Consider the following 72,089-nt stretch of genomic DNA (forward strand, 5'->3'; position numbering starts at 1 on the left):
CATATTACTGTGGTCTTTTCTTTCTTTCTTTCCTTCATCCCTTCTGTCTTCCCTCTTTCCCTCCCTCATTCCCTCCCTCCTTTCCTTCCTTCCTAGCAGTCAGTTATGATTGAGAACATGCAATATTTCATGTTATTTGTCTGGCTTTACATAACATAAATTTCACTTAACATAATTTTCTCCCAACTCTTCTTGTTGCAAATGGCAGAATTTCATTCTTTTTTATGCCTGAGTAGTATTCCATTATGTATATATACCACATTTTCTTTATCCAGTCATCCATCGATAGACACTTAGGTTCGTTCTATATTTTGGCTATTGTAAATAGAGCTGCAATCAACACAAAAGTGCAGGTATCCCTTTGACATGTTGATTTCCATTCCTTTGGATATACCCAGCAGAGGGATTGCTGGATCACTGTCTCTTATTCTAATCCTCCCCTACACTTAGAACACTTTTGTGTGCTTGCCCGCTGTCAGCTTTCTGTAATACTCATATTTAATCAATTGAATTAGAATCTGAAGGCAGTTTATAAAAATGACAAGTTTGGTTTTAAACATATAGCCAGTGTCAAATGAGGTGATAATATTACCATGAAAAAAAATGCTGCTGCTGAGGTGTAATTTTCAATGTATTAGGGAGGTTTACAACATTGATATTTCCCCTATGATTTTTTTTAATCACTATTGTTTAATTATTCCCAGGTAAACATTTGCCTAGTCCATGCCCAAATGGTGACAAATTCCAGATTGGTTGGGGTCTAAATTAATGAATTCGCACTAAATTTAAGAGACTGGAGCAATGTGAAGTTAATTTTGGTTATCAATAAAAATATTTTAAAATTGCATAGACTTGTATAAAACTTTATTATTTGTTAAAGCTTTGGGAACAGCCAAATACTTCCCCGGTGGTTTACTTCTTCATATCTTATCTTATCTGAAAAAATATTTTGGCCCCACCAAGTTGTGCTACTCTCTAGTAAGAGCATAACTTAAGTTAGTGTGTATTCTATATTGCTCAATTTATATGTTATACTCATTTCTCTTATTTTCAGGTATTTTATCAGATTTAAGAAAATATAGCTAGGTCTGTTAAACCTGGTTAAAAGGTTGAATTTGAAATACAAAAAAAAAATCATCTAGAAAAAAAATCCTCAGATTTTATTACTATCCAGTTTTTCACTTTTTAAAATGTTTCAAGCATTTTTCAAATACATAGTCTTAGTAACCATTTATTTAGCCAATTAATGGAGTCCAGAGCAATGCATTTATTGTTCTCTCCACTTGGAAGGTAGGTAATTTTTGTGGACTTTTATTTCAAAGTTGAAGTTACCAAAGTTAAGAGGCGGATACATGACAATGATTGTACAAGTAGTATGACCTTTGGCAGGGTGCTCAAGCTTCTTGAGCCTGACATTTATCATCTAGGAAATGGTATAATAACACTTACTGTACAGGCCCATTTTGAATAACAAATATGAGAGGTTATTCCAGTCTCTGGCTCAAGTGTTTTTTTAAATTCTCCCTTGATGTTGAGCATACAAGTAGTAGAGAGTCCAACGCCACCTTCAAAAATATCTAACTTATCTCCCCCTCAGCATAATTTTAAAAATTATTGGCCCTTAGTTATTTTTAATAACGTTATAATAGTTCCTCCTTAATTTCTCTCATTGGGTACTTCTAAGGAAAGAGTGGGGAAGGGAGAGAGGAAGAATGTAGGGAGATAAATGAAGCAATTTCACAGGACTAGTCACTGAGGTGGAATTCTTCACCTAAATATGGCTTGTTCCAGTAGAAGGAGAAAGACATTCCTTTCCACAGGGATCATGAATCCTTAAAAACACAGAGATCTTTCACTGTATCAGTGCGGTGACTTAACTTCAGAAAATAATTTTGTTTCCCATAAGACTCATTAGGGAATATCATTATCATCATCATCATCATGACGATTATTATTGATCTTAGTAATAATAACTAACATTAATTGAACCCAAACCAAGAGAGTTCTTAAAATATTCCAGGTGCCAGGCTATCAGCAATTTACTGGAATTATCTCATTTAATCCTCTTAACTTACCCTATTTATTATTTATTCTGATTTTGCTGATGAAAACATTAGGAGAGTTAAGTAACCTGCCCAAGGCCTCATAGTAAGTGACAGACCTGAGATCAAAACCAAAAAAGTTCCTATGCTTATAACCTTTGCATTATAATAGCTCAGATGTAAATTTTCCCCTAACCCCATGGCATTTATAGAATGATCAGGAGTACTGGTTTGGTTAAGAGTTCAGATTTTTTTTTCCCTGATCCATCAAACACTTATTGAACATTGCAGCCCATGACAGGAACATAAGAAGAAGCAAGACACACTCCTATCCTCAAGACACCCCCAGTGCAAACTAGGTTGGATCTCTATGCTTGATTTCCCAAAATAAAAAGGTCAAATTTGGAAAATAGTAAAATGCCCAACTGTGATCTCTGCTAACTAATTATCTTCCCAAAGACCAATCTTAAACAAATGAGTTTTTGTTAATGTAGCTCTCTGGGAAACTCCTATTCATCCTTTGGAAATACGTAAAATACTTAGGATAGTGCCTGGCATCTTATTCAGTAAACCTTCTCTGACTTGCTCTGGAACTGCAGAATAACGAATAACCCCCTGGACAACCTCTGCACTTTATTGTTTACCTTTTTTTCTCCTCTTCCAGATAGTTACCTCCTTGAAAGGAGGAACTGAGTGTTAGCATTACTGTATCCCAGCACCTGGCATAGTGCCTGACACATAGTTCATGCCCAGTAAACATCTCCAAAATTGAATTGCACCAAAGGCTCAGTGGTTTGCTGTTGGCATAATGATCTATTTTCCGGTATTGCGCCCCCTCTCTTTTCAGAAGACATCTCTTCTAAAATATCTAGACATCATGGTTTTTAAACTTCCTGAGTTGCAATAGGAAACCTTTCTACTCTAAGGAATAGTTATTTTCATTCTCACAAGTCTCAGCATTGTTTCTGTTCTCATTTTAGGTTCCCAAATAGGAGCTCTTTTTTTGTGTGGGAACAGCTGACTGCAGCTTGGTCACTTCTGGTAATGTCTGTCCTTCATCCAGAGCACCACAGAATGGAATCTTTCTGTTTTGACACAGAGATTCTCTCCTCTGAATCTAATTTAATGTCCTGAGCTACAAAAAAGAGTCAGTGTGATTAAGTCTGTTATTCACTATAACTTATATTGATACTGACAAGATTTTATATACCAAAAATCAGAGCTCTTGTTCAGTTACATAAGAGAATTCTTACAAGGTGAGGCAGAACTATCACAAATAAGTGGGACATAGTGCCACTGGGTTTTGCTTTCTCCTCCCCGAATATAATTTTCCCGAATGTTAAGCATGTCCTCTGCTCCTAAAACACTGCACCACAGTTGTCAATAGATGCACAGTGCCCTATTATTCTTCCATTTAATTCCATGAGAAGATTGTGCAGTCTCAGAGGAAGAAAATGCACTTGGATCTGGGTTTAAGTTCCTTCCTGTGTTACTTACTAACTTGGGACCTTGGGAAAGTTAATTGACTTCTCTGAGCACCTTTTCTTACCCACAAAAGGGTCATTTGAGGAATAAATGTAATAAAGTGTGTAACATGTCTAGTAGACACCACAGACATGATACAATCTGGATCCTCTTCTGTCTCCCCCATCTCCTGTGAGCCACTGACACGATCACTTTATAAAACCAAACCAAACAAAAACAAAACTAAAAACAAACAAACAAAAACCAGTAGGTTTAAGAATCTGGCTTCCAAATTCCTAAATACTCCGGGAACTGTGGTCACATACAGAATAACCTGGATTGTCTGGAATGGGGTCCCAGTGTCCCACCTTGGGCTCCAGGATTGGTGCATCATGTGGTTCTTTGGGTTGACAGCAGCCAATTTCCCTAGAATCAAGTTCTCCCCTCATCTAACATTGCAATGTTGATTTAGCATCTGTCAAGTATATTAATGGATGCCATTCAGAACACAAGTCAAAGTCTTGTCAAAATCATGTTCTGCATTCCCTCAAACTCAAGTAGTGAAAGTTATGGATTATCATTTTTGGTAAAAATCCAAGTTTTCTATTTGTAGATCTGCTTATGCTGTATTTCTCAACAAGTTACATTGTGAAAGATCAGATTTGTCCAGTGAGGGTTCTTTGTTTCAAAATCAGCTTATTAGTTTGTTTCCTCAGAAATGTTTTTATTTTTGATGCTTCTTTTTCTAAATTTTTATAACCTATCAAAACAAGGACAACTGAGACTTCTCAACTGATTGTGGTAGGATCTGGTAAACATGCCAAGGGAAAGGGAGGCAGAGAGTCCTTGAAATGGTTTCAATTTCCAAACTTCTTCATGGTCTTTAGAAGCCATCCTTTTGGAGCTTGCTTATCATGCTAAGCATGCATGTCTGCCAGTTTATTATAAAGGGCATTGATGAACACCAGGCAAAGAGATGCACAGGGCAAGGTATGTGGGAAGGGGCAGGGAGCTTCCATGCCCTCTCCGGGCATGCCACCCTCCAGGAACCTCCATGAATTCAGCTATTTGGAAGCTCAGTTCAGATATTTTAAAGTCCATTTGGAGTTAGGAGGCAGAGGGGTAGTGGTATCATACCCAAGCCTAGATTATCTTTACTTTAGGAATAAAACAAATGAAAACAAAACAAATGAAAACCAACCAACCAACCAACCAAACACTGTATAAACAATCTTTTAGAGTTACTAGTTCTGGTTCATTAAGTAAACAAAATGTTCCTAGGCTGTTTTTTTTTAAATTGTGCTAGAAACAGGTTTAATTAGTTTAAACATTGCAGTACATTAAAAATGGTTTCAGAGAGCGAATTGGATCCAGGTTTTTATCCCACTTCTTACTAAAACCCAGAACACTGCAAATCACTATCTAGCTTGGATCACAGAGTTTCAAAATATTTTATTACTGTGCATACATCTTACAAGAATAATTTCACTTGCCACAGCAAGCAACATTAAGAAGTTCTCTGTTTGTAAAAAAATAAATTGCATTTGTTTGACTTCCTTTAAATAAACTGAAGGAAAAAAAGTAGAAAACTAGCCTCATGAAGTACCTCTTTTGCACATTTATTTATTTTTGTAATTTAAACTTAAGTGACAATAATAAAAAATGGAGGAAAAGTCCTTTAAAAAACATGTTTGGTTACCATTTCTTTCAGAAAACAAGTACTAACCATAATTGTTAATTAAACACACCTTGAAATTCACGTTTTGAAATTTCCAGAAACAATTCTAGTGATTTATCTCTTGAAAATAATTGCTGATATGATTTATTGGATTATATAGTTTATATAGTTTCCCAATATAGAATTTTAGACTACTTTAAACACCAATAGCTGACAGATCCTGGGGAAGAATGAGTAGCTTAAAGAAGCACCAAGTATATGTTACTCTAAGGCACACATTCCTAGCATCTAATAACAATAGCAAACAGACAAGAGTGGACTGTTTGCACATTATGTTCTGGCACTAATGCTCAGCAGTCAAAGATGATCACATGCAAACAGGTTCTTTTGCAGAAAAATGTTTTGAAGCATAGAAGATTCTTGGAAGAAGAGCAGATGTCCAAACGTAGCACCAGTATTCATCAAACATAGCAAAAAAATATAAACAAAGATTTTTATGCCAAATAAAAACATAGTTATGAATTTTTTGCTCTTGATAGTCATTATTAAAATATGTAAATTGTTCGAGGTCAAGGGAAGTCTGCTAAATCTACCGTATACTGTTCTTCTGAGTGTTCATCTTGAGTTTCATGCTCCAAGACAGTTGTTTAGGTTAAAAGTTTAATGACCATGTCCCTTGGGTGACATAATTTCTTGGATAAATCTTGTTTTATATTCCATGCTATTAAAGACTGTATCCACTAAAAAATAAGTTCCATGAGGTCAGAGGGTTTTTTAAACTGCTTTATGTAACTGATGTAGCCTCAGCACATAAGATCCTTGGCACTTAGTAGGTATTGCAAAAATATTCTTGAGTGAATAAGTGAATGAATGAATAAATGATAGCAATGCTCTAATATGTCTAGACTCTTTTTTAAAAGTATATGCAGAATACACTAAAATGAAGTCCTTATTAAGGCAATAGCTTTGTCTTAAAAACATGGACACTGAAATATCAGGGTACTTCAAAAAGCTCATGGAAAAACTTGTATTATCTTTTAATTCTATTTCTCCATGAACTTTTTGAAGTACTCTTGTATGTCCCTGACTTCCTTTAAAAATTTTTTCACAAACTGGGCCTTATCTAAACAACAGGTTATTTGACCCAGAATGTTTTACTTCACTGAGTATGTAACTCATCTACACCACAGACAATGAAATAGAGAGGAAAATGTGAATGGCCTAAATGATCCACTGCAGACAAGAAGTAAAGATCTCTCCCCCAACTCAGCCCATCACTTAATCATTTGACATCATTGAGACCAGGAGCATCTCCCGTCACAGCTCATGTCCCCACACTCTACCCTGTCATGCTCAGGGCAGTCCAGAATGAAGTATGATCCTCGATTCTTTCTCTTCACTTGTTCCCTTGTTGCAGCACTCGCTGGCCAGTCCACTGCCAGAGCTTTCAAAGGAATTCCGTGGAGTTTGACAAAGACACAAAAATATTGGAGCTTATTCAGGATTTGGGACAGAGACTTTGTTTGTCAGACCCAGTCATCAGTTTAGATGTGATTTCCTCCAGGAGTCTTCCCTGACACTTTCTAAACTGGGCTAAGTCATCCTCCCCTCTGTTACCATAGTACCTTGAGCCTATCTCAACACACCAACTTGGATTGAAATCATCAGTGAGTAGCTGTTTCTCCCACTAGACTCTCAGGGACCATGTCTTATTCCTCCTAAAATTGTCACAGTGGGTGGCATAGTACCTGGAAAACAGTGGTGCTCAATCAATGCTTGCTGAACTCCCTGCTCCCTCTCCATGTTCCCCTGTGGAGTTGTATGGTGAAAATGGAATGTTGTTGCTAGAAATATTCTTCTAATACAATAAAAGGCACTATTTGAAGACAATAATTTAATATATCATAATTTTAAAATGGGCAAAGGAGATGAATAGGCATTTCTCAAAGGAAGATATACAACGGGACAAGAGACACATGAAAAAATGCTCAGCATCACTAAGCATCACGGAAATGCAAAACCACACTGAGATATCATATCACCCCAGTTAGATTGGACATTATCAAAAAGACAGAGAAAAACAAATGCTGGCAAGGATGTAGAGAAAGGGGAACACTCCTACACTGTTGGTGGGACTGTAAATTCATGCAGCCATTATGGAAAACAGTATGGAGGTTCCTCAAACAACTCCAGATAGAACTGGCATATGATCCAGCAATCCCACTGCTGGGTATATACCCAAAAGAATGCAAATCATCATGTTGAAGGGACACCTGCACTCCCATGTTTATTGCAGTTCTATTCACAATAGCCCAGAGTTGGAACCAACCTAAATGTCCGTGGATGGACCACTGGATAAGGAAAATGTGGTATATATTCACAATGGAATACTACTTACTCTACCATAGAAAAGAATGAAATTCTGCCATTTGCAGCATCATGGATGAACTTAGAGAAAATTATGCTAAGCAAAACAAACCAGGCGCAGAAAGAGAAATACCGTATGTATTTCTCTTAAGAAATACCGCATGTAAATACTCATAAGTGGGAGACAGGAAAAAAAAAAAGAAAGAAAAAGAAAGAAAGAAAGATACAACAATCACAATAATTCCTTGAATTCCCAAAAGGAGAGAATGGAACTGAGGACACCAGAGGTGGAAAAAGGGGATGGGGAGATAAGGGAGAAATTAGTAAAGGGCCACAAAAAATAAGTTTACATTGTGTAATGATAAAGTTTTTAAAAATAAATTTAAAAAAACTTTTTACATTTTAAAGTAACACACTTTCAAAATTTATCTCTTAATATGTATTTCATTCTACATAGGAGTTAGAGAACTCCTAGCTCTACAGGAAGCCTCAACACACGTGAACTCAGCTACACATATTTGAGAGTAAGTTCGTAGTGGTTTGGAATTACTGGATATTACATCAGGCATAGTCAGTGTCTCCAAAACCTTGGTATACATATGCCTGCATTTAAAAAATATATAGATTTGAAATAGGCAGCCATAGCAAAATGATTGAAAGGTTAAGAAATGATTTATTTCAATCCCCTCATTCTATGAGACCCTTTGGAGCATTTACTTGCATTTAACATTTAAAACAATAAAATAGAATACGAACCATTTGATTTCAAAGAAGACATCATTCCCACATCAAGAAACCATTGCCCACAATGTCAGGATGCACCTGAATTGGTGAGGATCTTGGTTCCAGGTTACTGAAAACTAAACAGAGCTAGCTTAAGCCAAACGAGGAATTTATTATAAAGATACTAACATGTCTCGTGGAGCCCATAGATGGAATGAGGCTAAACTTTGAAAGCACAAGTAACCAGGACTCAGCTTCTGTCAGGAAACTGGTGTCTTTCATCTCTATTCTTTACTGGGTGTTTGCTGAAAACTTTTCTTTCTGTTGACCAGCTTCCTTTGTTTTTCTGGTCCACATGAGGCAAAACTTAACTGCCAATAGCTTCAAAATGCACAATTTTGTACACCAAGAACCCAAAGAAAACTGACTTCAGTTTAAAGTCCCAAGTCCCCTGGGAATGACTCCAATTGACCCAAACTCGTTAAGTGCCCAGGCTAGACCAAACAAATGCTGCTGAAGGTGGAATTAAAAAATACAACCAGGGTATTGAGCAGACAGTCCCATAGGTGTCCACCACCACACTTCCAAATTCTTTACTTTCTAAAAAAAACACATAGCCAGAATGGAAGATTTCAAATGCATTAATGGATAATTTTTATGAAGTAGAGTCAAGCATTGCTTAATGACGGGGATACATTCTGAGAAATGCATCGTTAGGAGATTTTGTCTAGGTGCGAACATCATAGAGTGTGTTTAACACAAACCCAGATGACATAGCTCACTACACACCTAGGCTATATGGTATAGCCTATTGCTCCTAAGCTACAAACTTGTGCAGCATGTTACTGTACTGACTACTGTAGGTAACTGTAACACAATGGTAAGCATTTGTGTATCTAAATATATTTATATATAGAAAATGGACAGTAAAAATAAGGTTTAAAGATTTTTTAAAATAATACACTTACCATGAATGGAGCTTGCAGACTGGAAATTGCTCTGTGTGAGTCAGTGAGTAAGTGGTGAGTGAATGTGAAGGTCTAGGACATGACTGTGCATTACCGTAGACTTTACAAACACTGTACACTTGGGCTACACTAAATTTATAAAAAAATATTTTTCTTTCTTCAATAATAAATTAACTTAGCTTACGGTAACGTTTTTACTTTATAAACTTTTTAACTTTTTTAACTTTTTGACTCTTTTGTAATAACACAGCTTAAAACACAAACACATGGCACAGGTATACAAAAATATTCTTTCATTATATCCTCATTCTACAAGCTTTTTTCTATCTTTAATTTTTTTTTTTTTTTTTTTTTTTTTTACTTTTTACACTTTTATGTCAAAATCTAAAAAACAAACACACACATTAGTCTAGGCCTGCACAAGGTCAGGATCATCCATACCACAGTCTTTCACCTCTACATCCTGTCCCATTGGAAGGTCTTCAGGGGCAATTACATGTAGAGAGCTGTCATCGCCTATGACAACAGTGTCTTCCTCTGCAATACTTCCTCAAGGGCCTGCCTGAAGCTCTTCTTGAGGAGGTGTCCCTCTTTTCAGAAATATGTTTGTGGTGGTTTGCTTGGTTTTTTTTTTTTTTTTCCTTTTCTTTCTTTCATTTTTCTTTTTTTATTACAACATAGTTGATTGTACATATCTGTGGAGTACAGAGTTGAATAACAACACCTGTGTGCAATGAGTGATGCTCAAATCAGGATAATTAGTAAATTCAACATTACACAATGTAATCATTTTTTGTGGCCCTTTACCAATATCTCGCTAACCCTCTCACCTTCCCCTTCTCCTTTCCCACCTCTGGTAACCTCAGTCCTGTTCTCTCCTTTTGAAAGTTCAGGTTTGTTTCTTTTTTTCATCATAGATTTGTTTGTAAGTAGATAATGCACCATGAACTTTTCTCTCTATTAATAAATCCCTTTTGGTGTGAGAGTCCATGTTTTCAGAGTTTTTAAGGACCTTGTCGAAGTCTGCAAAAGCTTTTGCCAAACCCTTCACTGTAAATTTTCTTTGAGATTCTTCCTCTTTTCTTCTGTTGTATACCTGGTCTGGCATTGACCAAAATGTAGTTATGTGGCACATGAATATAGAAGTATAAAGGCTCTAAAAAGAATAGTGTTCAAATATGTCTATTAATGCTTCTTATTACCAATAGAAAATACCCAAGTAAAAATGTTTGCTTTGTTTTAAAAATAAATTTATTACATGATAATATTAACAGTTTACATAGACAAAGTCACTTAGTATACGAAAAACAATTAAAAATACATTTTGAAAAGTTATGAAAATCCTTGAAATTCTTTATTCACATCAGACCTACCAAATTTCAAGAGACACCATTAACATTTTAGGATCAAAACAAAATTTCCAAGCCCGAATTGGCTTGATGGATTCCATTGGTCAGCCAACCTCAGTCCAGTAAAGAAACATTTACAGCATTGTTTTGTGTTCTTAAATGCTCCTATGGGTATTTGTTTCAAGCTCTTTTAGTATCAAAGAAGGCTGAAGGACAGAAAGGGCATTAATAAATCCAAAGAAGCAACATGAAGCAATTGGACATAATCCTGTTTCAAAGATGACCATTAAGTCAGGAGAAAAAATGGATCTTGAAAATTATTAGTTGTTTGACAGCTCTTAGTAGTAAGTGAGCTATTCTTATATTATATAGAAGCACAGTCCCAGCCTTACTCAAAACACTATGCATGCTAGAAGGAGATACACAATTTCAGCTTTTGTCTTTTTTCGCTTCCCTTTGGCTATGGAATCTACATTACAAAGTAAAATTTACAAAGATTCTGGAAAAGAAGCTGTTTGGCTGACAGGCACAAAGTGCAGCAATTTGGGGACACCTTCCATTGGTTTTTGTTAAGTCATCCACTTAATCAATGTAAAAAGTTCCATATTCTATGGAATATTGGCTAAACGTAGATTTCTCTTTTTAAGTTTAATGCAATATTTTATTAAATATACCATGAAGTCGAAGGAATATTTGGTAACATGGTCTGAAGTAATAGATGCTATGGTCATGACTTTACTGCACCAAAATTCATCTGAGAGTAACCACATACAAGCATGCTGGTGTCAAGAAGAATAAAAATGAAAATACTGTCACAACCAGTCTTTGCCTGTGCTCTCAGCAGTGCCGTCACCGACTACTGCCCTGACATAAACAGCCTCTTCCCGTGCTAATATTCATACTTTATTGAGCATAAACACTTACCTGGGGCTTAAAGAATGTCAGGCATTCACTTCCATCTCTATTCATTACCCTAATTATTGGGCAAATCTGTTTTCTTTAATAATGTAAGAATGTATTCATGTCACTTAGAATTTATAAAGGAACAAAGAAACATAATAAAAGTCAACTCTACATAAAGCATGATGGTAACAGCAACATAGGCCAGACTCTGCATTCTGTGATCCTGCAGGAAAATGGCCTTGGCATCCCAGAAACATAGCAAAACACAGCTCCATATGAAATCTTGTTATATTATTGAGTTAGGTTGCACCAACTCAGATGAACACAAACGACGGTTAACAGCACAGACTTTCAATTTGGGGAAATCTTGGTTAGAATTTCAGCTCCATCAGTTCCTTACTCTCTAAATCTGGATTAGATGATTTAGCTTCTTTGGGCCTGTTTCCATATCTGGGGAATAAGGAGCATAATCTGTATCTCACGGGATGCTGAAAGGATTAAAAGAAATAATACATTTCAAACTCTTAGTATATGTAAATGGTAGCTGTATTAATAATTTGATTCTTAAGATCCACACTCCTTCCTACTTTTCTTTTTTTTTTTTTTTTTTTGACTAGTAAATCTGGTGACAAAACTTAAGTGAAAGTTGATTGAAATTTCCCTTCTCAGGGCCGACCCCGTGGCACACTTGGGAGAGTGCAGCGCTGGGAGCGCAGGAGTGCTCCTGCGGGCGGGTTCGGATCCTATATAAGGATGGCCGGTGCGCTCACTGGCTGAGCGCGGTGTGGCCGGTCACAAAAAGACAAAAAAAAAAAAAAAGAAAGAAAGAAAGAAATTTCCCTTCTCATTGGTGCTACCTAACTGGGTACTTTTCCCCAATATTAGACAATAATAAAATTTAAAAATAACGAACAACATGAACTAAAGTTACAAATAAAAAGTAAATACATTATTTAAAATTCATTTCTACTAGCTGTTTTCCTGAGACACGTTCTGTCCATTTGCAAATGAGCAAGGCCTTTTGCAGCTTGCCACCAGCCTGGAGGTACCTTCATAGCCTGTGGGAATGAAGCAAATAAGAGCAGGCCATTTGAAAGAAATGTTCTATGCAATAATAACAATTTTTTAAAAATCCAGAGCCAGCACTTTTGTTTTCTATTCATGTGTGCTGTCCACATAACAAGTTAGGAGAACATTATAACTACATGACAAGCATTTACAATACCCCTTTTAGTTGCTGGGATTTTCTGGGAGAGGAAATTCTTCATACAGCTGAGAGAGCTATGGAAAGGCACTGCTCTCTCATGCAGGAAGTGAACAAGGGAACGTGTGGCCCCGACTGCTGCTGGCCTCTCCTATGACCTAAGAAGAACTGGTCAAGGACAAAGCAAACACTTTGAATGGTGAGCAGAAAAAGAGAAATAATCTGTGTCCTTAAGTGTGAGCCTCTGGTTCGACCAGGTGGGAAGCCCACTTTCCCTCTGGACTGCCATTTATGTGAGCCAATACGTTGCCTTAGTTTTAAGCCAGTTTGAGTTGGGTTTGATGTTATTACAACTAAAACCATCCTGCCCAATTGCTTTAGTCATGCTCTGTGTGTGCCCCCTTAAAGCCTTTCACTGTCCTGCTCTGTCTCCAGGGAGCTGGTCACTTCAGATTTCATCACGAGGGCATCATTGTCCTCTGCCTTCTGCTTGGATTTAGCTAGTAGGAGGCATCTGCTGAAGATCCGAAGGCAGGATGAGAGAAATTTTGAGGGGAGTTTACTGATTCCTCCCTCTATCCTTGTTTAGGTTCCCGCAGTGGCTATTCCCTATACAACTACAGCTCCTGCCTGAGGGCTCCCCTCCTTCCTCTGAGTGCTAAGGTGACAGGATCGGTAACAGCCCTGCCATTGCTGGACTCAGGGAGCCGGACGGTCCTTGTGGGTTCCCTTACTCCCACCCTCAGAGTCCCTTCATCAAAATCTCTTTATTGGATTATCTGAGAGGATTTGTGATTCCTGCCGGGATCCTAACTGATGTAACATTTGAAGAGCTGAAAACAGTGCTTGGCATGACGTAAATGATCAGTAAATGTATTTATTATTAAACTATTGCTATTGTTATTTCCTTTCAATGTGAGAAGTCTAAATTAAAATACCTCTTCCTTGTGCCCAAAAATGAGGAAGAAAAAAATATACTATAATCACCACAATCATGCAGAATTAGAATACCTATCTCAGTGGTAACATGCAGAAAGAAGACATGAGAAAGTCTTTTAGTTAGCTCCAGATTCTATGAAGAACCATCAATTTATTTTTAGATGTTTTTAAAAAGAATCAAATTACAATCAATTATTTATTGGATATGATTAAGTACCATCTCACCAGTTAAATGTCACCTGAATAGTTTTCCATCTACCAAGTCTATAACACTTACCATCAAGCAATATTAGTCTCTTGAATGTCTTCACTTAGAGGAGTTATATCTTTACCCAGAGTTTCCATTTCTTCTTCCTCCTTCTTTCTTTTACGACGTTTCCGAAGAGGACTTAGAAAAGAATGTATTATAAATTAGTATGGATATGTACTTAGTTCATGTATACACAAAATTATTCTTCCAGAGAGCCTATGATCTTATTTCTAGACTGTTAAAAATGCATAGGTTCCTTTATTTCCCCCCTTAAATATTTTGGGTTCTCCCTTAACCCATCTCTTTCTCTAGGCTAAAATGCTAGCTACCATAGGAATACAGCTAATAAATAGAAAGAATGTGGCATTTGATCATTGATGGAGCTTAGATAGCAAAATAAAATTTCTCAGGCCAAGTCATTTTACAAAATAGACTGAAGAGCATTATTTAGTGTGTAAACAAGAAATAGTACAAATTGGAAACAGGCATAAGGAAACCAAGAAAGTGACAGTAGCCTCTGGATGTACGTATTAATTAAGCTTCTAGATACACTAATTAAGAAATATGTTAGATATACTAGACTGCAGTCCAGTTTTCATAAAGTGCAGTTCAAAGTTAATGTAAACAAACTGGCTATTTTCCAGATGTGCCCAACTAATTCTCTTCCCCAAACCTGGTATTATAAATATTCCTTCCTACCATAAAGTAGGTAAAATAAAATATATATATATATATATATATATTTTTTTTTTTTTGTCTTTTTCGTGACCGGCACTCAGCCAGTGAGCGCACCGGCCATTCCTATATAGGATCCGAACCCGCGGCGGGAGCGTCGCTGCGCTCCCAGCGCCGCACTCTCCCGAGTGCGCCATGGGCTCGGCCCAAATAAAAAATATTTTTCAGTTTTATAGCTAAAAGGAATCCTACAGATTATCTGATTTAATTATCTCATTTTACAGAAAATAAAATTTAAAATGTTAAGTAATTTGTCCAAGGTCTCAAAGATATATGTTTGTAATAGCGGAGCTGGGACAAACATCAAAGACTTCCTCTCTGCTAGTGTTTTTCTCCCAAGAACATTGTGAGGAAAGGAATCACAAGACACCTTCTTTTGGTGCAGACCACAGCACAGAAATAGAATAGAGGCAACAGTTTAGGAAGTTGAGCTGACTTCTCAAGATAAGACAGCACTTTATAAATTGCCTTTTTAGCATATGAAGGGGTAGTCCTGCTCTTATGAAAAATGTGAAATGTTTCCAAAAGAAACTAGCTTAAGAATTGTACCAAGCCATTCTGCCTCAGAGAAATAGCAAGATGTTTCTTACTTCCCAAAGCTGTGGTAGATAATGCAAATTAAAAGGGAAAAGAGTGTAATCATCATTTGCACATAAAACTCATTATTTTAATGTCATCAAGCAAAAAAAAAAAGTTTGTTTCTATCTTTCAGGGTTGTTGTGTCATGTTTTAGAAAATAAAAGTCTTATTTAGCTTACTAATAAACAAAACATAACTGACTCTAGGAATAAATGACTGGCTTTTTTTTTAGAACATTTATACAAATGTTGTTTTAAACTACAAAATAATTGTGTTCAGTCAAATGATAAAAAAATATGTATTATGTGTTTTATTACAAACAAATACTTCAATATCAATGATAGCAAACTTCAAAAAGTAGATTTGTTTAAATCAAAGCAAAAGGGAAGGAAAAGATAGGGAGGAAGGGGGTGGGAAGGAAGAAAAGGAGGAAGGAAAGAAAACAATGAGCCAGATACAATTTATCAGATTTACTTAAAATTAAGCTTAAAAATACTTACTGACAGCATGTGCAGACACCGATGACCAGAATGATAAAAATTACCATAACTGCTATCAAACAAATCACCAAAATCTGTCCTCTATCTCCTCTTAGGTAAAACAAGTCAACTCTCTCACACCTCGCCCCAGTGTAGCCATCATCACAGCTATAAAAACAAAACAAGAAGAGGACAACAAGGTAAAAAATGCAAGACCTTTACAAATCTTTTTTTAATAAATTAACATTGTTTTCAAAAAAAAAAAAGCTGTGTTCCACTGTGCTCACAAGTCATTTCACGGTCTTTTTTGCTTTGCTGAAAACCTGTCATCGCTTGAACATTATTAGTAAACAAAGATGATTATAATTCTAAAATTTATTTTGAAACTTTAAACCCTGAGTTTGAAAGAGAGGGAAGGATAAAATTTCCTCCACAGCATTCCCAAGTGCTTAAAACCTCCACGACAAGAAATTTTAAATTTTCCAGGACTTTCCTTTCATCAGAGGGCAATACAAGCAGTTTTGGTGTGCCCAATCTCTCTCATAAATTAATTAAAAAATTACATTGTTTTATGTGATCAAACATGGTAATGTGTGTGAAAGTTCATAACCCAGTGTCCAACACATAGAAAATTTCATAAATGTTATTTCTACAGGATTTCTCTCTCTCTCTCTAAATTTCACCCTTTGGTTGTAGTTCTACTGTTTATGGTGGGGGGAGGGAATCACAGATTAGGTAATGCTTTCCTGTCACTATTCTATTCACCACCTTTCCAGCTACATCCCCCACAAAACAAAACAGGGCTTGTCCTATCCAGTTCCTTTATCTGATTCTCTGAGGCCACATCTTCAGATCTGTTCACCATTCCCTCCACTCTCCTATAAATGTCCTCCCTTTTTCCAAGGTCCTCTTAAAGTGGAGTGACCAGAAATCAACAAGCTCTCTAAGTGGAGCGACCAGTTCCTCATTCTTTCAGCTCTCTGTCAGTATAGTTTTAGGATATACCTCAACGCAGCAGGTGCCCCAAGTCTAAGGTTACAGCTATGGATCCAGTTGACCATGCTGGGACTTGAGCAACACTTGGTAAGCTAACAGCTCAGTGATTTAGGGACTATCCATAGAATTCTCTGAATTGTGTCAGAAACTTACAACGTATCTAAAAAGTTTGTCTGAAGATATTTCAATCAAAATTATCTGTTGTAACATCAGTACCTTTGTATTAGTAAATTTTTTTCCTTTACTCTCTTTGGACACATTCAAAACACAGAGAGATACTGGTCATATATATAATTATTTAAATGTCATAAAGATTAAATTCTGCTCCTTGGAAAGATTTCTGTCAACCCCATTTTTCTTTAAGAAAGGATTTATTGGCAAGCTGTTCCATAGCTTATGCTTGACAAGAGCCATGGCAGTCAATTCCCACAAAGCCTGTATTTCCCAATTAAGAAGATCGCTTAATGCCAATATTGTAGCTGATACAATGCTTCAAAAAACAAACAAAACAACAAGCTCAGTAACAGCCATCAGGTGAAAGGCGAGGCATAATGCAAGCCAAGGAGAAAAAACACCTAATGCCACCCAGTGCCAAAACCCAGTATCAATGAGAGAAAGTTGCTTCCTGCAAGACAGGTAGGTATCTTCATTCCAAGGTCAAAACAACAGGAAGAGAGCTTAGAAATATCTTGAAATATGAAAAATTTTGTTGCAAATAGGACATAGGGAGTAACTTTTAATTGCATGTCTGGGAGGGAGATTTTGTAAAGAGTTTTTATAAGGTTGTAATTAAATCTATAAATAGAGTCTCTTCCAATTAGCTTACATATTCCTCAACAGATTTACTAAATATGGCATTTTTAAACAAGAGCTTTGCCCATAAAATGCACAGCAATTATTTTCTGCTCTTTTAGCATGTTTTTCTAATTATAAGCTTTAGGTTCAGTGGCTTGACAATGATTTGATTGAATTTCTCCATAAGCAGTGCTTCTTGTAAATTGTAATCCAACAAAGCGGTGCTAGACGGTCAAACCTTAACATGGCTGGTTATACTGGCTCTCATGTTATTTCACTCTTCAGCAGACCAATAGCATATCAGCTGATGGTCATTCTCAGTGACTGTATCTCCTCTATGAAAGAGAAAGAAGCAAAGGGAGCAAGATTCTAATAACTGTATATTAAATAGCAAATAAATGAATAAATGGGTTTTTATATAAGAGCATCTTATAGAATAAAATTTTAATTAAAAATATTTTTTAAAGATGTCTATGATCCCTGAGAGCACTGCAAAATCAGGGCTTGGGAAAAAAAAAAAAATCAGGGTTTGGGACCATGGTCCTGAAATAATGACCAGATAATATTCTAAGGTTAACTATATAACCTTTGAAATAGATGCTATCATTAACTCCATTTCATAGATGAAGAAACTGAGGTTCACAGAAGTTAAGTGAATGGGTCTGGGATCCAAACACAGGCAGTCTAGCTTCCAAGTCCATACCGTATATAGGCATATAAATGAACTGTGCTGCATAAATAAATAAAAATTATGTCTCTGGGGAAAAAACGTATCCCTATTCCAAAAAAATACTGAGAAGACTAATTGGGGATTTAAATTATTTGAAACACACTGGTTTTTCGCGTAAAAACAGGTGTCCACACACTCCTATGATTCCAAGCAAATGGAGATATTTCTGGTTTCCCAAAATGGCGGCATTGTCACCAATGATAAGACAGTTTTGCCTGAACCCGTGTTACACCGAGCCCCTAAAAGGTGAGTACTGGTTGAATATCCATCACTCATCTCAATACTCTGTGCTGGGTGCCATGATAAATGTTTATGTATCTGGTATTTGGTTTAGTCTTCAATGATTAAGAAGAAAGTATTACTACCCCCTTTTGTAGATAATAAAAGTGAGGTCTTAGGAATGTAATTGACCCACAGTTAATACTGCTTGTAACTGAGAAACACAAAATCTTACCTTTGATCTATTTGACTCCAAAATCTGTGCCCTAATTCCTACGTTCCCCTGTCTCCCATTTATTCTGTATCATTCTACTACTAAGGTGTTCCTGGTTCAGATTAACGCCTTGGTTTTGAAATTTAGCATAGCATTAGATGGAGTATGATATAGGCACTAATTCATTCATCCATCAGTCATTTCTTGCATACCTATAAATTCTAGGCACTGTGCTTAGAACTGGAACACAAAAATAAATAAGCCACAAGCCCTGCCTTCTAGGAGCTCACAGTCACAGAAAACACATACAAAGAAACCAACGGTTATGCTGTTATAGAAGTGTGACTAGATCACAGAGGAAGGACATCTAATTCAGACCTAGGTGCATGCCTGAGAAGAAGGAATACTGAGGCGAGTTGATGTATGATTTGCATCTCAAACCGTCAGTAAGTATAAGCTTTCCAGACTATGAGAAGAGCTTGTATAATAAACCATGAGAAGGAATGTAAGATTTTAGAGGCGCATTGGGGAATATGGTGAGAGATGCATCTAGAAAGGTAAGCCAGGATCAGAAGAGCTATGGAGGCCAAGGAAATGAGTTTTCACTTCAAATAAAGTCGACAAGCTATTTACTGATCTTAGGCAGGTAGATTATACACTGTGATGTTCATTTTAGAAGGCAGTAGTATCGCAGAAAAGTAAATATGCAGATACAGGGACCAGTTAGAAAAATGTACTAGATTAAAGGACATTAGTGCTTTTAAGACTCAATATATGCTCCCAAGCCAGTGAGCAACTAAACAATTTTTTTAATCAGTTCTATTTTTCCCAACACACACACATACATATTTTCCTTATTTTCTTATATTAGCAATTTTTATACTCCTCTAAGTATTATCCATGCATATTTCTTTTTAAAATTAAACTTGATTATAATTAAATTTTGAAGAAGTCCATGACCCTGAAAGATTCCACAAAATTAGAGTTTGGAATCACTGTTCTGAGATACTTATGAAAAAATAAGTATACTGGGAAACTATGCTGAAGAGCATAAACACTGTGAAATTTAGGTCAAAGTTGTACTTAAAAAATCAACTTGCTCCTTGCTCCTCTGTGAGGAAAGTTCCCAGCACTTTAGAGTGATATCTCTTTAGAAGAAAACAAATATTTAAAAGGTGGAAAAAAAAAAGTTGTATGTGCCTGAGTAAAATCAAACTTGAACTACTCATCTCCGAAGAGCTGAAAAGAACTTTTTTCCCCAATTTCCTACTGTACTAAACAGGCTTTGCTAATCTCTGTTTAAAAATAGGACTGACTTCCTTGCACTTAACTGACACCTGCAAACGTAGCTTTTAATTTGGCAGGAATTCCTTCATATTTACATTAACTACGAGCCACCTAACACATGCCAGAAGAATTTGTTTCCATTGGAACCACCCAAGAGATTATTTGAGCTGAAAAGCATCCCTGACACTGGACAGATTCAGTTTTGCTTGCGTAAGGAAGCAGAGGACACTGCCCAGCCTGGAGGTGGAGCTGGACTCTCACACGCTCATATTTCAGGAGGAAAGTGTGCGTCAGCTTCTCCATAAGTAGCTGCTGAACAGGCCCCTAAACAAGTGGCTGGGGTTAGGACCAGGCGGGCACTGTGTCCGGACAGATGGCATAGTTAGCTCAGACTTTCCAGTCCTGTCAAGCCCCAGGCAGGCACCATTCTGCACCCCTTTGCTGGCTGGCTCAGGGTTCCACTTACACGCAGGAGGGCGTCTGCTCAGCCACCACGAAGCGGCATCTCCCTTTGATGCAGTAATGCTTGTACTGCTTGGGGCACCGAGAGAAGTGGCCTTTCCGCTTTGATTGTGTGGTGGTAGCTGGAAAATGAGAGAGTTCAATAAATCAGCTCACTTTAATTACTCATTTGTAAGTAGAATCATATTCCTATCGTGCCAACCGTTTTTCTATAGAATATACTCCAATCTCTCATTCTTCCTTCTCTCCACACTGGGATAAAAATCAGAGTTTTGTGGCCCCAAAATAGCTCTAGAGATTGAGTTAGGAGGATTGTTGTGGGAATGTTTGTTTGTTTGTGACTTTTTTGAGATTAAAATTTGTTGTTTATTTTTTTACTGTGAAAAATTTAATACATATGCAATAAATCTGGCTATAGCAATCAACAACTCATAGCCAATTTTATCTTTTTTATACCCCCCCCATCCCTTCTTCCTTTCCCCTGGATTATTTTGAGTAAATCCCAGTATCATAGCATTCATCTGCATATATTTCAGTATGTGTCTCTAAAAGATAAGAACTCTTTTACAAAAGACATAACTGCAGTACTTAACCACATTTTAATAATCAATAATAATTGCTGAATATAACCAAACATTAAACATGTTTAAATTTCTCCAATTCTCTCCTTCTCCGTCTTTCTTACAATTGATTTGTTTCCATCAAGATTCAAACAAGTTCTGCTCGTTGCATTGATTGCTATGTCAGAATGTTTGGTATTTTAATTAAGATTAATGTTCAACCAACAGTTCAGAAAATTTGATGTCACTTAAAAGGACAAATATAGGCATGATAAGAGAGAAGGCTTCCTTTCCATGAAGGTATCAGAGCCATGGCACAGAAGGGAGGGCTTTTTTGTCCATTTTTTGGTTATTGGTTTTTGATGTTGTTGTTGTTGTTTAATTTAAACACATAGCACTTATTGAGTGCCAGATGCTGGTCTATTTACTTTTCACTTAATTATTACCTCATTTAACGCTCATATGAGCCTTGTGAGGTAAGCACCTTTCTAATCTCGGGTTTATGGATGAGCAAAGCACAGCTCATAGAGGGTAAGTCGCCTTCCAAGATCACACAGCTAGGAAGTGGCAAATGGGGACTTGAACCTAGGCAGTCTTGCTCCAGAGTCTATGTTTTTGACTGCTCTACTCTGACGCTCTGTGGAGCCAGCTGTTCAGCAGGTGTCTGTTACCTGCTCTCAGCCTGTTGCATCCAGAAGTCGTGCTTGCCTCATTGGGAGATCGTGCCTCTCATTTGGCTCATGGATGCCTTCTCCTGCCCTAAAGGAGGAGGGAAATACTGCAGGCTTCACGTCCTGGATTTCAATCTGAACTGACTTCCTTGTCTTACCCTTTTAGAGCCTTGATGCTTAATTTTTCAACAAGGGATAGTAACAAATAACAATTATCCCATCACTCACATGTAAAAAGTTTCAACAAATAACAATTGTCAAGAGAAACAGTACAAAAATACTAACTAGCTATTTCATCTGTTGATTCACAACAGAATATGCTCACATCCAGAGAAGACAACTAACTAGTCAGCTCCAGCCCAAAGTTAAATTTTTCATGTTCATGGTATAACCAGCAGCTTGCAGGATTTAGACACCTGTGGAGCCAGAAAGACTGCTTCAGAAGGGCATTTCACAGTAGGTTTGGTGTGGCACCTGGCATCCCAATGACATTAAATAATCCTTTTATTAATAGCAATGACTACTAAACTTCTTAATTAATATTATGACATGGGTACATGTAATTGCCCAGGGCCACCAGAGAGAGGAATCCCAAAGGACTTTGGATGATCTATATACTGCAAATTCTTGTGATGCCAGGTCAGAGCACAGAGTTTCAGGGGATGACAGGACATTACTGAGGGACTGGCTGACCTGGTTTTGGTTGGTGACTTGATTACCACCCATGCTGACTGCTTTTGCCTGCCAGACGTTTGCTCCCATGCATGGCAATCAATGAGACTCTTGTCAGAAGGACTGCAATTTCTCCAGAAATGACAGCAAAGTGTGTCAAAGGCAAAGACCTGTGTATTTTCACAAATAGATTCATGTCAACTTCCATTTGTTGAGTGTTTTCTATTTCCAGAGCCCTGTAATAAGCACTGGGAAACACCAAAGAAATAAAGGATACCCTATCTAACACCCTATCTAACTGTCTAAATTGATGCAATAAAACAAACTAAAAACAATAATAAGCAATCAACCAGTAAAAACAACCATAGCAACCATATAAACAGTTGTAGTACACTGGGAATGGTAGAAAGAACATTGGATTAGGAGGAAGGAAATTAATGATTAATTTTTAGCCCTGCCTTTCATAAGCTGTATGAGTTTGGGCAAACTAATTAAGCTGTCTGAGCCTCAATTTACTCATCTGTAAACTGAAGATGATAACATCTACCTTGAAGGGCTGTTGAGAGGTGCAAATAAAAAACATATGCGGGAGCTCCTAGCAGAGTTCTTGGGACAGTAAAATCCCCAGTAAATAGAATCTTTAAAATCTTGGCAAATCTAAGAGAAATCTTGTATAAGTATGAAGAGTGCTTACCAAATCAAATATGAATTTCTGGAAAATGTAGATTTTAGGATGAGGTAAGCGAGCAATCGCGTTACAAAGACTGTCAAGAGCAAAGGTACAGAGTCACGAATACTCAGTCGACTGCAGGGGTGGGAGGAAGATTTAACTGAAATGGAAGGGTCATGAAGGAAGCAGCCATGGATGTCTGTGAATGGAAGCAAGAAATCGCAAAGTCTGTAGGCCAAAGCGTTTACATGTGAAATACAAGAGACAGCTGAAGATGGTTCTTACAGATGAAACTAAATGGTACATATTAAAAACAAACTGTGAAGTATTCTATTAATGTATTAGATAAAAGAGTGAAGACTAGATTAGAGCAGGAAGATCCCAGGGGCAAGGTGAACAACACCAGGGCATACCTGAGCCATGTAGACATGTGAGATGCGGGTCTGGGCTGGGGGATTGAACTTGAGGGCAGCAAGACTTAGTGACAGATCTGGCATGACCCAGAAAGGCCTGTCCTGTTTTGCAAAGCATACCTGCCTTTAAACATAAGCCATTTGGCTATGTGTCCTAAACTTTTCTAATTCCTCTAGTTGTTGTGCCCCTTTAAATGTGCCCAGACTTTTAATAAACACTGTACAAAGTATGATACCAAAAAGCAAATTAGCCAGCAGCTGCCAGATGCAGTGATTTGATGAGCCTCAGTTCATCCAAGCAGCACAAATCCATGCCAGGGAAATAGCTGCCAGGTCCTGTCTTGATTGCTCACAGAACTCCCTCCTTCCTTTGCCAAATAAGCATGCTCTTAAGTATTCCCAGCATTATTTGGATTTAAAAACCTTTCCATGCCACCAGGCAGAAAATGTCCAGTGGTGTCTCTACGGATCTTTAAAATCTGAAAGAAGAGTAAATCACACATACTTCCACAAAAGAAAGAAAGAAAAAGAATCTGGTGTTGAAGTGTGAGCCTATTTGCTTGAGTTTAAAATTATTCATGGCTGGGGGCAAACAAAGATCAGTGGACAGAAAGAAACTGGTATTTCCTTTTGTTTTTCAAGAATGCATGCCATAGAATTCTCACGGAGTATGACTCCTCCTGCCCTCATTCTCCTTTGCTGGTTCTTCCTCATCTGCCTGAACCTCTACAGTTTTGCAATGCTTTCTCATCTCTTCCCTCTCTGGGTAATCTCATCAAGTCCCCTGTCTTTAAACACATCTTTATGGTAATAATTCCCAAACTTAGTTTCCATCCCAGATATCTTCCCTCAATGCCAACTGTTCAACCAACATCTCCACTTGGATGTCTAATCGGCATTTCAACTTAACACTCTCAAAATGGAATCCTTGATTTTTCCTCTTAGACCTGGTCTTTCTTTATGTCAATATCCATTCTTTCCATTATTTAGGCCAAAAATCTTGGAGTCATCTTGACTTCTTTTTCTCTTACTCTGCATCCAATTCATCAGCAAATCCTATTGGCTGTATTAAAAATATATGCAGAACCATCCCACCATCACCACTGCCCTGGCCTGAGCCTGACATTATCTCTAGGCTGGAAGTACTCTCCGTGGCAAGACCTCTGACTAGTCTCCCTGCTTCTGCCTGTGCCCTCTTAACTATCTAGTCCACACACAGAAACCAAGGTGATGTCATTAAAACTCACTCAGCATAAAAGTTGAAGTCTTTATAACACTTGGCAAGGCTCTACATGACATAACCCATTACTTCTCTTTCTCCATTACCTTTTTAATCTCATCTTTGACCATTTCACTCATTGTTGCATTCTTGGCACCTGGAACAGGGTCTGATGCATAGTAGGTTCTCATAAGTATTAGTGGAATGAATGAATACCTCACTCAATTTAAAATATGACAAACAAAAATTAAAATGCTTAGAGACTGAAATTATTTAAATGAAATTAAAAAATCATTGAGAAACAAGAAGCACCCCTAAAGATCACCTGATTCATTTCTTCATTTTATAGATTTCAAACTTAGTCTTTGAAAGCTTAAGTGACTTGCTAAAGGTCACACAGTTGGTGAAAAGAGATCTGCTCCTGCTCCATATTAATTTTTTGTTCAAGAACGTATTGTCCTCACCTCAGCTTTACTTTCAAGCAATTCTTGTTTTAGGATTTCTCTCACATGTTTCTCATTTTGATCTTCCCACAGGATTCAAAGCAATTTAACATAGTGATTAACAATATACATTTTAGAGATGTTCTCTTTGAATTCATGTCAGGCTACTCTACTTACTGTGTGACCTAAAACAAATTATTTAACCTCTCTATGTCTCAATCTCTTTTTCTGAAAGAATAGGATACCAAAGGCACTGCATGGGATTATATGAATTAATACAAGCATATGTAAAACACTTAGAACGGTACTTGGCAAGTAGCAGGAATTTGACAGATGGTGGATGTCATTATTTTTACTAAAAGTGTAGTTGTTGTTGTTATTGATGGTGCTATGACCTAAATGCATAAAAATGTAATAAAATAAAACAGCAAAGAAAGGAAGGAAAGAGGACCTCAACACTCTCCTTTCCCTCATGAGCACACTGAGTCAACAACAAAATACAGAAAAATTCCCTTTGTGAGAAATCCAGAAACTAGTTGAGAAGCTCCTACACTCTGGGCAAGTGCAAAATCAGCCACATTGGAGCCTGTAAGAAAGTTTTAGGTAGCCTCTCCTATTATCTCTATCCCCAATGCAGCATCATATGATCAGGAAGAAACTCCCTAGATCCCAACTTGTCCCTGGGAAGGAAAAGAGTCAGACTGCATGTATAGCACCCCAACTTTTCCAGGGGCTGCTCAGAAGACAGGCTTCTGTCTCGACAGTATCAGAGTGCTGACAAGACCCAGCATACTCTGGCCACCCTGGGACCAGTGAGATTAGAGACAGCAGTTAAGGGTGGCAGTCTCTGTAGTCCAAACCCCTGGCTCAGCACAGACTGAGTGGAAGAAGAATACCAGCTCCCAGCTTCTCCCTGGGGATGGAAAGAGTTAGCATGTCCAACGACCCAAATTTTACAGTCTGTGCAAGAGACTGGCTTCAGTCTCGCTTGTCTCAGAGCACTAATGGGAGCTGACATATTCTTGAGGCCTGGGACCACTAAGATTAAAGAAAGCAGGTTAGACTAGCATAAAGGTTTGAAAAGCCCTAAAATCTCCTACCAGACTGATTGGTGAAGGTCTCCTCCCATACAAGTCCAGTTGATGAAGACTGAGAGAGGAAGCTGTTTTCTCTAATGTGCAGACACCAACACAAAGTGTCAAGGAAAATGAAGAAAGAGGGACAAATGTCTTAAAGAAAGAAACAAAATAAACCAATACTAATGAGAGAGAGATATGTAATTTACCTGACAGAGAACTCAAAATAACCATCATAAAGTTGCTCAGTGAGGTCAGGAGAACAATGCATAAACAAAATAAAAATTTCAACAAAAAGATAGAAAATATAAAAAAAATCTTAGAGCTGAATAATACAATAACTGAACTGAAAAATTCACTAGATAGGATCAACAGAAGACTATGTCAAGTAGAAGAAAGAATCAGTGAAATTGAAAACAGATCACTGGAAATTATATATTCAAAGCAGCAAAAAGAAAACAGAATGAAAAAAAGTGAGGAAGCTTAAAGGACTTATGGGACACCATCAAGCAGACCAATATATAACTTATAGAAGTCCCAGAGGGAAAAGAGACAGAGAAAGGAGCAGAAAGTTTATTTAAAAATTAATAGTCAAAAACTTCACAAATCTAGGGAAAGAAATGGGCTTCCAGATCCAGGAGGCCCAATGTACCCCAAATAAGATGAACCCAAAGAGATCCACCCTGATACACATTATAATCAAATTTTCAAAAGTACAAAACAAAGAGAGAATTTTGAGAGATGCAAAAGAAAAACAACTTTCTATGTGCAAAGTAAATTCCATTAGAATATCAGTGTATTTCTCAGCAGAAACCTTGCAGGCCAGAAGGTGGTGGGATGATATATTCAAAGTGCTGAAATAAAAAATTTCTCCCAACCAAGTATACAATACTCAGCAAAACTGTCCTTCAAAAGTGAAGGAATGGGGGGTTGGCTGGTTAGCTCAGTTGGTTAGAGTGCAGTGTTATAACACCAAGGTCAAGGGTGCAGATCCCCATACCAGGCAGCCACCAAAATAAATAAGAAAATAAATAAATATGCAAACAAAATAAAATTTTAAAAAAAGAAAGATAAAGGCTTTCCCAGACAAACAAAAACAGAGATTTCATCAGTACCAAACCTGCATTATAGGAAATGTTAAGGGAGTTTTTCAAGTTAAAATGAAAGAATGCTAAACAGTAATACAAAAGCCTAAGAAAGTGAATAACTCATTGGTAGAGGTAAATATATAGACAAATACAGAATGCTCTTGTACTAAGTTGGTGGGTATATCACTTTTAATTCTAGTATAAAAGTTAAAAGACAAAAGTATTAAAAATGATTATAAATATAAACATATGTTAATGCATACACAATACAAAAAAGATGTAAACTGTGACCTCACCAAGTGTGAAATGGGGAGAAGTAAAAGTGTTGAGATTTTCTATGAGACTGAAGTTAAGTTGTTATCAGCTTAAAACAAGCTATTTTAATTATTGTTTATGTAAGCCACATGGTAACCACAAATAAAATACCTATAGGAGACAAATAAAAGAAAAAGAAAAGAACCAAAGCATATCAATACAAAAATCAATGAAACACAAAGAGAAAACAAGAGGAAAAGAGGAACAAAAGAACCACAAGACAGGAAACAATTCACAAAACAGCAAGAGTAAGTCCTTTCCTATCAATAATTACTTTAAATGTTAGTGTGTTAAACTCCCCAATCCAAAGACATAGAGTGGCTGAATAGGTAATAAAACAAAAACAAAACAAAACAAAATCCAACTATATGTCCCATTTGTCTACAAGGGACTCACTTTAGATTTAAGGGACATATATAGGCTAAAACTGAAAGGATGGAAAAGAATATTCAATGCAAATGGTAAACAAAAGAAATCAGGTATGGCTATACTTATATTAGACAAAATAGGCTTTAATTCAAAAATCTGTCACCAGAGGTCAAGGGACAAAGATGAACATTATACAGTGATAAAAGGATCAATTCACCAGAATGCTATAACAATTATAAATATATATGCACCTAACATCAGAACACTTAAAATATAAAAAGCAAACATTGACAGAATTGAAGGGAGAAATAGATAGGGTTTAGAGGATTCACCATGCACTGGTCATCAATTCACTTACAAAAGTCCAGTGAGACAGAACACTCATATAAGTTAAGTGAAGCAACTTTATTATTCACAGATAGGTGACATGAGACAGTGGGGGCCTAGGACTCATAGTAAGCTGATTCTCCAAGACTCAGGAAAGCTGCAGAGAGAGGACAGAATCTCATCTGTGTGTGTGGCACTGCAGTTGAGGGACCCTGAAAAGCAGCCCGCTCTCGGTTTTATATTCTGGGGACATGCAACTCACTAGGCTAAAGCATTGCAGTACATCCTATTCTAGTAGAGAAAGGAACAAAGCCAGGCTGTTCCGTCTGGTTCCTCCTTATCTCAGGATAGTGCATTCTCAGCATATTCTACAGTTATTCTTGAGAACTGTAAGCAAGAAAGGGGAGAGATCTGGGTTGGTCCAAGGCCATCCAGAGTACTGTCCTATGGATAGCAATACTATAATATTAGAAGACTTCAATATCCCACTTTCAATAACGGATAGAACATCCAGACAGAAAATCAATAAGATAACAGTGGATTTCAACAAAATTATAGACCAAATGGACCTAACAGACATAACAGAACATTCTACCCAACAGCAGTAGAATACAAATTCTTCTCAAGTGCACACAGAGCATTTCCAGGATAGAGTTTACGTTATGACACAAAAATTCTTAACTCACTTCAGAAGACTGAAATCATAACAAGTACCTTTTCAGACCACAATGGATTGAAACTAGTAATCAATAATAGCAGAAGAAAAACTGGAAAGTTCACAAGTACGTGGAAACAACACAAACAACACATTTCTAAACAACCAATGGATCAAAGATGAAATCAAAAGAGAAATTAGAAAATATCTTGAGGCAAACAAAAACCCAACATACCAAAACTTATAGGATGCAACAAAAGCAGTATTGAGTCAAGTTTATAGTGATAAATGCCTACATTAAAAAAAGAAGAAAAGTATCAAATAAACAACTAACTTTAAATCTTAAGGAACTAGAATAAGAACAAACTAAGCCTAAAATTAGTAGAAGGAAGAAAATAATAAAGATTAGAATAAATATAAATAAAATAGAGAATAGAAAATCAATAGAAAAAAATCAACAAAACTAAGAGTTGTTTTTGAAAAGATAAACAAAATTGACAAACCTTTAGCTAGACTTACTAAGAAGACATAAAATCAAATAAATAAAACTAAAAACAAAAGAGGGGACATTACAACTGATGCCACAGAAACAAAAAGGATTATACAAGACTACCATGAATAATTATACACCAACAAATTGAACAACCTAGAAGAAATGGATAAATTCCTAGAAACATATGACCTACCATGACTGAAACATAAAGAAATAGAAAATCTTACCAGACCTATAACTTATAAGGAGATTGAATCAGTAATCAAAAACCTCCCAACAAAGAAAGCACCAGGACCAGATAGCTTCACTGGTGAGTTCTATCAAACATTTAAATGATTAATGCCAATTCTTTCAGTCTTCCAAAAAATTGAAGAGGAGCGAACACTTCCAAGCTCATTTTATGAGGCCAGCATTACTCTTATACCAAAGGCACTACAAGAAAAGAAAACTACAGGTCAATATCCCCAACGAACATCGATACAAAAAATCCTCAATAAAATACTAGCAAATTGAATCCAGTGGCAAAATAAAAGGATCATACAACATCGCCAAGTAGGATTTATCCCAGGGATGCAAGGAGAGTTCAACATACAAAAATCAGTCAATGTGATAACACCAAATTAACAGAATAAAGGATAAAAATCACATGATCTTCTCAATAGATGCAAAAAAAAGTTTTTGACAAAATTCAACACACTTTCATGATAAAAACTAGGAATAGAAGAAAAACTACTTCAACATAATAAAGGCCATATACGAAAAGCCCACAGCTAACATCATACTGAATGGTGAAAAACTGAAAGCTTTTCCTCTAAGGTCAGAAACAGGGCAAGGACACCCACTCTCATCACTTCTATCTAACACAGTACTGGAATTCCTAATCAGAGCAATTAGAAAAGAAAAATAAATAAAAGGCATCCAAATTGGAAAGGAGGAAGTAAAACCACCTCTGTTTACAGATGACATGATCTTATATATAGAAAATCCCAAAGACTCCACAAAAGCAAAAACAAAAAACTACTAGAACTCATATATGAATTCAGCAAAATTGTAGAATACAAAATCAGCACACAAAACCAGTTGCATTTCTATATGATAACTACAAATTATCAAAAAAGAAATTAAGAAAATAAACCCATTTACTACAATAGCATCAGAAAGAATAAAATACTTAGGAATAAATTTAACTAAGGAAGAAAAAGGCTTGTATATTGAAAACTATGAAATGTTGATGAAATAAATTAAAGAAGATACAAATAAATGGAGACACATCTCTTGTTAATAGGTTGGAAATTTTAATATTGTTAAAATGTCCATACTACTCAAAGTGATCTACAGATTCAATGTAATTCCTATCAAAATTCCAATGACTTTTTTTTACAGAAATGGAAAAACAGTTCTACAATTTGTAGGGAACCACAAAGGACCCTCAACAGTGAAAGTAGTATTGAAAAAGAACAAAGCTGGAGGCATCACAATTCCTGATTTCAAAATGCATTAAAGCTACAGTAATTAAAACACTATGGTACTGGCATAAAGACAGAGACCATTGATCAGAATAGAGAGCCCAGAAATAAACATATGTACATATGGTCAAGTGATCTTCAGTAAGAATACACAGTAGGGAAAGGATAGTCTCTCCAAATGATGTTTGAAAACTGGATTTCCACATGCAAATAAATGAAACAGGACCCTTTTCTTATACCATACACAAAAGTTAACACAAAATGGACTAAAAATTTAAATGTAAGACCTGAAACTGTAAAATTCCTACAAGAAAACATCAGGGAAAACTGCTTGACATTGGTCTTGGCAATGATTTCTTGAATGTGACGGCAACGGCACAGGCAACAAAAGCAGAAATAAACAAGTCAGACTATGCCAAACTAAAAACCTTCCACACAGTGAAGGAAACAATTAATAGAGTGAAAAGGTAGCCTATGGAACAAAAGAAAACGTTTTTAAACTATACATTCAATAAGAGGTTAATATCCAAAATATGCAAGAAAACAACCCAATTTAAAAATGGGCTAAGACTTGAATAGACATCTTTCCAAAGAAGACTTTCAAATGGCCAACAGGTATATGAAAAGATGCTCAAAATTATGAATCATCAGGAAAATGCAAATCAAAACCAAAATAAGATATAACTTCACACCTGCTAAGATTGCCATTATCCAAAAAACAAAAGATAGCAAGTGCTAGGGAGAATGTGGAGAAACTGGAACCCTTGTCCACTGTTGGTGGGAATCTAAAATGGTGCAGCTGCTATGGAAAACAGTATGCAAGTATCTCAAAAAATTAAAAATAGAGCTACCACATGATCCAGAAATCCCACTTCTGGGTATTTATCCAAAAGAATTGAAATCAGATGACATCAGGAATTTTCAGGGTGGTATGGTCGTTGACCAAAAGAATTGAAATCAGAATCTCAAAGAGATATTTGTACTCCCATGTTTATTGCCGCATTATTCACAATAGCCAAAAGTGAAAGCAATCCAAGTATCTATTGACAGATGAATAGACAAAGAAAATGTGGGAAGTACACACCATAAAATATTATTCAGCCTTATAAAAGAAGAAAACCCTGCAATATATGACAACATAGATGAACCTGGAGGACATTATGCTAAGTGAAATGAGCCAGTCACAGAAGGACAAATGTATGATTCAACCTATACTCATATGAGGTATCTAAAATAGGCAAATTCACAAAGCAGAAAGTAGAATGGTGGTTTCTAGGGGCCTGGGGAAGGGGGAACTGGGAGTTGCTATTCAGAAGGTATAAAGTTTCAGTTATGTAAGATGAAGAAATTCGAGAGATCTGCTTTACAACATTGTGCCTATAATTAACAATACTGCATTGTCCACCTTAAAATTTATTAAAAGTGTAGATTTTACATTGAATGTTCTTACTACAATAAAAATAAAACTAGAAAACACATTTAGGATGTTGATGAGGGAGATTTTTGAATGTTGTCAATCATCAGATTATGGAATAATTTTCCAAAGGAAATGTGAAAAATACCATCATTTAAGACCTTTGAAACCAGACTAAAGAAAAACACACAGACACATAAAGTTGGCCTTGTTCTTCTCCCTGTATGGGTGACAGGCCCACACAAGTATGACCTAAGACACCACTGGATTCCACAGCCTATGCGTACCCTCCCAACCACCCACCACTGCGAGGGATGAAGGAAGATTGGGCTGGAGCTGATGACTCACATCAGGAAGCCTTGCTCAGCATGTTCCTGGCTCAGTGACAACCTCCCCAGGGTGCAAGGAAAGGGGCACTTCACACCAAGTCACCATGCTCCCAGCTCAGAGAAGTTTCCAGGGAATACAGGAGGCTCTTCTCCATGCCACCCTACTTTTTAAATTGGGCTGTCCTTCGTTTGTTTTGTTTTTTGTTTGGGGGGGGGGGGTTTGTTTGTTTTTAAATCAGAAACAAAACTCTGTAGAAGATCAAACTATACCATCTACACCAAACGAATAGAAACTTAGGCCTGGGGTCAGCAAACTATGGTCCAAGGGCCTAATGGGGCCCACAGCCTGTTCCTCTAAATAACATTTTGTTGGAACACAGTCAAACCTATTTATTTGCATAACGTCTAGGGCTGCTTTCACAAAACAATGGCAGAGTTGAGTACTTGCAGCAAAGAAAGCTTGGCCCACAAAGCCTAAAATACTTATTATCTGATGTTTTACTAAGGCCTTAGGCTAATGGCTTTGAGAACACTAATTCAAGCATCTGCAAGGTAAAATATAAGAAATCCTTGCCTTCTTCCCTTGTTTTAGGTATGGAATAGAAAAGAAAAAAATTAAATTTGAACAAAATATGCTTTCCATGAAACTTTCCGTGAATCTGGTCCCAGATATCACATGCTAGCATCTGGAGCACACATATGACACTCAGAATAGGATAATGGTTAATAGTGGAGGCATGTGCCCAGAAAACTACCTAGTATTATGATTACTACCATTATCAAAAGAATAAAACTAAGGGAAGTCACTTTTCCAAGACTGGACTGAAGCTTGTTAGGTATTACCTGCACAATTTTCCTCAGGATCTCCACAGAGAAGAACATCAGTTTCAGGACTGCTGGTTGAATTCCCATCTGCCACCACACACTGGAGGATCACTAGACCTTCAAGTTAAAAACAGAACCAAACACAAATATGAAAACTTGAAAATTTGCTTCATGGAAAATATTCTATCATAGTTACGACTCATTTATGAAAATAACAAGCCTGTGGCTTCCATTTCTAAGTCATCCTCTCCCTGCCAGAAAGAGATACAGATGCCAGCATGTCTTATTTTTCAGCTGAATGCTAAAGACAGAAGTTTTAAGCCAGCATCACTTACATATAACTATGCATCTTAAGAGAGGAGACTTGGCCATTGCTTGTAATGGAGAATTAGAACAAAAGCAGAACAGTAGATTTCCAGGAAGAATGCACAATGAACACACGTAGCAAATTGCCTTCTCCATTCCACACAGACCTAGTGTTTCTCAGGTGTTAACTATTGAGTGTGCTTCTGGGGAGATACGAATTAAATATTGCACTCATGGGAATTCTTTAAAAATTTCAGATTCTTCCAGCTAAGTATGTCTGTCTTTGAGAGGGCCAGGCCTCATGTTTTACAGGGGAGAGAGGAATACTGTGTTGTGTTTAGCATGGTTCAGAATACAATGTGCGGTCCTTGTGTGGATACTGATTCAAACAAACCAATCTTACCACGTCACTCATGAGATTATCGAGGAGATTTAACATTGACTGGATGTTAAATGATATTAAGGAATTGATATAGATACTTTAAAATATCTATATTTTAAATATGTATTTTGTGGTCTAGGTTGAAAAACAGAGACCATATCTCTTAGATCTATATATATATCTAAATAATTATTAATGAAATTACTGTACATTTGATTTGCTTTAAAATAATCCAACACAGGAAGGAGGGTGCAAGGAGTGAGGGAAAGACATAGATGAAACAAGATTGGCCACATGTTGATAATTGTTGAAGCTAGGTGGTGGGCATATCAAGGTTCATTATGCTATTCTCTCTAAATTGTACATATTTTAAAATGTCTCTAATAAAAAGAGGATAAAATACGAAAGGAGAAAACAAGGAAGGGGGAAAGAGGGTAGGAGAGAGGAGAAAAAGAAAAATGGCTTGGGAATTAGCTGGTCTTGAGGTCAAGACCTGTTTTCGCCACATAGGTATGCAAGCACTTAATGCAGTGTTGGCATGTAATCGATGCTCAATAAAAATTACTCATTATTATGCAACCAACAGGAATAAAATAACCTGCCCACTGCTTGTATTGAAATTTATACATCTGGCCAGTAGTTTCTAAACTAGGCATGTTCTCCAATTCAATTCAGTTCAACAAACATTCATGGGCATCAAGAAACACACAGGTGAATAGGACATAGTCGACCCTCAAGTTGCTCCAAAACTACTAAGGCAGATAGTCAGCCAACCAATTAACCATGACACTAAACGACAGTACTCTACCACAAAACAATAGTAACTAGGAAGTTCAAAGGTCAAAAGAGTCTTCAAAAAGCACCTTTCAAAAGAGATATTCTCTTCTGCTTATCAAATTGGAAAAGATTTTTTTAAAGAAAGAGATGGTACCTAGAGTTGGAAACAGTAAGGAGAAGTAGAAATTTAAATCTACGGGTGACGGGTAAATTAGCACTGCTTTTCTGGCAGACAATTTAACAGTACACAGAAAATAAAAGCAAAAACACTCAAAAATGTGCAAATCCTTAAATCCAGTAATTACATTGCTAATAATTTTTCCTAAGGAAATAATTCAGGATACATAAAAAGATTTAGCTAAAAAAGTTCTCTATATGGCATAAGCTGAAAAAATTAGAAATTACCTAAATATCTAACAATGGTAGATTGATTAAGTTCATTGAATTATCTTCATGCAATAAGATGCTATTTAGCCATAAAAAAATGTACAAATATTAATAGAACATTTCAACATATTCCTAAATAAGAAAGAAGACTATAAAACAGTAATACAGTGTGATCTGTGTGTGGATATGTGTTTGTGCATGTGTGTGGTAAGTATAAAGAAATATCCATATAAATAGTCAAAAAGATAGGTAAGTATTAAATAGAGAGTTGTTCACACTGGTTAGGAGGAGACTTTTTCCTTATTTTGTTTGTTTGTAATTTCTAATTCTTCTATGTTTTGTTTGTTGCAACAAGAAAAAAAAAAGGAATGACATTTTTTTTGGAATTTGGCCACCAAATTTCCAGATTATTTACACCTCTTCTCCCAGCATCTGCCCCTCCCTTCACACTTAAAACAAACAGAAGCAATCGATCATTTAGGACATCTCCAGCATGGGAATTGTGTATTAATCAGCTTTGCATTATCAGTACCAAATACAAAACGTAATGTATATTTAACAAATGTTGAGGAAATGAATGAATCAATCTATGAACAAACAAACAATTTTTCAAATTCAAAAATACAAGCAGCGATTTCTAGAGAAAAATAATAAAACATGCTTAATTTATTTCTAAAATCCCATACATGTGCTTTCTCTGTAGGGCAGAATCAGGAGGCCTTAATTCTAGAGTTAATCTGTTCTAATGGTGGGAACTCAAAAAAAAAAAAAATCTTTGAATCTCATACAGATTCAATAAGTGCAAACTGAGGATGGCAATATCTCCTTCTCAGGGCTACTGTAAAAATTAAATTTGGCTTGGCACATTCTATACAATTTTTTAGTATGGTTGTACTCCCACTATCACTTATAATTTAACCCATTATTCTCCACTTCCACCTCGCAGAGGGAATTCTGAATCCACTGAAAACCTGCCTAGGCCTCCAAACATTCCAACAGGCTCGGGCCTATGGCTCAGGCTCCTTCTGCTAAGCCTCACTCCACATGCTGGTGTCACTTGGTGAAAGGAGGCCACTATCTTCAGAGGTGGAGGCAGAGCCCCTGGGGAGGAGGCATCCTCAGCGAAACCAGCACCCAAACAATGGAGGGCCCAGAGCAGCATGCACTGTTCCTCCTACTGCCCGCCCCAACAATCTTCAGGTCATAAGCTGGTGGCAATGAACCAAATCTATACCAAAGAAACATTTTCTTGGCCTGCACAGTTTTTCATAATTGAATGAAGGCAGTTCATACTAAACCTGAATTTTCTGTTTCCATTGAAATAACAGAGGGTCTGGCAACACAGATCCGAGATGCTTTCCACCAAACAACTGGCTGGAACTAAGAAATATGAGGCTTGCTGCACTTACTGATTTTAACTTCCTGGACCCTAACAGGCATTTGAGTTTGTGATCTATAAGAAGAGACTCAGAAATCAGAGAAATGTTCACAAAACCATCTACACTCAGCCCTCCGTATCTGGATTCAATCAACTGTGGCTCAACCAACCATGGATTGAAAATTTAAAAATAATAATAATAATAATAATAATAATACAAATTTTAAAAAATACAGTGCAACAACTATTCACATAGCATTTACATTGTATTAGGCATTATAAGCAATCTAGAGATGATTTAAAGTATATGGGAGGATGTGAGTAGTTTATATGCAAATACTGCCCCATATTACATAAGGGACTTGAACATCTGCAGATTTTGGTATCCACGGGGGATTCTGAAACCAATCATCCAAGTACACCAGGGACGACTATGCTAAATACTAAAGTCTGCTATAAAAAAAAAAAAAGAACACTCCTGTTTCATACATAATTCAGCATCCATATGGGTGATTCAGACATACCTAAGCCAAGATGCTACCATTGGATATGGAGAAGAAATGAACACAAGAGATATTCACAAGGTAAAATACAAAAGACTTGGTGACTGATAGGATAGGTGGGAAGTGAGGAAAAGAGTCTGGAATGACCCCAGAGTTTGCAGTTTGAGTAGCTGTCTGGATTGTGGTATCCATCACGAAGATATAAGGGATACAGAAAGACAAACAGGTTGGGCATGGAGAGAAAAATTCAGGTCTGGACACTGCATTTGAGATGCCTGTGGCTCATCTAGGAGAAAGTAGATGTACATATAGATCCAGAACTCTGGAGCAAAGTCAAAGCTACAGGTTCTATATTTGGGAGACATGGAAATAAACTGATTTTTAATTCTATGGAATGAATCTCTCTCAGAAAGAGCAATGTGAAAAGAAAAAGCTGATTAAGGACAAAATCCTGAAGAATACCAATATGAAAAGGGGCAGAAACAGAACAGCCCTCAAGGGACTGAGGAAGAGCAGCCACAGAGTTAAGAAAAGGAAGTTTTTGAGAAGAAATTGATCAACAATACAAAAATTGACAGAGAATTAAAGACAAGAACGGAAATGTGTGCACTGGATTTGACAACAAAAAAGCACTAGTAATAACTTGCTAGAGAAATCTCAGTGGCCTGAAAAGTTTGCAAGTAATTGTAGATTACTCTTCAAAGATTTGGAGTGAAAAAGGGAAGGAGAAGGTTAGTCAATATGTACAGAAAAAAGAAAAGAGAGAATTTTGTTGTTGCTGTTGTTGTTTAAATGTGAGAGATAATTGACAGGAAGAAACCAAAGGTACAGGAGAGAAGCAAAAGATAAATTACCAATAGAAGCAGGAGAAGTAGGAAAGTTTAGCCTAAGAGGCATGGCCTCGTCTGCCATGTATAATCTTTTGCCATCAAAGTTATCCATTCTGGCAAATAGAACCTTATTTTAAGTGAATGGAAAGTCTTTGGAAAATAAGAACTTGAAGGTATTTTATTGTTTGTTCTATTGTTCAAGGAAATTTATGTTCTGGTTTAAAATAAACAGGAAGCATCCAGTGGGTTCCTCATCCTTCATACTATTGACATTTGGGACTGGATAATTCTGTATTGTGGGAAGTTGTATGTTGTAGAATGATTAGCAACATCCTTGACCTTTATGTAGTAGATGCCAATAACATCCACCTTCCCTACAACCCCAATTCCTGCGTTGTCACAACCAAAAATGTCCAGACATTGCCGACTGTCCCCTGGGGCAGGGGGATTACCCCAGATGAGAACCACTGCAATCTTCTCCAACATATTTTACATACTTTTTATCCAAAATATAGCTTTCATTTTGCATATATCCCTTCAAACTGAATCAATAGTGCAGCCTCAAAGGCTCAAATTTAAACTTCTCAAAAAATATTTTAGGGGAAGTACCATTATCTTGTGGAAAGATCACCAGACTCAATTATTAATTTATAATATGACCTTGAGCTAATTAACAAACTATCCTAATCTTTTTTCTCAAGAAAATCTAGGATCACCGGTCCCTTGCCCATCCTATAATCGAGTTCATGAAAATTAAATGAAATAATATTAGAATGTTTAGAGGAATATACATTATTAAAATAATCATTATCTTTACCAGGGGAAGCATGAATTATATTTTAAAGAAAATGAAGGAAAGTATGGTACTTCACTGTGGAAAACATAATAAGATCTCCATTCAAAAGAGTCACAAATTATATTAAATTTCAAAATTAGTAAGAACCCTAGAGATATTAAACTCTCCCACCAACCAACTCTCAACTCCTTGGAAATCATCCCCTGGGAGAGTTCATCAAGAATGCACTAAAATCTCAGCACAGAGACTTCAGTCTCTTCCAAGGCATGCCATCTCAAGGAGACCATTCATCCGTTCTTTCAATCAAGGTCATTCATTCATTCAAAAAACGTTAAGCACCTATTTCTAAAGCTCTACAAATGCTTCCTTATGTTGAGCTGGGTTTGGCCTTCCTGTTATTTTCCTCTGCTCTTTAGAATCACCTAAAATAAATCTAATCTCTTTCCCATTCAGATTCTCATATACGTGAAGCTAGCTATCAAGACTTCCTGAAAGGATTTCTCTACTTCAGGCTAAACATCCTGGTTCGTTCAACCATACTTTCATGGACACTATGAAGATCCTTCCTAAGCCTTGTCATCCTCCCCTAAATGCAAGGTTGAAATAAAGTGTCATCCTGTCTGATCCATCAAAAACAGAATAGAGTGGAACTTTCAGCCCCCAGACTATGGGCACCATATTCCTAGTAATTCAGTCCCATAGTATATCAGCACTTCTGGACTGTCACATTAAATCCTGGGGTCTTATTCTGCTTATCATAAAATGAAGCTCTTAAATTTCTTATACATCTGGGAAGCAATGTATTGATGGTTTTGTTTCTTCTTCATTGCTAATGTTTCATTTCATTTTTCTCTTTCTCCCAAGTGAATGGTGTTTACACTTGTCCTTTTTAAATGTTATTGTATTAGATTTCACTTATCATTCAATATTTCACAATCTTTTTGTTTTCTGATTGTCTCACTCAACCTATTACCCATACCTCGCCGCTTTGCATGACCTGCAAAATTTCTCAGATGCATTAAAGCAATAAAAACAAGATAAAACAAAATAATGTTGTTAACTGCATTTGGTGACTGAAAATTGAGTCCCTGTTTCTGGGGCTAGTTTTTAAATATGAACTCCACTCATAAAATTAAAGAAAAAAGGAAAAGAAATCCAATTCTGCTTCAGTGAGTCAAAGCTCCATTTACTTTTATGCACTTTAAGATCCTTAAGTTAAAATTAGAGACTGTATTAGAAGTCCTGTCCCCATCAGTCAGCATGGGGAATGAAGTCAGAGGAAACAATAGATGCATTCAAAAAGAGGCAGGCTGACAAGGAGCATGACATGCTGTCTCGAAGCCACTGCTGATGCTGAGGTAAGTAGTACACCAGCTGGGTCAACTATTTAAAAAGATCACATGTGACCAACTTAAACAGTCATGTGCGTTGTATTTGCCTCATCTCCGAGCTGAATTTCCATTTTTAGAGCCAAGTACATTTTGTATTTTAAAAACAAATATAGCATTATCACAAAATGTCTGTTCATCTCTATTCTGATGATTTAGGGCATTTTCTTAGATGCACTGCAAACTTCTACTTGTGTATAGTAAATCCATTGATTTCTTGCCATATCATATCAATTTTATCTTCAGATTTGAACCACACTCCATGTTCTGTTAGAAAACCAGATGTAAACCAAAGAAGAATTTATCAACCTATAAAATAAGAAGATTGGAAGAATATTTTATAGTCAAGTCCCTGGAGTTTTATTTATATTAAAGAGAGGCAATATAGATTACTGGGGAAAAGGCAGCTTTGGAGTCAAATGGAGCTGGATTTGAATCGTGGTTCTACCTTTTAATCACTAGATCTGTGATTATGGTTAAGTTACTCAACCATTGAGCTTCAGGGTCCTCTTCTGTAAATTGGAGCCCATAATACAAAACTTAATGGCTGTGGTAAGATTTATCTATGCGAGAGAGTAGAATAATGGTTACCAGAAGCTGGGCTGGGAGGTCGGGGCTGGGGTGGAGGGTAGAAATAGTGGACTAACAGGTACAAGACTATGCTATCTACCCTGAGTGAATCATTTTGCAGTATTTGCATGTATTGAAACAACACACTGTACTCCACAAATACGTACAAGCAAATGTTAAAATACTTTGAATTAAAAAACATAGAAAAATAAATTGCAAAATTATTTTTCTATATGCTTAAAGAAAGGGAAAAAAGAAATTATGAATTTTTAACGCATGTAATGCATTACACAGGGTAGGCACTCAAAAACTAGTAGCTATAAGAAACCAAAGTAAAAGAAGAATTCTAATTAACCTTGTAAAAAGGAAAAACTAGATTCTTACTCTCATAAATGGATATTGACAAATTTCTGCATTAATGATGGGATTTGACTTGTGTACAAAATACATTTGTGATATAAACTAAAAAAGGTAAATATATATGCATACATGCTACATTTCGACAGTGTGCTTAGGTGTATATACTTAATGAGACAAAACTGTATATTGGTCTCTCCACATGCTTTTTCCTTGAAGTGTTTTTAAAAGAAATTTGAAATTAATATGCCTCAGCCGATTAACAGAAATATGGCATTGTCTACATGTATAGTTCTTTGTATTCTCGGTACAGTTCTGTCAATGATTCAGCATACTGTTTACATCATTTGGGATTACTAATTCAGTTGGTTGGTTAAGTGATTCAATGATACAAATATAGCTGATAAAGTCAATTCTTAAACAGTGATATCTAACAACCAAGCCGATTATAAATCATATCTCTAAATTCTGAAAAAATAAAATAAAGTTTATATCAACAAGAGGAGTAAAAACTGTAAGCATCTGAGGAATTTTCCCATTTCATCTTAACTGTTATGAAGAAAAACAGAATCTTGAATGTGCATACTCTGTACGCAGTATTTTCCGAGTCCAAAAAGAGGCCACATCTAAAGTGGAGTTTGAAAAAAATTAGGAGGTGGAAATGACGTTTAACGCTGAGCTTGTGGTTGGCTGAAACGAAAACTGTGAAATCATGACATTTGACATTAGTGTTCTCTTCCTTCTTTTTTGTTAACTCCTTTTCTACCATTTTGTTATTGCTGTCTTTTGCCTTCCTATAAACCACTTTCATCATACTACATTAACATTGTTCCAAACATAACATGTTTTCCTTTCTAAATGTATTTACTTTCAGAGCAGACCTGCAAGGAGAGAAATTGCTTAGCTCAAAAGAAATAGTCCAGAAATTAGAGTGTCTCGGCCTGTGTCTTCTAGAAAGCAGAGCCTGAGCCATAGATTAAGGGGTTATCACTTTATTTGTAAAGTACAATCCTGGGGCCGTGAAATGAGGGGAAAAGGAAATGAAGCAAAGAAAGAGGAAAGCAGTAAAGAGTGTGTCCCCATCGCACTGGCTGCAGCTCCAAAGTGAGCCACAAAGCGACACAGAAATTTGCTCGGACAGCAGGTTCACTCATATACAGGCCACATAAATGGCTCAAAAAGGAACTGTGTCTTGAAGTAGGCCACAGAAGCAAGAAAGAAGGAGGAATGTATCTGACCGAATCACTTTCATCACCAATTTCCCACTGGACAAAATTCATCCCCCTGGGTGCTAATTCTCTCAATTCTGGCCCCTTGGTCAGTAAGAGTCCAAAGCTCAGACCCTGGGACATGGCGTTTTGTCTGAGTCCCAAAGTGGGGCAACCTGGTATGGATGGGGAACTGACCAAGAGGCAAAGGAGACAGCTGAAAGGCTCTGAGGAGGTCCATGACATTTGTGTCCCAACACAGTGAGGAATTTGGGCATCCAGAAATGTCATGCGGAGCAACGCTCCAGGACAAAGAGGGATTTTCCAAGTTCTTTCAAATCACATCACCTGGAGAACTGTCTATTCTACAAAACTGAAAAACAGGCTTCTGGATTTTCAGTGCCAGTAGGGGAAGCATAGACATGGGCAGAGAAAAAATATACAGGTCTTCACATATAGTTTATGTTCATTCAAAATCAGGAAACTAAAATATGAACTCTTCCTTCCTCCAATGTAAAACTCTATTCCAAATGGTGGAAACAATATCTTGGCATTTAAGAAAGGCTAAGAATGATAGAAAACACTGTTTTTTAACTCATAAAACTATTCCACAATCTTATATTTTTAAAGCCCAGAGGGGAAAATAATTTAACAATCTGTATATATAAACTAATTCATGTATCTGAAAACTGTCAACACCACAATAATGTCTTTGTCAGTAAATCAAACTTTTTTTTCTTACCGTTACCATTATTAAATCAGTGACAAGAATAACTAAATTGAATGGGAACCCCATAATAACCTAGAGCTAGCTTCTTAGAAATCATCAGTTGTCAAAACTTGACTTTTGGATTCCCATTCCTTTATAATAAGAGCAGAGCAGAGAGTCAGACATTGCAACACTTTAAATGAAAAGCTCTGGGCTCACTGATTTCTATAATAGTTCAAAGACAGGAGGCAAAGGAATCAAGGAAAGAGGAAGATTTGCTTTCAAGGAGGATTATCCGAGTGCAAAGTGAGGAGGAATTGTGGAGCTGGCCTCTGGATCTAGCGATAACACGGTCTCTGACGCATGAGGAAACAGTCATCGAATTTTAATAACGGTGAAGAAAAGAACATAGGGTTTCAGAGTAGATGCTTACTCAACCCGAAAAAGCCCCAGAATTTAGGCCCTTTAAATGAGTTACAGTAAGCCAACCTAAATTAACATTAATCCATTATTATCTTTATCTATAAAACCATTTACAGAGACCAGAAATATAAAGAAAGAAATACTGCATTATGCAGTATATTTTAAGTGCCAGGTATGTAGAAAATAAATTCTATTGGAATTCCAAAAATATGCCTATTTTATTATTATATTATTATTATGTATATCATTATACGTCACACTGGAAAAATCATAAAGGAAATTTTCCCAGAAGTTGGGGGCTGAACAGGACAAAAGGCAGTGACATAGAAATGAGTTTAGTGGACTTGAGAGATGATGAGAAAAGCTGTCCAGCAGGAGCAAAAAGTTACACAAACAAGTATTTAGAAACAAGGGCCTTCTTGATATGTGTGGTGTGGCTGCGAAATAATTCAATTGATTTTCTTCTGTGACCTATCAAAATAAGACTCGTTAAGTAATAGTCACACCACATATTTCCAGTTGAAGCTTTGCAATGCTACTTACCACCTCCAGAAAGACAGATTCGCAATTAAGAATCTGACTATTCTTGAAAACCACTCGGTAACTATCTAACAGTAGTGGCTGCTGTTGGGTAGAGATCAGTGAGAAAGAACAAGATGCATGTCCTTTGTTATGCTCTGCAAAGGCACATGGACGGTGAAGCTTATTATTCTGCATGTAGTCCCGTCTCACATCTAAGCCAAATTTACAATCACTCTTTTTACCCTCCATTACAGGGTAATTGTCATTTATCTAAACATGAGGACAGATTTTTCTCACAGAAGTCTCCTATCACAAGATAGCAACGTTATGTGTCTGCTGACATAACAATACTATTTCACTATGTGAAATTATATTCACTATTTCATAACTATGTGAAATTTTCGTCAACGTATCTTCTCAATTTCAGTAGTTCTTTGTTTTTCCCCATCACAATAAGACCCCAATTGACAATTACTACCCTAATAGATGGTAAAATATAAAGTGTGCAAATATATATAGATGGTAAAATAAAAACTTGGCCTGGGGCATGGGATTGGTACTATATTCTAAGATGAGGACCTTGAGAAGGCACAGTCACTAAAACCAGTTTTGGGGGGGAAATTCAAGGAATTTTCTTTTTTGAAATTGTTCACTGTTGGCTTCCCTGGCCTCCAAGTGCCCTGTGTCTTCTATTCTTCCCAGAGAAGTCTATTGATGGTTTCCTAGTTTGAAACTCTATTTTCTAACCCCAAAACACTCTGAAAGTGCAATAACATCATCCTGTATTCATAAAGACGTAAGAGACCGTGACAGTCATTTGTCCCACCTCCAGTCTCACCTAGAAATCACCTCTACACAACGCCTGGTAAGTTCCATCCACACCACAAGCATTCCAAGGCAGCTGATTCCATCTTTTTCAAAGCTCCATTTGGGAAAAAATTCCTCCCAAATTAAGGTGAGAGCTGTCTTCCTGGAATTTTATTTCATTAACTCAAGTTATGCTCTCTAACTATTGCAGAGGAAATCTTTGTTGAAACAACTTTTCAAATACTTTAAATTGATTCTCATAAGCTAAAACTTTCTCTTTCCAGTCACCACCCCAACTTCTTTCCTCTCAGTCCTCCTGTGTATGTGTTTGGCTCCTTCAGTTACCACCAGTCTCCAGCTCCTGGTCTGTCAAGAGCGCCATCGATTTCCTCCTAAGTCACTCACCAGCGGCCTCTTCTTGAGCCCCTTCCTCCTCCACGTTCACAGTATTTGATACAGCTGACCTTCCCGAACCTTCCATCTAAAACCCACCCCCACTCTTGGCTTCCTGATTTATTCTTCCCTTTTCATTCAACTCTGCCAGCTTTTTCTGACTCTCACACCATAAATATGGGTCAACAGATTTACTCTACTTCAAGCCTCTCACCCCACTTTTTTTAATGTGGTAGAATACATATAACAAAACTTATTATTTTAACCATTTTTAAGTATACAGTTTAGCAGTTTTAAGTAAATTCATATTCTTGTGCAACCATCACCACCATCTATCTCCAGAATTCTTTTCAACTTGCAAAACTGAAACTATGTACCCTTTAAACAATAACTTCCCACTCCCCTCTCCCCCCAGTTGCTGATAACCCCCATTCTACTTTCTGTCTCTATAGTTTTCCCTCACTCTTCTTTTCTACAATGTCATTCAGCTTCACAAAACACCCATGGACTCAAATATTTACTGAGGATTTATTGTGTGCCAGGCACTGTGTGAGACCCTGAAATTCTAATCCACTAAATGATTTATTTATATTTTCAGCCCTATTTTCTAACCAGGTAATTGTCCAAACTGTCCAGTAATTAGAATTTTCTACACAATTTTTTTTTGCAATAAACTTTTTATTTTGTAGTAATTATATGATCACAGAAAAGTTGCAAGATACAGAGCATTCCCTACACTCCTCACTCACTTTCAGCTTCCTCTAATGTTATCATCTCACTTTACTTGGCACATTCATCCATACTAAGAAAACAACACTGGTACATGACCATTGATTAACTTAAGACTTTATTCTAATTTCACCAGTTTTTCCACTAACATCTTTTTTTCTTTGTCAAGATCCTTAGTCTCCTCCAGTCTGTCACAGGTTCTCAGTGCATCCTTGTTTTTCGTGACTTCATTGACAGTTTTGAGGACTACTAGTCAGATATTTTGTAGAATGACCCTCAACTTTGGGTTTGTCTGATGTTTTCATCATAATTGAACTAGAGTTATAGATTTTTGGAAAGAATATTACAGTGGCGAAGTGTTTTTCTCATTATACCATATGAGGAAATACATGACATCCACATGTCATTATTAGTGATGTTAAACTTGATTACTTGCTTAAGGTAGGGTTTGCCAGATTTCTCTACTGGCAAGTTACCATTTTTCCTCTTTCACTCTCTATTTTGTGTGTGTGTATATGTGTTAAGAACACGTAGCATAAGATCTACCCTGTTAGCAAATTTTTAGATACACAATACAGTACTGTTAACTGCAGGCACTATGCTGCACAGTAGATCTCTAGGACCTACTTACCCTGTATAACTGAAACTTTGAACCCTTAGACTAATACCTCTCCATTTCCCACTCCCCCCAGCACCTGTAAAAAAAAAAAATTGTTTCTTCTCCTAGAAAAACTTTTTAAAATTTAGATTTCTACAGTCATATCAAACCAGATTTTGGTGGATCTGTGGAGAGGCGTCATAATCTGTATTTTTTACATTTCTTGGAAGTGCAACCAGATTTGGGTTCTACTGCTTTAATTTGAAGCCAGCTTCCATATTTCCAAATACTCATAGAACATTTTAATGTCTCAAAATAGGTTCACATCTCCTCAACAAAAGCAGTTCTCTTTTAAATATGGTACCATAAATTCTTTTTCTCTCTCAGATTAGCAGTCCTGAAGACAGCTTTCTTTCTTCTTTCCTCTTCCATACCTACACATGACCTTTCATTATATCCTATAAATTCTTGCCTTGAAATATATACTAAATTTGTTCCTTTCTCTTGGTCTGGAATCTCCAGGCTAGGTACCAGAAGCTTCCTCTTTACCGGCCCCTGCTTACTCTGCCCTCACCTGATGCACCCTGCACATTAAGACCAATCTAAAACCACTACATTCACTGTATTACTCCCCTATCAAAAATACCAAAATAGCTACCATTATTTTTATTATTATCCATTATTATTCCCTTCTCAAGGAGGACCTCTGACATACATTAGGGACAAACTGATGACCTAATGTCACAGAATGGAGCTTCCATAGAATAAGGTAGAGTTGTAGGGAAAAAGAATGAAGTGCATCCCCTTTTGATTTTCTGTCAGTGTTATGTGATCATAAGTGAATTCTCTCGAATTTGTCATTAGATTTTGATCATTAAAATTTTTAATTATTTAAATTTTGTCACTAAAAGATTAGTGTCTTTTCCAGGTGCTATTGCTACTCTAAAATGGCCCTGGAGCTACCTGCTGATAATAAGCCATCCTCAGTCTTAGAAAGCCTAGCAGTACATGGCTAAGGAGCAGGCAAACAGAACCGTGAAACAGACCACTCATCTGGTCCTCATGCAAGAGGTGGGGCCGGCTCATCACTGAGCTGTGGGGAATAATGTCAAAGGGAGTCTGGATATTTTCACAGCAGTTGAACAAATTCCATAAACGGGAGACCATACAGATTTTAAGATAAATTCCTAACTTGTCATGAAAAGCATGAATTTATCTAAATTACAAAATCCCCTAGCTCCTCTACAAATCCTACAGAGGTAGCACTCCATCAAGAATTCCGGATCCGGACTAATGTCCTCATTTTGGAAACCATGTACTTATCCAGGCAGTATTTTCCTCTATATCACACAAGGCATTGGGTTTCCTCAATTTCTGCTACACAAAAAAAATGGAAACTTGTCCACCTTCTAATGCTTCTACCATTTTTCCCTCTGCCACTATCACAGAAGAATTAACTCAAGTCACTACTTCGTTAGTGAATTTTCCCCAGTCACTCCAGCCCATAATAGATTCTCCTCTGAGATCATTTCTAATCCATACTATGTAATTTAAACTATATTAAAGATTGTACTATTATACAATGTTTCATTTGTGATGATATTTTGATCCAATATATTATGAACTCTTTTCAGAAAGACTTAGACTACCCTTATTAATGTTTAACACAGTTTTAGACCCACTTTAAAACAGTAAAATCTAATATTAGAAGTTTTTCAGATCTGTCTTCCTCATTATCACATGTTTTAGAAACAACGATAGTACTTTCTGTCTACCCATCCAGGACTATGGCATGGGCAAGAGAGTCATGCTTTTGGATAAGTTAATGTTTTGTTGATGGTGGTAGTCAGTACCTAAATTTCATGAACAAGTCTCATTTTATCAGGTCAACTTACTAGGCAAAACCAGGTTCAGCTACCATCTCAGCAAGGAACTGTCTAACAAAAATGTCATTGTTAACAAATCCAAAGACATTAAACATGGAATGCAAAGAGTTGTGAGAGAAGGTGAAGTGTTCTTAGTTTTTGGTTACTGAAGCTAGGAAAGTGTGTGTGTGTGTGTGTGTGTGTGTGTGTGTGTGTGTGTGTGTGTGTGTGTGTGTTGTGTGTTGTGTGTGATGCGTGCGTGCATGTGTGTTGTGTGTGATGTGTGTGTGTGTGTGTGCACTGCAAAGTTTACATCAAGATCTTTGTGATACACTTTGAGAAGCTATTAGTCTAAGAGGACTTCCTTGACCACTGACTCAGATTCATTCACTCAACAAATATTTATTGAGCACCTACTATATAGAAGTGCTGGAATATAACTGTGAACAGACACACAAAAACCTTTGTCATCATAGAGCTTACATTCTAAAGGAAATGTCCAAAGCATTTTGACAGTATGGCTATGAGTTATGGTGGGCAGATTTCTGCCTTCTTTTTTTTTTTGCTTGCCTCCAGTTGTGAATATAATGGCAATTTCTTTTGATTGAAATGCAAACTTTAACACTCCAATTGGCTTAATGAACACAGAGATTCTATTTCTCCTTTTTAGACAATACCTATAAAATAATTTAAAGTTTATTTACATATTCACAAAATTGAAAATATAATACTATACAGAACATTTACTTGCCAATAATTCTGCTAAAATATTTTCCTGCATTCTCACTTTATCCTCAAAACAGTCCTGTGTCCCTAGATGACAGTCACTATTATTATTATCATCATTCTACAGATGAGAGAATGAGGCACAGGGAGGGTAAGTAACTTTCTCAGTGCTACAAGGCAATTATTATGGAATGACAATATTTATGCATGGCTCTTGCTCTTAAAAATCTGATAAAAAAATCTGTCCTCAAAAACTTTTCTAAAAATAATTTATTTTCCATTTTTTGATATTTAGAAACTGCTTCTGACATGCCATCATCATCCATTCTTCCAAAATGACAGTTTTATTTCTTTTTAGTTAAGGCAATTATTAATATAATTCAAATAGATGAGACAACCCCATTTTGATGAGATTAGCTAAAATATTAAAATTACCTTCTAAATATTTTATTTTACTCTGCTAGTGCAGGCTGACTTCTGTGTCTGGTATCAATGTGAGCAAGTGTTGTGAAGCTCTTCATTGAATAAAATTAGGATCAAATTGGCAGGTGAGGAAGAATCTGCAGAGGCATTTTTGGGGGGAAAGTGGATATGCATTTTACTTTTGCAGCTTTATTTTTTGCATGTGTTCCTTTCAAACAAAACCAGTAAAAATAAAACTCTTGAGAATTTTTATCTATTGCCTATTTCATAATGAGTGGGAACAAGAATTTGAAAAATAAGGCAAGAGAAAATTTTTCCATTAATTAGCAGACCCTGACTATATTCAAGAAGTACCCAGAATCAAAATATCAAAAAATTTTAAAAGGTATTGATCACAATTAATGATTTCTTTTGTGCTTTTCTATTATCTATTATAATAACTTGTGCTTATTCAGAACTTTATTCCTGGCGCATTTTAAGTGCTTTATACAGTAACACATTTAATCTACATAGTAGCCTTGGTTCTATTACTATTGGCTTTTATAGATAAGGAAACTGAGACTAAGAAGGTCTTTGTTTTTTTTTTTTTTTTTGACTGGTAAGGGGATCACAACCCTCAGCACGGTGTGGTCCACACCATGCTCAGCCAGTGAGTGCACCGGCCATCCCTATATAGGATCCGAGCCCTGGGCCTCAGCGCTACCAGCGCCGCACTCTCCTGAGTGAGCCACAGGGCCGGCCCAGGCCAAGAAGGTTTAAGAGACCTGCCCAAAGTTTCCAAGCTGGCAAGTCACAGCACCAAGGAGGTCACGCCCCAATGGTCTGGCTCAGAGTCTACACCCTTGACCACCACATTACCCAGCCTTTGGATATGCTTTTTTTTTTTTTTAACCCATTCTCAGTAATAGGCAAGTGGGTCCAACTAGAGAGAATATAAAGCAATGTCGCCCCATCTCCATCTTCTCAGAAAAGCATCCCTTAAGGGTCATAGAGCTGTAAGCAGACCAGGGAGGGTACAGGAGTCACCTCACAGTTTTAAGTTTATTTAAGGATATAGGGTCAGACTAGGATGCCCAGAGTGATGCTAGGCACAGACCGAAATAAAACACCTGGTCTGACCAATACCAGCTGAGCATTATCAGCCTCATGGCCTGGGCCTGAGCTATGAGTAGGCAGGGCTTCCTGGACAGGCTGAAGATCCAGGAGTCCATGAATCTGAGGCATAGCCAGGGCCAGGGACATTGCAGATATATAGATAGAGAAAGCAAAGGTGTAGGAAACAGATGGGATGAAAAATGCTTTTTAAGTAAGTCAGAAGAACTGGGTTCCAATGTTGGTTACCTAGTGTCCTATCTCTTCCTATCTACCTCATTCAGCAACAAATATTTTCTACCATAGTCCAGGCACCCTTACCTCACATTTATAGTTCATATTCATAAAGCCAGAATCTTGAATGAGTTATTTAATTCCTTTGTGCTTCAGGTCCTTCTCTATAAATGGGAATAATCATGCTATTTGGCTCCTGCGTTAGGTGGATAAAGTTATATGCATGAAATGAGCTACTAAGCTTTTAGAACAGTGCCTGCCACTCACACTACATAACTGCTCTGCTATTGTTTTTGTTGTGAAGATCAAATGAGATAACACGCATGAAAATTTTTTTTTTCGTTTATGAAGGTCCCCCAAAATGTAAAAAGTTACTATGTTGGGATTCCGTACAGAAGGTCAAGCAGATATCTGAGTACATAGCAACATCCTGTGTCAGTCACCATAAGAGATGAGACCAGTCAAGTGTCAGAAACCCAAATGACATTTCAATAGGAAGATGGTCACGACCAAATCAAGTCTGGGTCTCCCAAAAGTGCTTCATCCAACTCTGATGACAATTTCCCAGCCTCACTACTGGGCTTTCTACCTTAGAAGGTAGAGTCAGGTGGTCCTCTCCTACTCTGGAAAGGCCTGGACCATGCAGCTCCTAAATCTAACCATTAAGAAATCCAGACAATTGATGGCTATGAAATCTTCCTATACAGTGTTAAATAAGTTAGTAATTCCTCAGCACTAACAAGTCAGACTGTAGTCAGCTTCCAAAGCAAATCTATCTCTACTTCTACAGGAGCCACCAAAACATTTTTTTTTTTCTGTTTAATACTAAACAGAAACCTGTGAAAATAACAACTTGATTACTCACCAATAATGAAAAATATGTGTGTTAAAAAAAATTCTAATCAGACAAGAGAGAAAACCACCCGACACCTCATAGAACTCAAAGGGCACTTTTTAATGAACAATTGGACAGTACCCTTCCCTCCCCGACTTAAACACCCATTTGAAAAGCCTCTGTTTTTACTGATGAATTCTTCCCTCAAACCAAACATGTCAAAAGCATGTAAAAGTCTGAATCCTCAATATATAACATAAGAAACAGAAGAAATGATCTTACTATTTGCAAAACAAAAGTCCTTTTGTAAAAGTATCTCCACCACCGCCAGCAGCAGGTCCCATGTAACACTAGATGAAGGAACATGTCCTTCTACAACATCTCTGAATGGTGGGCCAGTGTTTTCCCAACACGAAATAGAAATATTTTCTTTACTAAATCTGCTGTCTTTTTAATGGCTGGGCATTTTTACCAACAGCCACTTGCAGTCATTCATTCACTGAAGTAATATGTTTTGAGCTCCTCCCATGTGCCAGACACTCTTCACAAAACTCCTCAACAGTAAGTAAAGCTAAAAAAAAATTAATAAAACAATTTTGCAAAAAGGGGAATGTTATATTAGTAACTCATCCTTTATACAATTAGCTCAGCATTTTGAAACAAGAAGGCTGAGTATAAACACTGCTATTCTTTCCATCCTGTTTTGTAATTAAAGCCTCTAGTCTACAGGTGAGCTAAATAATATACTACATATTCTAAGAAAAAAAATGTAAAGAATGAATGAAAGTATTTCATGGCCACTTGACCTTGCTGATAATCAAAGTAGTCATTTGCTCGATTGATGTGAATTAAGATTAAATACCCCATCTCTCTCCAACCATCTAAAAAAAAAAAAACCCTCTCCTTATGTCTTTAAATTCTAGCAATTAAAGATTCATTTGAGCTACCAAGATTCCTTTTTTTAAGATACAAACATGTCTGGGAAGGCTAGCAGTCATAAGCAGTCTTTAAGGAACAAAGTATACCCATTTTAACCAGATTTCTTTTGTCTTAAATTTGACTTGAGGACATTCCTGGCCAACCGACCTACAGATTCTTTCTGGATCTGGTATCAGCTGGGGTCTGTCACAGTTTAAGATTAATTAATAGTAAATTAAGCATAAAGGCAGGACAGGGTGGGGTTGAGAGTGCAATATTTGGAATCACACAAACAAGAATCTGAGTCTCAGCAATATGGTATATTTTAGGGAGTCACTTAATCTCTCAAAGTGTTAGTTGCTGCATCTGTAAAGTTTGTTCATTAATAATAGCACCTACTTCCTGGAGAGCTAGTGAGGGTTAAAGGAGATTCAGCCTTTCTCTCCCCAGTTCCCTAGAGAGAATTAAATCTTAATATACTAAAGCATTCATTGTATCTAATGATTTAACTTCTTTCCTATGCATAGTACTAGCTATGTAACCTCCTTGGGACAATTAAGAAAAGAGTTATTAAAAATGGTTCTATGGTTTAAAACTTGTGGAATCCAGGTTGAGAAAGCCTGTGAGGATCAATAGCACCTAGCATACGGTAGACACGAAACAAATGATTATTATTATTATACTAGGGTAAGTTTAGCTGTAAGAACAGCATAAAAAACCTAGGAAATCAACTCACTGTATGATGATAAAATCATCATATAACTGTAGCAACTGCATAATTTAGTCGTGCATTAAACTCTCCATATAAATAAGGAAAGTTGCTCATCTCAAAAGGATGCTGGGAACTACTTCATTTGAAACATTTTGCACCTGTCACAGAGTAGGTGATTTACGAATATTTTTAACTTGTATAATCGAATGACGGTATTCAATAATTGCCAAATCATACAATATCTGAATTGCAAACCTTAGAAGCATAAGTCAAAATCTGTGCTCCCGCATTAAAGACTCTTGCCTTTTATCCCCTATCTGACGAATAAATAGCCTGAGCTGGAAGGTGTCTTCTGTCGTGCAGATATATTCAAGTATGGTCATCAATTACATAGTGCCTTTGCTGATAACTGACACTCAGTAAATATCTGTTGAATGAATGAAAGATTAAGAATGCACTAGAGTCTGTGGTCGTACCACCCTGAATGCGCCAGATCTTGGAAGCTAAGCAGGGTCCGGCCTGTTTAGTACTTAGATGGGAGGATTCACTAGAAATATTACCTCATTTCTACTTTCCAAAGCCCTTCCAGATGAAGAGAAACCCATTGCTATAAAGATATAATAATGAAACCAAACTCATTTTCTGCTAACCTGATGTTTACTTATATACCGTAATATAGGATTATTGCTATTCTATCCTCTAAGTACATTGCAAATTCAAAAGATTTTTGTAAGCTGACCTGAGAATGTACTCACAAATCATTTTTAAGTGGAACATTTTGTGATGTAAGTTCAAATTATCCATTATAAACAGTAACTTTTGGAACACAAACCATTGGGAAGTCCGAAACTGCGCTCACTGAGGTTAACAAGATGTTGAGAGTTACTGGAACCAGGCTGGGATTTTCATGACATGCCTTTAGAAAGCAAGCAAATGCAAATGTGGCTCAGAATGAAGTCACTACAGGGTGTTCCCTCCTTCTCGCAAGGAAGAAGTTATGGATCGGCTTCTTCGTCATTTAAAGAATCAGAACCAGATACAAATTAAGGCTCTATCTCATCACCCATAATACTCAGAGATGGGCATAATTCTAATAAGATTATTTATCATAAACAATAACAAAACTGAAAAGATAGTACTCAAGTATCTCTTCTTTGGTAGTTCCCTGTCAATCACTAGAATTAAATCCCTATTAATAACTGGAGTTGTTAACAAATAAAACAGTTAAGAAATGTAAGCCTTTTTTGGAAAATCCCATTTTTGGAAAAATAGGATTAAATGATCCAAGATTTTTACTGATTCTATGAAAATGCCTTTAAATAGTTTTAGTAAAATAAAACCAATGTGTATAAAGAATATTAACATATATATAATTTATATTTATGTTAAATTTATATGTATTAGATAAATTTAATTTTCCTATGGTATACCTCCTTTTTCTGTCTTCAACCCCACTCCTCCATAAAATTTCCTAAAGGGAGTAGTACATAATTTACATATGTCAGAATAAAAACTACCCTGTGTAGATCCACCTACGAAATGCTAGATGTATTTAAGGAGCACCTACATAAGCTATTCCTAGTTTAAGTCAAATGTTATTTTGTTTATTTTTTGAAAAAAAAAAATGTAACAGTGCAAAGTACATCATAGTCTAACGAAACCCCCTCCCTTTATAAATGAGAAAAGCATTGCACAGAAAGTTGTGACTTAAAGACATCCTGGAGTCATGGAATGGCAGAGCTGGAACCAGGTCTCATGTCTGCTTAATGCCAACTCTCAGTGTGCTATTCATGGTCACACACACAGGCACACACACACTAGGGCATCATACATCACGTTGCTCACATTCTTTTCAAAAAGTAACTAAAATAACATGTGACTTACATTAGGAATGGGACTTAAAAGTTAAGTGATTATGATAGAAAAAGAACCAATTAATGGAAACAGTGATGCCAACAAATTACCTTTTGGCATTCTGCAAGAAGTAGAGCTTTGAGGGGGTCGAGAGACTGAATTCAATTTCTTAAGCCAATCATTCAACAGGGTGGTTGTACATTTAGGTTACCCTGACTATACAATAGCACTGGATTAGAGTTTTGTTTTGCTTTTTCCTTTCTACCTTTTGACAAGTTTTAAGAAAAAAATAAAGCATTGTGTAAAAGGAGAAGAATGTCTATCAGCCTCAAGTAATCATTTCTACCATGACACTGCTGCTGGCACAGCACCCTAATTTAGGCCCTAATTATCTCATGCCCTGGATTACACCTAGGTGACAATCAGGTCCTCTGGCCCACAGTCCCCTTCCCCTCCTCCCACACTGCACCCCACTGCCAGATTTATCACCTTTAATTCATTATTTGCATCATATCACTCTCTTATTCAAGCCCTGTGATGGTGTGTATTTAACTGCTTATTGATTCATGGCCAAACTTTAAACTGGCTGTTTTGGTTCTTCATGATCCGTCCACCTCTCATAAATGCTGCTTTCTCGTGGCAGGCTGATGGCCTGTCTTTCGAGTAAGGCATTCTCATTCCCCTTACCAACCCTTTATTAAGTGTTTTTTCCCTTGTCTATCTTCCCCCTTTCTCTATTTAGAATCTTACCCAAGCTTGGAGGCCCCCACTCAGGCTGTCTGTGCAGCCTTTCCCCTCTACCCCACCCTTTGCTGTTGAGCTCTCCCTTCTCTGGTTTCATGACTTTTTCCCTAATTGTTTCATATTGTTAGTCTTGCATTCCTAAATTTAACATAAGTTCTTTTAGGAATCTCTTGAGCCTTCCTCCCACCCCTGTCCCTACATACTCTAACATCTTGCTGACTATGGCAGATCCTCCGTGAATACTTTGACTGTCGAACAGTCCAGAGAAGGTGGAGGAAGTGAACGCCAGCTACATCCAAGCAAGGGATTAGCAGTTTCTAGGCCTGAATCTCAGGCTGATTGCTCTTTTTCACACTCCACGTCACTCTACCTCTAAATTGTCACTGACTTCTTCCTCTGCAGCGTTTGTTACATCAATCCCTTCTCTCTAACCATGGTCCTAAGTCTGATCCAACTCCACTGAACTAAAGAATACATTTTTAGCCACCTCTGTTACTGCACAAACGCAGCCAAATAAAAGTTTTCATTTAGATTCCACCTCTTTTTCTTCCATAAGAGAAACCCCCATCCTTTTTCATTTGTGGTGCTTCCTTCTTAGGCTTAAAGATAAGAGTGACATCATGGTGACACTTCAGCTGTGGAGACTGTCCTCCTCCCACTTTAAAGTCCCATGTCCAGACGTCTTTACATCCAACTAAGACTAGAAAATATCACTGGTTTTATGACATTACGATGCTTATTGGTTTTTGTCCACAGTTCCTGGCTCATGCTACTCTCTGGCCTTCTCCTGCCCTTCTTTCACCTGCTCCTTTTTTTCCCTGGGGCAGGAAATTCTCTGCCCTACCCTAGCTGACTGTGGGTCATAGACCCCCACTGCAGGAGGGGCCCTGCCCCATGCCTGGGAGGAAGAAATGCTGCACAGAGAGGCCAAGAAGAACCTGAACAAACAGGCCTTGCTGGGTTTCTCCACCCAGTCTATGAGTGTTAGATCATACCCTTTTTGTCCAGTCATATTTCTACATGGTTGTCCATGCTTAGGTCATGCCTACATAATGAAGCTTCCACAAAAACCCAAGAGCTCAAGGTTTGAGGAGCTTCCAGACAGCCAAACACGGAGGTTCCTGGAGGGTGGTCCACGGGGGGAGGGCACGGAAACTCCACGTCCCTTCTCCCATACTTCACCCTATACGTTTCTTCACCTGTAGCCTTTGTAATATCCTTCATAATAAGCCAGTAAACGTAAATATATGTTTCACCAAGTTCTGTGAGCCACTCAAGCAAACTAACCAAACGCAAGGAAGGCATTGTGGGAACCCTGATTTATAGCTGGTTGGTCAGAAGTTCCAGAGGCCTGGACTTGCAAATGGCATCCGAAGTGAGGGACAGTCTTGGGGACTGAGCCCTCACCCTGTGCAATCTGATGCTATCTCCAGGTAGATAGTATTGGAATTGAGTTGGAGGACACCCCACTGGTGTCCGCTGAAGAACTGCTGGTTTGCTTGCCAGTGGGAAAAATCCCCACACATTTGGTCACAGAAGTTGGTCTTCTGGGTTGACAATTGTGCCAAGTGAGAGCAGAGGACAGTGTGTGTTTTTCCCACTTTCACTCAGTCTTGTTTTTCCAATCCCCTCACTCAGTTTTCCATCCCCCTTCCCAAGTGACTGTGATGCAGAGGCTGTCCTTGAGGTGGTGGGATTTTCCCACCTAAATGCCTACTTGCCACCTCACCACTCTGGAGGGTGCCTCTGAAGTTACAGCTCTCCCTCTGTGGGGGCGACTCCCAAGGAGGCCAGGAGAGCCTCTAGAAGGTTCCAGCCGTCCTGCTGTCCTCCCCCTGGCCAATCATCCCTCATGTCAGGTGGTCCTTAAACGAATAACCCAGGTTTAACCTTCCAAGTGAAAAAAAGTTTCCTTCCCGCAATTTTCCTTAAAATGGGAAATAATCAATCCCAAGTAAAGCATTTATATACATCGAAAGTGCCCTCAATAAAATGTCTTCTCTCATTCCTTTGCTTCTCAGTCACAAAGAGGAGATTCAAGTCTCAGAGGTTGACTACTTTTCTTCCCCAGCTCCTCCCAACTGCCCCAGCACACGCTAGGAAGAACAATCCATCTCCTGGCCATGGCCAGCGGTCTCCCCAGAGGTCATTCCCGTCCTGTCTGTCTCACACACGCCAGGCAAACTGCTCCCCACCTTGCTCCTGGCCAGCATCTTAGGTCAAGGAGCTCCCCTCCTTCTGCCTGTCTCCCTCAGCGTATCCTGGGTCCAGGCTCCCACGCTCGCGCCTTTGATGACTTCCCCTTCCCCCTTCTACTCGCTGGTGGGGACGGGGCCGCAGGGCCCCGAGGACACCCCCGTCCGGCCGGCCTCGGCTCTGCGCGGCGCCAGCGGCGGGCCCGCGGGTTCCCTTCCGCCCTCGGGCCTTCCCACGCGCCCAGGGACGGTCTCCAACAGGTGCAGCCCCAGGTGCCCGATCGATCCTTGACCCTGCGCTCTCCCAGTCGTCCAAGTTCTCCGACCCGCGTCTGCCAGCCCGAGAGCGCCCTCGTGTCCCGATGCCAGCGCGGTTCGGGGTTCGCCCTCCCTGCATCTCCAGCCCCAGACTTTCCTCCTGGTCTCCAGTGCCCAGCACGGCCACTTACCCAGGGCAAGGGCCAGCAGCAGTGGCAGGGAGCTGGCGCCGCTGCCCGGGGCGGCCCGGTCCATCAACCCCGCTCTGCGGGGCCGGGCAGCCCCTCGACGAGTCTCCCTCCTCCTTCTTCGCCCCCTTCCCGGGCCCCGGGCGCCCGAGAGGGTGCCTGGAAACTAATCCCGGAGCCAGGAGGAAACGAAACTACTCCGCAGGCTGGCACCCTGGCTGCAGGGCAGGGAAACACCCAGGGCGGGCGGCCGGCCGGCTCCGTGAGTGTCGCGGGGAGAAGGGAGCCTCCTATTTATCCCGGCTCCTTCTGCACACACCCCACCACAGAGGCGCAGGTCTTGGTCGGGGTAGCCTCCACGCGGCTGCCACCCAAATTGCCCCACACCCATCCCACCCCCAAGGACATATTCGGGCTGCCCTCGGGCCAGCTCACCCACTCCCCCTGCTGGGTCGCACCTGACTGTTCATTTTCCTGCCCCCGGGGGAGGAAACAGGTAGGGAGGGAGCTGTGGGAGAATCCATCCGGAGGGGGTGGCAGGTGCGCGCCTGGCGGGCCTGCACGTAGCGCTCGCTGGCCTCTTGGAACCCACTGAGGGAGAATCAGAGACCCAAACTGCTCTGGAATTCTGACTTCTCTTATTTCAGCCAATGGCTGTTGTCATGAAGAGACCGGAGCCACCATGCACTGAGCTTAACCTCAGGCATTTGACAATGTACAAGCCTTCTCTTACCGGTGCAGGCGATTTCAAAGGAGTCATTGTTGTCTTTAAAAATCTTAGTCTTAGTTTTCACTGTGCATCGTGTTCTAATAACTTGCTGATTATCTGAAGACTTGGGCTCATCAAGATCTACTTTAAAATTTTCATTTATATTTTTACTCATCAATTTACTTATGTATTCATAATATTTTCATTTATTTATTTAATTCATTTAATCTATTCTCTTAATTTTAATTGTATCTATAAAAACAGACTTTTGTGTGTGTGGCTCGCCGACCCCTATCTCTACTTCATCGCACCCCCTCTTTACAGAAAAGTGAAATCTGATAGTTCTACACCAAGCAATTTCTGGAACACAAAGACATCCTCACAGCTTGCAAAGACAGGAGCGGCATCCAATTTTACCTTAAGTCATTAATATAGTTGCCTCCAAGGCAACTAAAAAGGGTACAGCTGCTTCTGTGCTAATCCCTGATTCTCTTGTAAGATCAGTGTGTGTGATTATGCCCCCTCCATATAGAAGTTGTATTTCTATAGCATCCAAAAGTTCAATAAACATTATTTCACATAAAAAATCATGTTTGTCCCTTTCTGTGCATCCCATTGTTTAAATTAAACAAGTTGTTATGCACTTTTCTTCCACAAGTGACATTTCATTTCAAAACCAATTCAAATTATTTTAGTGCCCCAGGTAACCAATATCCAAAAGAATAAAGATCAATTCTTAATAATCAGAATCCTATTCTAGCCCCACTTGACAGCTCATAAAGCATTGGTAGAGAAGGCAGGCATAGGGTTTAGAGAAACCCAAGGTATGGGATAGAAGTTTACCACACCCCAGGTAAAGAGCACAGAAGCGTACGAAGCCAAGGCTTCTTCCCATCCAGCACTCCCACCCTTTCTTTTTCCTTTCTGATATTTCCTCCTCTCCCTCAGAATCAGAGCCCTGTGTTAAAGCACCTCTCACTCTGAGTTGGCACCCTAGGCAACAGCTGTCCTGCTCTCTCCCTCCAACAGAATATTACAATTTTTTTTTTTCCTTTTCCATGGAAACTAATACAAAATAAAGCACACCTAAGCAAAAAGCACTAAATGTTTAAGTATTGTAAAGGGCCAGGGCTTGGTATATTCATCATTCATGCTGTTCAAATGGTAAATTAACTTTTTCAGGCCACTAGAGTATGAAATAGTGTAATTTAATATACTAAAGAGGCCATGTAAATTAATAACCTTTCCTGAGGGCCTTATTTACTGCCAGAAATAAGTACCCCTGAGAATATGCCTTCCAAATTTCCTGGCACCAGAAATCCAGCCGCTTCAAGGTCAAGAGACTTTCCCTTTTCCTTTCTTCCTTTCTTTCTCTCCCTCTCCTTCCTTCCTTCTTTCCTTCCCCTCCCCCTCCTCCCCCTCTTCCTCCTCTTCTTCCTCCATCTACTCCTCCTCCTGCTTCCTCTCTCTCTCTCTCTCACTTATGGGGGAAGGTAAATCTGGAATCTAACCATTAAGTCTGAAAGGGTAGAAAGGTAAGAATTGATCTTCCTTGGTCTTCATTTATGTAACCCAGGTGTGTATCAATGCTCTAGACTGCAAGCTGAGCTCTTACTAAGAATAGAAGAATAGATTAAAGTTACACTGGAGTCACAAGGTGGAACTTGTATCCCCAGTACCCCCAAGCTAGGGATTGCTTGGATGGTGTCTTACCTGTGCCAGGTTTAGGCAGGTACAACCAGTCCTCCCAAATCTGGTATGAGGCTTCAGTAGATTCCTTTAAAGGACGTTTAAGCGTTAGCCTTTGTCTCTTCCCACACAAGGCAGTCTTGAATAGGAACATTCCTCCCCCTCCTCTAGACAGGACAAAATAACCTTGTAGTTATTTGGGAGGCACAACACATAAACAGACACACATATGTGGTGATGAAAAGGAAAACTCTGGAATGCATTCATTCCAGGTCAACATGTATTCTCCAAATAGGAAGGTTTCCTAGTGGTCATTAATATTACTTAATCCAATAAGAGGGTGAATGCAATGATGAAAGACCTTTTTAAAAACACAATGTTTTATAGTAATGATAAACATTATTCATGGTACATTATTAAAAATTAGTAGTACAGTATATAGAGAGAACTTTCAAACACTATTTGAAACTATTGAATTAGTCTCTAAGGAAATGCCAATAAAAAATCACTGTTCAAAATCTGTATTCAAGTGATTTTATTTTACAATCTAATTTTTCTGGAAGAGGGAGGTTATTGGTTTTCCTTTTCTTTTTTTTTTTTTTTTCTTGCCTATTTTATTGTGCCTTCCTCTTCAGTGTTTAGGAGATTCATTTTTTGTGTATGTGTGCTTCAATCCATTTGACTTGCCATCTTTTTCAAAAGGCAGCTTAATATAAGTTTAGTAAATCTCAAACATAATCATCTCTGATATCATATCTGTTAGTTTCAGTTCACCATTATGATCCTTTTCTTTGACCATATTTATACATACTCCAAAAAAGAAACTTCAGATTTAAAACAATCTGAGCTTTTGTGCAGGCTCTAGTTGTAGGCCAAGGAGGCAAGCACCTAAGTGGCATAATTTCAACGCTGTGATATGGCAAAGCCCTAAACATCCCTCCCTAATACACTTGGCACAGTGGCTTCATCTCCTCCTACTTGGTCACACATTCCCATCAATGTGGACACTTCTCTGGGTGGGACAGCCGAGGCTGAATATTATGTACAATTGCTTTTGGAGTCTGCTCAGTCTGTTCAAATTGGAGCCGTGTCACCGAATGGCTGAATCACAAATTACTCACTTCTCTGAACCTCAGTTTCCACATGTATAAAATGTGATAGTAACAACATGTGCAGCTTCTATAGCTCACAATGATATCTATCTCCAAGGCAAAAATCTGGCATATTAGAACTTATTCAATAAATTACAGCTGTCGTATTATTAGGATACATGAGAGAGGCAGTACGAAGTGGCTTGCTTTGCGAACCCTCTCTTACAAACAGTGAGATGGAGAGAAGGAAACAGCACGGAGCAAGGTTCTGCTGGGAAAGTAACACCATGGATGTGGGCACTATTTTTGCCTCTTTATATTCCCTTAGACCCCTCTGACCTTCTTCCCCATCCTTTTTATTCCTCTTCCCTCCTTCAACTCTTTTAGAGACCAAGATGGCATATTATCCAGGATACAATAACTCATTTAACAGCAAAGAGAAGGTACTATGCTACGTTTTGAAGTCCTCAATACACGAGCTCTCTTGTTTCCCAAAGTCCAAAGAAATAAATTCATCTTTTAAGTCAAAGAAATTAATGTTCAATGAGCTCACAACAAAGTAAGCAGAATGCAAGTCCCTGAGGTTTTATATGGTCATTCCCTCTCCTTTCCCCAATCTCTTAGGAAAGAGAAATAGTGAAAGGAGAGAGCCAGAAGTAAGAAGCAGCAAAGTAGGAGACGAGAGACAGCTTGAGCTTGAAATGATTCTTTGCAAAGATCTTCCACAGAAGCAGGATGGTATTTTAAAGGAGTAGAGAAGTGGATATGGAAGGCGACTCCTACATTTGTACCACACTCATTTCTCCTGCTTCCCTTGTCTCAAGGTGGCAGCATCAATATACTCATTATTAACCTCAACATAATTTAATGACTCTTATGATTCCCTCAAACAATTCAGTTATGTTCTTAGCCTAACAATCCTTGGAATTTATGCTTTTTTCCAGAGATAACCAAGTGTGTTCTTTTAATGATACATTTAAATTGCTTTTATATTTCTACTAGAGTAATTTTTTCAGAAATGTTTCTTAGCCCTGTCATATATACCTGCCAGCTGTCTGTGGATACAGTATTTTTAAAATGCTAAAACTGATGTAAAATGTTTAGAAATGACTTAGCAGAAAACATGATATCACGTGTGCAGAATGTTCTGGTATTATTGTCTTGTCTTCCAGGTATATGGAAAGTTCTTATTGTTGTCCCTGCTAATGACTATAAGAGGCCTTTAATAACTTTGTCCTCAGCATTACCACCTAACAATGGTTCCTAGAAGTAGTTATTTTTGTGATTCCAAGAAGTATAATCCACAAATGCAAAGAAATCCAAACCATAGAAAATGAAGCCAGCATCACTCTCTAAATTTGCAATGTTTAGGTTTTAGGGAGATAAGAAAAAGTAATTTCTACTTAGTTCAATAGTAATTAATTGTCTACATTTGTATAGTACTTTCCCATATATTAACCATTTGATCCTAAAATAGCTGCTGAGACAGGCTGGCAGTACTATTATTCCCATTTTAATGAAAGTAAAAAGAAGTCTGTACAGTCAAGTGATTGCTCCAAGTTTCAAAGTAGCTTCTAGAACCCAGGTCTAAAGGCAGCAAAGTTTTATAAAGGGGGTGTCTTAGTCTGGTTGGGCTGCCATAACAAAATACCAGAGACTATAGCTTAAACAACAGAAATTTATTTTCTCACAGATCTGGAGGCTGGGAAGTACACGATCAAGGTGCCAGCAGATTTGGTTCCTGGTGAGAGCTCTCTGCTTGGCTTGCAGATGGCAGCATTCTTCCTGTGTCCCCACATGCCTTTCTTCAGTGCCTGTGCATGCAGGTGGGAAATTGAGGGGGTGGAGGGGTGGAGAGACACAGAGATTTCTCTCTGTCTCTCTTCCTCTTCTTATAAGGCTACCAACCCTATCAGATTAGGATCCCACCCTTATGACCTCATTTAACCTTAATTACCTCCTTGAAAAACCCTACCGCCACATCATGTTGGGGGTTAAGGCTTCAACAGATGACTTTGGGGGGGGATATAAAACATTCAGACCAAAACAAGTAGTTAGTGTTTTGGAAATATACAGGCCTAGCTCTGCCACTTTTTTCCTTTTAATAGACTTTTTATTTGAAAATAGCTTAGAATTACAGAAAAATAGCAAAAATATTACAGACAGTTTTTGTATATCCTTTATCCAGTTTTTCCTACTGTTAATAGCTTATCTTAGTATAGTACATTTGTCACAACTAAAGAACCAACATTAGTGCATTGCTGTTAACTAAAGTCCTTATTTTATTCACATTTCCTTAGATTTCATCTTTTTTTTTTTCATTCCAATATCTCATCCATAAGGATACTACAACATTTAGTTGTCATTTGTCCTTAGGATCCTCTTGGCAGTGAAAGTTTTTCACACTTTGTTTTTGATGACCTTGACAGTTTTGAAGATTACTCATCAGGTATTTTATAGAATGCCCTTCAATTGGGGTTTTTCTGATGTTTTTCTTATGGTTAGTGTACAAGTTCGTTTTCCATCACTTAAATGGAATATCTGAAACTGGGTAATTTATAAGAAAATAAAATTTATTTCCTACAGTTTTGGAGGCTGGGAAGTCCAAGGTTTGGGGAGCATATCTGATGAGGGTCTTCTTTTTGGTAGGAACTCTCTACACAATCCAATGGCAATGCTGGTAGTCACATGGCTGGCAAGGGCTGGGGGAGAGCCCTTGTTAATGTGCTCACCTGCTTTCTTTATAAAGCCACCAGCCTATATCCACAATAATTCATTAAACCATTAACTGGTTACTGCATGAGTGGATTAATTCATTCATGAGAGCATAGTCCTCATGATCTAATCACCGTTTAAAGGCCCCACCTTTCAAATACTGTACTTGGATTTCTAACCCTATTAACACTGTTACAATGGGGATCTAGCTTCAGTACATGAACTTTTGAAGAACACATTCAATCCATAGCAGTTAGACAAGATTTATTGGTTTTGAGGAGGAAGACCACAATAATAAAATATCATTTTCATTTATCATACAAAGGGTGCATGATGTCAAAAAGAGTTACTAATACAGAACTTGGTCACCTGGCTGAGGTCATTTTGTCAGGTTTTTCCACTGTAAAGTTACTGTCTACCTCCCTCTGCCCTACCCACTGAACTCTGGAGGGAAGTCACTATGCCCAGCCCATACACAAGGGATGGAGAAATATGCTCCACCTCTCTAAGTGTGGAGTATCTACATATGTCATTTGGAATTTTCTGCAAAGAATATTTGCCTATTTTCAACCATTTATTTATTTGTTCAATTATTTATTTATATCAGACTCATGGGTTTATTTTATGTTTGGTTTATAATCGAAGACAACTTGGATCTCTGTTACCTGCTGCTAAATGCAATTCCTAACAGCATAAGTTCTTTCTCCTTTGCTCTTTATAGCAGTCTTGTGTGGAATACAGCCTACACTGGGAGGAAAAAGCTCAACTGGAGCCAGTGTATCTGTTAAAGTAAGCTGAGATATGGTTACAAATAGATTCTAAAATTCAATGGCTTAGAGAACAATAAGTTTATTACTTTTTCATGTAACAATTTAGGGTGGGAATACCAGGAGCTACAGAGTCACTTAGGACCCCAGGGTGATGAAGTCTATACTATCTTCACATGTATTTCCTAGTCAAATAATGTTTAAAAAAGGAGAAGCATGTACTGGGCAGTTTTATGGGCCAGGTCTGAAAGTAGTATACATCCTATATGGTCACATTCCATTGACCAGAACTCAGTCACTTGGCCATAATTTTCAAGGGAGTCTGGAAAATGTAGTCCAGTTGTGCCCAGGGAAAAAGGGAGAATAGATTTTGGTGGACATACAGTCTCTGCCATAACTAGCAAATGAAATGAAAAGAATATGTATTTGTAGGATAATAACATTGATTTATTGGTTTTTAAAATGTCATTACCACCAGAGAAAATGAGGCTTTTGCCACTGTTGGTTCTAGGCCAAAATTTTAATCAGATGATCTGTAGGAAAATACTTTGTAAACTGTAAATTTGTAGAGTTGAACTGTGAGGTTTTATGATTGTTTCTTATATTAGCTTCATGCATTGAAAAAAATGCATATTGGAAATGTATTAGCCCTAACAGTCATAACTAATGTAGGATTTATCAATGCAAAGATGCACACATTTTGATACTTTACTTTCTTTGACATCAGGATGCGTCTCTCCATTGTCAGACAGCAGTTATGATGAAGTTGTTACTATTTGTGCATGGTCTAAAAGGCTTAGAGAAAATCCTGTAGACCAAAGTGGAACATGTTTTAAGTAATGCTGTATCACCAACACTTTTAAAGGCATAAAGAAAATATTGTGCAGAAAAACAAAAACACCAATGATTCAAAGTTGAAAGTGGTTAGGAAAACTAAGACTTGGAATTGAAAAATTTTAGAAAATATCAAGCAATTTATTTCACTTATTTATTTCTTTTTATCCACACATAATATTAACATATAATAAGAATCTATGTCTAAATAATTCTAAAATATTTCTTTCAATTAGGATAAAATTAAAATTCTAAGTAATAAAAATTCATTGGTCATAGTTTATTTTTTTTAATTACAAAATTTTCTTCCTTAATTTTCATAAAATAATGGTGTATCTTATAATCAATGACATTTTATATTTGACAAAATATGGCCTTTGGGCTCAAAATTATAAAAATCCCTGACATTCCATAGGCTGGGGCTGCCACACTTCGGCACAGCAGTCTGGTGCCTCAGCTATGTGATTTCAGGGACGACACAAGCCATGCCCCTAAATATATGCTCAATATACTTGTCCTTCTCTGGTTTGTTAAAATTCTCACTCACTAAAATTCTTTTTTATTTTAGTAAAGTTCCTAGAGATGCTTATAAACAATGTAAAGTTGTTATCCAAGAGCTAACTCATTCAGACATTAATACTCTTTAGTTAGTAGATGAACCAATTTAGTGTAAGAGGTAGGCAGTCACTCAGTGGGATATGGCAGGTGATTTCTGATTGCAGCATAAAGCATCATCAAAGACTAGTGCCTGGGATGTCAGGCTCAAAGCTGGGTCAGCTTGCTATGGGCAAATGTGCTGAGTAGGAGGAGGGGGGAAGGACCACAGCCGAAGGATAAGGGAGGGAGAGCTGAGATGATTTTTGTTTACCCTCCATTTTTTTTATGGCCTACTTTGTCTTCCGTATAATCTTGCTTCCTGTCCCTCTACTCTAGCAGAGAGATCTGTAGAATTTCATTGGAAATACAAATCTTGGTTGACTTAACACTGGGCTGAGGACCTAGGATGGAACTCAATCTGGGGAGAGCAGACCACGCGTTTCATTTCTGCCTATTCACACAGGTAAAATATGATTAAAATAAGCATTGTAGTGGTGCTTATATTTTCTACTAACTAATTTTGCCAAGTCCCTCTATGAAGATAACATACAAAAAATATGTTCTCGTTTAATTTGCATCATGATCCTATGAGGTGTTATTTCCCCCGATCCTAAAAATAAAAACCTAAGGCTAAAGTAAGTTAAATTATTGGCTTAAGGACACATAGACAGTATGTGCTTTAACTAGGCCTCACTCTCAGAAGCTGTGATTTAGAACTCTAGAATTTTTTAACATAAGATCAGGTCTTTCTTTGGGGCTGTCAAGCTGTGGAGGTAAAATAAAGTTGTGGGGAATGTGATACAGGTAATTATATACATGCTATGACCAGTCAGCATTCTGGAGGGTGGTGACATACATTCTGACAAGGGAGTCCTCCAGGCCCTTGACATACTTTCCTTCCTTACCTGTGCCTGAATGCAGGAGGTCTACATTTACGGTATGCCATTCTGCTACCGTAACCACAATAGGGAAGTATTCGACCCCTTAGAAATCTTACACCATCTTTACAGACTACAGCAAAAAAGGGCAGGACTCTGCAAAACTGGGTAAGTCTGGCCTTGGGATGTTTGAAATTTAGGCAAATGAAATCCAGAGAACCTACCAAGAATAATCACGATGACTAATTCTACCTCCATTAAGAGCCAAAATTTCTGAAAAGCCTGTGAGAAAAATTTAAGAAAAATTATACCTTCCAGCTTCTAGATTAGTTCATAAGAAAAAGAAATGTAAAACATTTAAATGTAGAAACAAAAGAAAGAACACTAAGTGTCAACAAACTCTTGGTCAACTGAATTGTAAGAACAATTAGTTCATCATTTTATTACTCTATTTGGTAAATTTTCTCAAAGAACCTACACTGAGCCAGACAGAGTGACTGTAAAGGATGTCATATCCATGTCCAGTGCCTTTTCTTTAGGTTACATCCTGGTCCTGTCCTCTAGATTTTATCAGACAGTTTTCAAGAGAATGTAAGAAGGTAAAGCCCAAGGACAAGAGAGCCAGTTCCTCCAGATACAGGGCAAAACTGTCCTGTCCTGTCCTGTCTGTCGCCTTTACCATGTACCATGTCCTGGTCCTGTAATCCCTCAAAGCTTTCTCCAAACAAGTACGCAGTACTATGAAGAAAACAGCACCACTGATCTCTTTGCACCTCCATCTAGAAGCTTCACCACTTAGTGCAGTGGCCCAATCGGGAATCTCTGAGGATCCATTATGTCTTTGACTCATGTCAACATTCCTCCTCTGGAATCAAGTAAGAAGGGTTGCATAGAGCACCCCTTAGAGATTAATGTAAGTGACCAATATTGAATCATAAGAATTATAATAAATCCCATGAGAAGAATAATTGAGAGTTTTTAGATAATGCTGTCTTCTATGTGCTAATGTCATAAGTAAGAAAAGCAAGTTAAAAATTTAAGTAAAAAGGACAGTATACAGTAGTTTTGAAATTTAAATCTTAAATAAAAATAAAACCTTTGTTCAAATCTCAGCACTGTTTTTGCCAGCTATGTGACTTTGGGCAAGTTACTTAACTCTTCCAAACCCAAATTTTTTGCATCTTTACATTGAAAATTATAGCAGAACCTACTCATAGGGTTCGTGTGAGGTTTAAATAGGAAATTTAAAGGCATGTAGCATGATGCCTGTCACAGTGAGTATATAATATTAACTATTATGATGATACTCAAGATAGCCTCAAATTATCCCAAGACTTGGTGCAATTGTAGAAATCATTGTAACAGGATATTTGAAAGAAGCAGATTTGTTAGAAGAGAAGGTAGAAATTTACACCCCTTTGAGACTCTCAGGTCTTGAAAGTAGATATTATGAAGCATGGGGGAAAGTATTAAGATTAAGACAAAAAAAGGGGCGAGAGGGGAAATAGAGAAATAAAAGTAGCATTACTGTCAGAATATCTTGCAAATGACTGGCCAGATGGAGAAGAGTTTCCTAACCCATATAATGGCAAAATTGCTAGGGAAAAAAAAAGGTTTGTTTTTGCTCTTTTTCTTATATTCCAATTTATCAAATGTATATTGAATACCTACCTTGTAACCTGTATCTCGCATTATGTTAGCAAGTGCTGGTATTACCCAAATGAACACACTTGTCTTCCTGAAAAATCATCTCTCTTTAAAATATAGAGCTGGGAGACAGGGGAATTGCTGTTTCAGATGTAATTCTAACTCACAGGAGGAATCTGTTGTAAAGTTAAAGCAAAACAGAAGAAAAATACTATGCAACCTTAGTCTGTATGGGCTGTATGGGGCAAGACAGGAATCCACTTGGTAGCCTCAGCTGAAAGAAGGTAGACTATCAAAGCACAGCAGAGAAAAACAGCCATGTTAAATCCATAGGGCTCGTGAAACTAAAAAGGGTGAATATTTCAAGAGAGTTAAAAGTGCTCAAAAAACATGATTTCCATTATGTAGTTATTAACAATTTTAGTTAAAAATTATGTAAAAGCTAGAGGAGAAGTCACACACTTAAGCATAGATAAGAGTGGTTGTCATAGACCTGTGAACATAGCATCTCAAGAGGCCGAGGTGTGCGAATTGACTTGGGACCATAGAACGGTTGCCCTAATTATGTTCATATGAAAATATCAAAGAGGGGCTTGGCTCATTGCTCTGTGCCAATAGTGCGACATGCATGAATCTCTGTCTAACACACACAGACACACTTTTTAAATTTTTACTTGTATTGTGATTTTTTCAGTCAACGAGAACAAAAGGAGCAGAAAAAGCAGCTGAAGAGGTATGAAAACCCAAGATGAGCGTGGAGATTTTAAGAGAGTTCCCAGCTCCTTTGATGAATTCAAATATTTTGATGCATATGAATTACATTCCAAGACACTGGGAGGTTTGGAGGGAAGCTCTAAGTAATCTATGTGAAACTAGTTCCAAAAGACTGAAGACAAGGAAATAGATTTTTAGTGATCCCAAAAGGGAAAAACATGTATCATATAAATGATAGGTTACTAAACTTAGCCAGACTGGGGAGGGTTCTTGTCTGTCTCACAAGTATCAGCTCTTTCTGGGTTGTTTAGCCTTCAGCAGAGAGGACCGGGCAAGAGGAGGTAGGAAAAGTGGGTTGCATGATAGATGTCTTCAAATATTTGAAGAGCTGTCACATGGAAAATGAATCATATTCATGCTGCTAGGTCCCAGGGGTTGCAACAAAGACCTAAGGGTTAGAGGCAGATAAATTTGGATTCAATATAAAAAAGATCTGTCTAAAATTCAAATGAGAAAATAGACTTCCTTGGGAAATAAGTTTCCTGGCACTGGAAGTGCACATGCTATGTATTTCATCTTTCTCCTAACCTGGAGATTTGGAGATTCCAAAACTAAATGACTTCAAACAGCCTTTTTCAGCTTTAAAATGCTAAAACAACATGTCAAGATTTCTTCCTTCACTGTAGTTTTGAACTGACCAGATGGTCACCAAGAAAACATTTCTGCTTAAATCTGCCATAATAGCAGACATTTGAAAAATAATTTTAAAAAAATAATTAACATACAATGGCTGAGAATTCCCCATATACTAGACTATCCTCCAGTTGTAACTTCATTTAAAACTACTACTTTTGGTTTATGATCCGTAACATTCATACACTCACCTGCTGCCATAGAAATAAAATATAAATACTGAAGTGTATTTGTTACAAATCATGCTCTATTGGTCTCACAAATGATACAATTTAACAATCTCTGCATTCTGCAGCCTATCAACAAGTATCAGCTAATGTCAATTATCAAATCATTTAAAGGCGGGTTACATAAGGTTAAATTTTGATGCAGCCCCCATCAACATCTTTAAGCTATCTAGAATATATTTCTGAATGTATGGCTGAGGGCACAAAATGGAGATTTAACACAGTGACATGAACATAAGACTGCATTTAAGCAGAGTAAATATTCCCATGAAGAAGCAAATCTAAAGAAAGGATTCTTTCTAACTACAGTCAATGCCCTAAGAAGATGAAGGGTGAGATTTGAGACGCCGTCCAGACTGAAGAGCTGTTATTGAGAGAGACTTCCCGCTGGGATGACAAATGACATTTATAAATCTTAATAACTTCTATTGTATCCCTTTCCTTGGGCAAACTGTCAAAATGGTAAATTCAAAAGAAAATCCCCTAGAGTGACTAAATTACTTTAATTCTCTTTCTTCAAATATTCATAATTTGAGATTTTAGTTTTTCATTATGTAACTTTCATCTATTTCACATCTTTATCTTCAAAAAGCTTTGGAAGTACCTATCGCTATCACTGTCTCGTCTTTGTTTTATAAGTAAGGCACACACAAGTTTTATAACCTCAGTCTCAGCATTAGAACCAAAATTAAGATCTTTAACCACTAAATCCAATACATAATCTAGCACACTATATTCTTCTGCAGCCTTAGCTGATGACCTCATTAATAATCTAGATTTAACGTCAATCCAGACTTGCAAATTGTCATTGTCTATCTTCTCAGGGGTAAGAAAGAAATTATGTCCTCCTTTTGAAATTTACTTAGCAGAAGATAGTATGGGAAGAAAATTTAAACATTTATTATAAAATCCTTCCCTGAGCCCTCCTGATTTTTACACTTCTATCGTCTCTCTCAGTTTAAGGATATATTTACACTGCAGCTATTTTCAACTCTCTCTTTTATTAACATCTGAAATACTTTTCCCCATAAAT

At 37.6% G+C, this 72,089-nt stretch overlaps 1 protein-coding gene across 2 annotated transcripts; it reads right to left on the reverse strand.

Annotated features, from left to right (window-relative positions):
* Positions 1 to 10,536: 10,536 nt before the first annotated feature.
* On the reverse strand, positions 10,537 to 58,831 carry BTC (betacellulin). Of its 2 annotated transcripts, none has more exons than XM_063108282.1 (6): positions 58,499 to 58,831; positions 33,407 to 33,505; positions 20,388 to 20,505; positions 15,702 to 15,848; positions 13,915 to 14,025; positions 10,537 to 11,982 (listed from the first exon to the last, which is right to left on the reverse strand). In XM_063108282.1, exons 1-5 carry the CDS (start codon positions 58,560 to 58,562, stop codon positions 13,917 to 13,919), a joined length of 537 nt encoding a protein of 178 aa, XP_062964352.1. In that variant the 5' UTR covers positions 58,563 to 58,831; the 3' UTR covers positions 10,537 to 11,982; positions 13,915 to 13,916. The 2 variants fall into 2 exon arrangements, with proteins under 2 accessions (XP_062964352.1, XP_062964351.1); XM_063108281.1 differs by having other exon boundaries at positions 10,537 to 12,552.
* Between the last annotated feature and the right edge of the window lie 13,258 nt (positions 58,832 to 72,089).

Source organism: Cynocephalus volans, chromosome 9 (assembly GCF_027409185.1).
Source record: "Cynocephalus volans isolate mCynVol1 chromosome 9, mCynVol1.pri, whole genome shotgun sequence".
Lineage (NCBI taxonomy): Eukaryota > Metazoa > Chordata > Mammalia > Dermoptera > Cynocephalidae > Cynocephalus > Cynocephalus volans.

What these genes read in the sequence shown, in the direction of transcription:
- BTC (XM_063108282.1), bottom strand. Translation starts at nt 58,562, where the DNA reads ATGGACCGGGCCGCCCCGGGCAGCGGCGCCAGCTCCCTGCCACTGCTG. An exon ending in GCTGCTGGCCCTTGCCCTGG is followed by an intron (nt 33,506 to 58,498) that starts GTAAGTGGCCGT and finishes TTTAACTTGAAG; the next exon opens with GTCTAGTGATCCTCCAGTGT. An exon ending in GGTGTCTGCACATGCTGTCA is followed by an intron (nt 14,026 to 15,701) that starts GTAAGTATTTTT and finishes TTCTTTTCTAAG; the next exon opens with TCCTCTTCGGAAACGTCGTA.